Raw genomic sequence first — 72,089 nt, 5'->3', positions numbered from 1 at the left:
CTTTCCCCTTGGCTATCAGCGAAACAGGCTAGATTGCCCAGACAGAATAGGGGGTGTGTAGGAAGGTGGAATCTGACTACATGGTTGCCCCCACTTTTTCCCTGGTGTTTTGATGGTTTTTGACTTAGTTTGGCTGTGATCCTGCTATTCAGGGTCCAGCCTATCTGCTTTCCTCTCTGAATTGATTCCATGTACTTTAGGTACACTCCAGTTTGGTTCCTGGGGTACCCTTGTAAGTCCCTAGTATATGGTACACCAGGTACTAAGGGCATAGGTATCCCAGAGACCTACCAGGGATGCCAGCATGTATTATGCCACCCCTGGGAAGCCTTCCAAAATCACACCACTGGACTGCTACTGCAGCCTGTATAAGGTGGTGCATGCACCCCTTACTAAGATATAGGTTACCTATATCTATGTTAAATCACTGCACATAGAAACCTATCAGTCACCCCTATGGCAGGACTTATCAATCCTGAAGGCAGGGTGCTTGGTTTCATTTGTTATGTTATGTTAATGTTATGTTATTAGTTTGTAAGAGCGCAACAGCTGCCCCAGCAAAGAGGCGTCCCGGCGCTAGCGATCAATGAGGGTGGTGTGGATGGAGCGGGCCAAACAGGGCAAAGCCTTAGGAGGAGAACAGGAAGGTCTTCACAGCTTTACGAAAAGCAAGCAGATTCTCGATACCATGGATGGCAACCAGAAGGGAATTCCAGAGCCTGGCTCCCAGCACCCGAAAAGAGCGTCCACCCATACGGCAGAGCCTGCTCCTAGGGATGATTGCAAGGTGCTGACCAAGGGAGCGTAAGTTACGTTGCGGGACATAAGGAGTCAAAAGAGGGCGCAAAATGGCCGGGCTCTGAAGTTTAAGAATTTTGAATGCCAGACAAAGGGCCAGATGCAGATGGCCATTTACCGACCAGTAACGGCCGATTTCGGCCGTTACCGACCGGTAAATGGTCATTCCTGATGTAGGGGGCCTATTTTACCGATTTGGTAAATTTCCCGAATCGGTAAAATACTGAATCGGTATTTTTACCGATTCGGTAACTTCCATATGTAGGTGGGACTCTTCTGAGTCCCAAAGGCCAGTCAGATTCGGTATTGGGTGGTAAAATACCGAATACTGGTGTGCATGCACATGTGTGCATGCACACCAGTGCCATGTGACACATAGACATGCCCTTAGGGCATGTCTGTGTGCCACATGGCACACATGCCTGAATTCAGGGTGCTAGAGGGTGTCAAAGTGACACCCCCTGCACCCTTGCAAAAATCGGTATTTACCGAATCGGTAAATACCGATTCGGTAATGACCATTGATTCCTATGGGCTGCAATGCCCATAGGAATCAATGGGCTTTACCGATTCGGTATTTACAGAATCGGTAAATACCGAATCTTAACGATATGGGGCCTCATTTATGAAAAGTGGCGCATCGCTGCGTGAAAACAGCGGTGCGTCACTTTTCACTGCGCACTCCTTACGACATTCCTGATGCGTCATATTTAATGTATGACGCATTATGTCGCAAGGAGTTACAGATACGTCAGTATTTCTGACGTATCTGTAAGCGCAAAAGTGACGCATTGCTGGAGTGTGTCACAAAAGTGACGCAACTCCAGCAATGCGTCCTTTCACATGGGGAAAGCCCCATGTGAAAGGGCTTGCGTCAGTCTTACGCCTGCTGTGAGGCAGGTGCAAGATTTTGACGCAACAGCGTCCTAAAAGTGATGCAGTGAAATCTCATAGATTTCACTGTGTCACTATTACGAGGCTTTTTGCGGGGGAACGCCCCCTCTGCATACATTATACCTGACGCAGGTATAATGTAGCGCAGGGGTTTAAAAAGTGACGCATCTACCTAGATGCGTCACTTTTTAAATATGGCGCAACGAGGCACATTTTTTACACCGCTGGTGCGTCACAAAAAGTGACGCACCAGCGGCGCAAAACTGACGCAAGGCCTTCATAAATAAGGCCCTCGGTATTTACCGAATCTGAAATACCTACATCCCCCCCCTCCATTTTACCACTTCTTAAATACCGAATCGGTATTTACATCGGGCCCAAAGTGCCTTAAATTTAATGCGAGATTCCACTGGAAGCCAGTGCAGTTTTTTAATCGTAGCTCTGGCAGAGCCTCTCCGGGGAAGACCAACCAGGGTCCTAGCAGCCTAGTTCTGAACTCTCTGAAAACGGGCTACTTCCGTTTTGTTGGCACCTAGCAGTAAGACACTAGCATAGTCTAAGCGGGACAAGATGATAGCTTGAACCACAAGCTGACGCATAGCGGGTTTAAAGAATCCCAGGATGGGGCGAAGGCTCCTTAATAGGCCTACACAAGTCGCTGCCACTCTCTTGGTATGGGTCTGGAGGCCTAATGAGGAATCCATCCAGACACCCAAGTTTTTCACTGAGGCCTTGGGAGCAGGCATCAGACCTAAGGAGGGAGGCCACCAGTGTTCGTTCCACAAGGTCATATTCTTCCCCAACAGCAGAATCTCCGTTTTACCGGCATTCAGCTGGAGACAGTTGTTGGTCATCCAATGAGCAACTGCAGCTATTCCATCCCTAAATCTTGTAGCATTGACAGACGGACTCTCAGAGAGTGTGACGACCAGATGAGTATCATCAGCATATGATACCAGCGTCAAGCCTCACTCTCTGGCGATCGCAGCAAGCGGCTGCACATAAAGATTAAAAAGGGACGGACTAAGCGCTGAGCCCTGTGGGACACCCTGACCAATATGGTGAAACTTGGATAGGAAAGGGGGGCGGAAACCCGAAAAGATCTGTCCTGAAGGAATGACGAAACCATTCCAGGGCACACTCCCTAATACCAAATTCCTCCAGGCGGCAGAGCAGGATCCCGTGCGACACCGTGTCAAAGGCAGCGCTGAGATCAAGCAGGATCAGCGCTGCACTCTGACCGGCGTCGAGGATCTCTCGGAGGTATTCGGTAGTAGCCAACAATGCAGAATCTCTGTGCTGTGGCCCGGTCTGAACCCATTTTGGGATGGGTCCAGGATGTCATTTTGGTGCACAAATTGTTCAAGCACAGAGTTGGCATGGGATTCAGCGAGTTTAGCCACCCAGGGGAGAAGGGATATTGGCCTGAAATTCTCCGGTCTGGATGGATCCAGGGTCGGCTTTTTTATAATCGGGGAGACCCAGGCCTGTTTCCAAGCATCAGGAACTAATGCAGTGGAAAAGGACAGGTTAAGAAGAGATCTGAGGGGGTGCCCATGCATGAGCAGGGCCCCTCTGCAGCCTTCGGAACCTATTCTCTGGGGCTGTTCAGTGATGCAGCCAGACAATATACTCTTAAGTGCATTATAACCTCACGGTAAATGCTAACTTTGGGATGGCTACACGGAAACATGTTGTGTTTGGTGTCAAGAACTTTGGAATCCAACCCCCTCCAGTCCTGGCAGAAGGGCTAGAATTCCACCCTTCTAGAGGGAAAGACATGTACACACCGGTATACCCGGTACCAGTTTTAAAGAGCCCTGGCATCACAAAATAGATGCTGCAGCCACAGACACCAGTCTGGCCTCCTACTGCTGACCGAAACACTGGCAGGGGAGTCCTGGACAATAGGTCCCCTGTCACAGGGAGGTGTAGCCACCAACCCAGACAACCTTTAGCGTATTGGGGCTGGGTGGGTGCACTCTGAGAGTGCTTTGAAGTCTGCACTGGGAGCACATTTGGTGTCCCTGTGCATTGTCCAGTACAAACCAGGTGCAGGGGCTGCCAGCCCATGCTCTCGCGTGAAACTGGACAAAGGAAATGGATGTAACCACCCCTCTTTTCAGAAACTCCCATAGGTGGGTCCCCAGAGTATGTCCAATCACTTCTTTGGGTATAAGAAAGGAACCCCTGACTACAGGACTTTACATTACACCTGGACGAAGCTCTGAAACTGAATCCTAAAACTTCAACGCTCTACTCAAGACTAGAGGACGGAAGAATCTCCCTCGGGGTCAAGGAGTGACTACCCTGCTTGGCCGGCACCAACAAAGCATTTGCCAGTCTGCATCTCTGAAGCTCCTGCCGGACTCCGAAGTATTTGCAGCCCAGGAAGAGGATTTTCAGACTTCTCAGTGACCGACCCAAGTCCCCAGCAAAGTTGAGACCCGCAGCCCTCATGAGTGAGGTGGAACCGGAACTCCTGGACACCATGCACATTTGCAAGTGCATCAGCTTCTCATCATTCTTTGAGACTGTGCTTTGGGTTTCGTTTTCGTGTAGCCCAAGCCCCAAGCATTTTTTGCACTGAAGATTGTGGGCCTACACTCCACGAGTGTTCCATGAGCCTGCTTCTTGCATTTCAGCTTGAGCCTCCTTTGCAATCCCTGGGCCATCGACTGGTGGGTCCCTGTGAAGCCAACTCTGATTTTCCTTGGTCTTCCCTGGTTGCTTCAGATGTTCCCTGACTCTCCACCGCGCGGTGAGTCCCTCCGACCTTGCTGGTTCACACTGAAGCGTTTCTTTTCTTTCTGCATGGGTTGCTGTTGCCAAGGTTTGTTGGGTCCAATCTGGTCACTGATACCGCAGCACTTGATATCCTTCATAGGACGGCTCGATTTCAGCTCCTTGTTGTTGTCAACGCCGCCTGGTCCTTGTTACTGAAGAGTCAAGCTTCACCTCTTTCACCTGAAATCACCCGACATCGGTGGGCATTTGACTATCGTGCCCCTGGTCTCTGGCAAGTGACCCAGACTCTGTACCCTCTGCTTTCAGGTTCTTCTCATCTTTGATCCTATCTTGGGTCACACCGGACACTTTCCTCTTTTACAGCAGCAGCACTTTTGCAGCAGATCGCCATTGAAAATGACGACGATTCCCAATACCAATACACACCTATGCACCCAGCTTCCCTGGGTGAGGTAACTCAGGTATTCCGGTGCTTCCATGAGTGTTGGCCCTAGAACCCCTTAAGTCTAAAGGGGTTTGCTCAAAGTCCTCTTCCAAGTGTTCTTAATCTTTAAATTTCCAACCACGACTTTCCCCATATAAGCTAACGGTGATTCACGGCTGTGTTCTCACACTGCACGCGTCCCTCGTGGATCTCCTGTGTCACAACCTTGGGTGGTTCCTTATGGGCCCAGTGATTCTACAGGCTCTAGGCCTTGTGTCTAGTCAAGTCGTGGTTCTTATACCATTTTCTTAATATATGGTTTGGTACGCCCCTAGGGCTCAACTATATTGTGCTAATTTACCGTGTGATATTAAGTGTAACCTATGTGCTTTTACTTCTAGCCTCATGAAGAGACTAGTAGGGTGTGTTTAGAATAAATACATATATTTTATATATATACCTGGTGTGGTTCTCCTTTCATTTGGTCATTCAAGAGATTATAGACTTTTAAAACAACTGCTTTACATTCCTCCAAGACTTAGCCTGAAGGCTGCTCTCCATAGCTACCACTAGGGTAGCTTTCAATAAAGGTTATCTTTAACCTATCACCTCTAAGGGGTTGTTTGGACTGGTGCAAGGTGCCCACTATAACTAGTGGACAGCAAATGCCAGGCCAACTTCTCACAGAGTGGCATTGCTGTCATCTTAAAAGATGAATTCAAATGCACTATATCCAATTTTGGGCTTCCTGAGTGTGAAAGTGCCCAGTTTTGTATTGCCTTATCTCCTACCCACACATTCGCAGGAGTACGTATTTACAGGCCCCTAGGCACTAGCAGCAGATTTTAGAGGCACTACCCAACTATATATCCAGCCTCATAATGGAAAAGGCCTGATTGACAATTCTCTGTCTCTTTAACCTTCATGTTGATAATCTTACCTCCCATCACATCAGACGGTTGCAAGATGACATGGAAGCATTTCAATTAACCCAACTTGTACCGTCTTCTACGCACGAGAAAGGCCATATTCTGGATCTCATGTTTTCTAATGATCCACAGCTTATAGTTTCTCAACCTTTTCTAGTACCCTGGTCAGACCACTTTTTAAATCACCTTCAGTCTGCCTAAGCCGCTGCAGGAGGAAAAAATACCAGTACAAAACATCACTACGAGGTGCTGGTCGGAAGTGGATCCTAGAGATGCTGTAGAAAAAAATGGTGACCCTTCCCCTAATTCTGCTTACAAGTTGTTAATCAGATCATACCATAATGAAATGAAGACAGCCCTATCCAAATTTTACAAAGATAAAATAGGTAGGACTGCTAATTCTCCTAAAGAGCTATTAAAAGTAGTAAAAACCTTGACCAACCCACATGAAAATACCAATACCCCTCCTACATCTATGAAAAGATGCAATGAGATAGCAGCCTATTTCTCTAACAAGGTGACTGAACTTTACGAGATGTTCCCAAAAAATAGGGAATCTATCACAGCAATATTGGATAGGACACCCCCAATCCCAGCATTAGCTAACTTCCCCAGATTGGAGGAAGAAAAGGTCCTACACCTAATCATGACCACCAAATCTAGCTCTCTGTTGGACCCAGCGCCCTCTCGTCTCCTAGCGGAGGCTCTGGATACTCTTCAACCATCGGTGACGGAATTTCTCAATCTTTCCCTAGATTCAGCCCTAGTCCCTATAGTTTAGAACCATGCTATCATTAAGCCCTTACAAAAGAAACACAATCTTGACACTACTATTTTAAATAATCTCCATCCCATCTCCCTTTTACCATACCTGGGCAAAGTTTTGGAGAAACATGTTAACCTTTCCCTGTCTAATTTCTTGGAGTTTAATGCCACCTTTCATCACACTCAGAAGGGTTTTCGAGCCCTATACAGTGCTAAGTCTGCATTACTGACAGTCACTGAGGAGCTAAAATCAATACTTGATGATGGTCGGTCTGCTTTCATCCTCTTGCTGGACCTCAGTGCCTCCTTCGACACCGTAGATCATGCCATCTTAAAACAGAGAATAGGGTAAGTCGGCATTCAGGGAAAAGCCTTGGAGTGTCTTGCCTCCTTCCTGGAGAACAGAACCTTCCAGGTCATGTAGGGGGTCTATGTCTCAGAGTACCTCCCTATCACATGTGGTGTCCTGCAGGGCTCTTCCCTCAGTCCAACTTTATTCAACGTCTATGTCCGACAGCTGGCAGAGTTGGTGCAAGAATATGGAATAGCTGTGATATCATATGCTGACGACACCCAGCTGGTTGTGTCTTTTGCTAATGGCTCAGAACCCCACAATAACATGCTGCCCGCCAGTCTTGAGAGAGTGGTTGATTGGATGTCCAGGAGCTGTCTGCAGCTGAATGGTGGGAAAACGGAGCTCATGCTACTTGGAAACCTGGGCATCCACTCTCCCCTGATACACTGGACAAAATGTATGGGTGATCCTCCTATCCCTAAACGAGTCATAAAAAAAATCTGGGAATATGGCTGGAGGATTCCCTGACACTGGATTCGCAATCCAAAAAGCTCTCAGGGACATGTTTTTCCCTTCTTAAAATATTGAGGAAAATCATTGATTTGATCCCTGAGCACCTGAGAAAAATGGTGATACAATCCCTCCTCATCTTATGACTGGACTATGGCATCTTGGCTCACCTAAGTACATAATCAGGAGACTTCAGGTGGTACAGTATGCGGCAGCCAGACTCCTGTTGAAAATTCCCAACCGCAGCTCTGCAAAAAAAGCTCTTAAACAGCTGCACTGGTTGAATATCGAAGCTAGAGTTAAGTTTAAAACTCTTTGCATAGCTCCCAGAACTATTAATAACACTAGGCCCGTAAAACTGAGGAATCTGATTTCTAGGTATTCCCCAACATCAGAGATCCTCCCACCAACAGCTCCTTAAGACAACCAGAAAGAGCTAGATGGGGTGGTAGATCTTTCGCCCATCTGACACCTAAGCTGTGGAATGCCCTCCAACTGGAAATCCGAGCCTCACCAAACGAAACTTCTTTTAGAAAGATACTGAAAACTTGTCTATTTCCCCACAAACTCTGCCTCGACTCAGCTCTTCACTAGCAGCATTCTCCCTAGCGCTGGGAAGCCCTCAGGCAGCCATGCACTCTATAAATTCAATAAATAAAAATAAGAAATCAAATATAGGTTAGCCAGTATTTTTTTTAAAATAGCGAAGCTCCCCAAAAAAATGACATATACGCTTTTAGGTGGTTTATACAGTCCGATGGGCACCCAGGGCAAAGTATATAAATCCTCTTTCGATGGATTCTCACTTAAGCTAGAGGAGGGTAGATACCAGTGCCTCTCCCTGACAACTAATGACATTGGATTCTGGAACTCTGTGGGTTTCAATACTTTTGGTGACTCTATGGGACAAGGGAAATCTATCTCACGAGGAGATCTAATTGCTAGGGTTGGCCCCTGGTGTGACAACACATTTTCAGCCATATTATCAAGAATGGCGATAATATTATCGCCGGTTTAGTGGCAGGAAACTTTCGCTAAACCAGCGATAAGGGGCTTGATAATATGCCCTAGAGAATTCCAATAGAAGCCCAGGTGTGTGGTCCTTCACACCAGAAGCTGGGCTTCTATTGGAATTCTCTAGGGCATTCTATCAAGCCCTTATCGCCGCTTAAGCGGCAGTTTCCTGCCGCTAAAGCGGCGATAATGTTATTGCCGTTCTTGATAATATGGCCCTTTAAGTTTTACCAAGATGAAGCATTTCTTGCAGATTCACTATAAAAATAAGACACTAGAGCTTCAATCGATTAGCAGTTTTCTCGATATGAGCAAATTACAAGGAATTGGAATCTGGTATAGAACACTAAGGGCCATATGTAGGTAATTCAATTTTACCGATTCCTAAATACCGAATTTTACAGATTCGGTATTTAGGAATCGATAAATTGAATGTAGGTAAAAATTCGGTAAACTTTACTGAATCGGTAATATTCGTTATTACCGATTCGGTATTTACCGATTTGGTAATTCCCATTCATTCCTAAGGGCCTGGAGGCCCATAGGAATGAATGGGAAGCCATTCACTATTACCGATTTGGTAAATACCGAATCGGTAATAGGGGGAGCATTTTCAAGGTTGCAGGGTGTCACATTGACACCCTGTTGCACCCCTGAATCCTGCATGAGTGCACATTTGGCACACATACAAAGCACAACATTGCATTTTTAAAGGTATTCGATATTTACCACCAACTTGTAGTTGGTGGTAAATAACGAATCCCTAAATCAAAAATGCACTCATTTGAGTGCTCCCTAGATAGGATTTAAGGATTCGGTAATTTACCGATTCATTAAATTACCCATTCGGTAAATTACCGAATCCTTAAATCCAGCCACCTACATTAGAAATAGCTAAATACCGGTCGGTAACAGGAAATTTACAGATTTTCGTCCGTTACCGACCGGTATTAACCCCTTCGATGCTCATGACGGAACGGTTCCGTCATGAGGCACAGTGGAGCTGTGCTGATGACGGAACCGTTCCGTCATGACCACACCCATTATCATTATACTCTAGCACCGGAGGGGAATATGCCTAGCAGCGATGAGGTTAAGCTACCTACATATGACCTTAGAGGAGTCTCCCAGAAAGATAGAGCTAACAGCCTATTTCTCAAGGGTGCTAGAAAAAAACACAATGCCCGATATCAGTGAGTGACTGGAAACTAATGGCAGAGTTAGGTGATAAATCTTTATGGGTAGCCAACTATAAAAGAATGGCATTTATGTTAAGATGGCTGGCAAATTATACACCGGAAATTCTCCACAAAATGTATCTAGCAGTTTCCAATAACTGTTTTGGTGCCAACAATTAGGCAAAGGGGGATGGCTTCATACATTTTTTACATGTCCACACCTTACTAATTTTTGGTGGCAGTGTTTCAGGATGTAAGCAAGGCCATAGGATGTGCAGTGCTACCAGATCCCAATTCGGCTCTATTGGTGTCTCTAAAAGAAGCCAACAATTAACAAAGAGTCAATAGTATTTTGTTTTATAGCATTGATGATTGCACGTTCATTGATCCTCCAGAATTGTCGAAATAGGAAGCCTGCTACAAAATTGCAATGGAAAGATAAAATGAATCGCACTATGAAGTTTGATGAGGCTTATGCAAAGTGAGTAGGGGGGCATAAAAGATATAAGGCCATATGGCAAATTTGGGAGTATGGCAAAGAAGTAACAATGAATAGGTTATACTTTTCTAGATGAATGATGGGGTATTTTTCAAAATGTTAAAAAATAATAATGTTCAAACACTGGCTTTTTGAGTGTTACTTTTAATCTGACGATTTTCTACTACTGAAGTCTCAGTGCACCCAAAGATAATTATTCGCTAGAATCACTAACACACTTTGTACAGGAGCATTGTATTTATATTTGAGGTATTTTACTCTAAACACTAAGGCACATGTTTTCTTTTAATTAATTGTTAAATAGACAAAAGGTTAAAATGTTCATGTTAAGATATTAAGTACTTTTGTCAAAGGCGAGTTTAGGATTGATTATGTGGATCAGAACAGAGGAGGTGGAGAACAGGATAAGAAGATTTCAGTAGAAGCATCATCTTGTTGGTATACAATTCTTTACTTGTCCTAAGGAATGAATAATGTACGACAGAAATAAGCTTTTACAAATGAACATAATGAATGGTATTATTTGTGAAGGTTTTTTTGTGTATTTTAGATGATTTGCTTAGGTTAATGCATGCTGCTATTTTTTGTACGATTTATTTTAATTGAATTATTTATTATTCAAGAATTCAAATGTGCAAACAATGAGAAGTCTTAGAAATGACATAGCTACCTATTCAGTCTAGAATCATGTATAAGAGATGATATGAGTCAGTTGTAAAAAAAGAAATTGCTGAGGATGAGTGAGTAGTGAGGTACCATAAGTGCAAGTAGCAGGGCCCAGTGTTACACTTATGGTATAGCATCAGAATGCCATACAAAAGAAATTGGCTTACACTCACAAAATTGTAGTAGAAGTGGTTGTAAAATTGAGAGATTGTTAGTAGCTGTTGTCAACGTTATAGGAAAATGCCATCAAAGTAAATGCAAATCTGGTATGTATGAGATTCAAGCTAAATAGGCTCCATCTGGTCATTTTCCATCAGAAAAAAAGGGGAAAGGCTGTGGAGCTGAGATGTCACTTTGAAACTGGAGTACAAGGTTAATGGTAATGTACTGTGGAAAGAAAATAAGTGAGAGAGGACATTTCCTAGGTAGTTAATAATCATGATCCTTAAAAATTACAATCATGCGAATAATCGAGTATGTATCATTACAACCAGTAATTAGTAATATTTAAGTGCAGAATGATAAAAGGACAATAGGGTCAGTAGTGACATGAGGCAGATAAGGTGCTATTAGTAATATGTAGGTATTTGGGACATGTTAGAAATGGGATTCCTGGTTGGCTGAGATATGCACCCAGGTCAGGCAGGGACCACCATTCTAGTCAGAGTAAGCTAGATACACACCAAAAGATAACCAGTGCTCACCCTCAGGTAGCTTGGCACAGAGTAGTCAGGCTCATCTAAAGAGGCAATGTGTGAAATATTTGTGCAACAGACACACACAGTAACACAATAAATACATTACAGAAAGACTCCAATCTGGCTCATAAGAATAGATTATTATCTTAAACTAGACCAAAACAGCAAAAATACAATAAGCAGAAGTCGAGATAATGAATTTTTAAAGAGAAAATGCAGTAAAGCACTTAGAAGCAAGTATTGATAAAAAGGTTACTTTAGGTTGTGCTGGACTATGGCAAAGTCAAATTTTGGACCGATTGCGATGGAACGCCGGCTGGCTACAGGACCCATGCAGGTCCTGGTGAACAAAGTACCTAACCTGGTTGCAAGCAACGAGATTAGTCGAAGTCGAGCCCTACAGGCGAAGGATGCATTGATCTTCTCCACACAGTTATGGCGATGCGTCTGTTCCGAACATGAGTGCCGGAGTCGAGAGGTCTCGAGCGATGCACCTGATTCTGACACGCATTCGAGGGGATGCGTCAATCTCGCCAAGCTGTTGTCGGCAGCAACATGCTGTCTGATGCATCGATCTATGGAGGCAAAGACTGGTTGTGATGCAATGTGCCTATTTTACTACTGCAACTGTGTTGATGCGCCAGTTCTGCTACACGCAGGCATCAAATTTGGAGCAAGACAGCTGTAGCACCTACTTCTGAGGTCCATAACTGAGGAGGCACCCCAGGCAAGGGTCAACTCACAGAAGACAGAGTCCAGTACACCAGCAGAATTGTACAAAGTCTTTTGTGTCCCTGAGACTTCAGAAAACAGAAGGCAAGCCCTTTGAGATCACTTTGAATGGAAGCTAGAGTTCAGCTCTCCTTTAGCAGAGTCAGAGAACAGCAAGCAGCAGGGCAACAAGCAGAATCATTCCTTCCAGAAAAGCAGTGCAGTCCATTCCTTTAAGCACCTTATCAGTCCTTTTGAAAGAGGTTCAGTTTGAGATCAAGAAGTGCTTGATTTTAGGGGTTCAGAGACACAGGTCAAATGTAGAGGGTGACTCAAAAGGAACTCTCTGAAGTGCACAAGGAACCCTTTCAACCCAGTATTGTCTGCCAGGCTAGCCCTAGTGGGTAAATCAGTGCTTTGTGTGTGGACAGGACATTACCTATTGAAGTGCAAGTGTCAGTCCCTCCCATGCCGTCCCACCCAGGAAGACCCATCAGAATGCAGATGAATGCAGATAAGTGCTCAGAATGCAGCTGAGGCTCACCTTTATGTGTTTGTGGCTGTCTAGAGGGAATGCACAAAATATAGCTGTCACCTCACCCAGATGTGTATTGGAGACAGGCTGCAAAGCACAAAGAGTAATAAGCACAGAAACATTTCCTCTTTCTAAAAGTGAACAAGGGGTTGGTCCAATTTATTGTCAGCATAGCTAGGCCACTATTAAGTCTGAGACTAACACACAAACTAGTACTGACATTACTTTACCACAACATTGCATGTCATTCATGGTCACGAAATTCAATTAGCGTGATCACATTTTATTGACAATTTATTTTTCAAAACACCTGGGATTTCTTACTTAATCTTTCATAAACATTGGAGCAGCGAACAGCATACTACAGAATGAATAACTCAATTTAATAGACCATGCAATTTACAAAAATATTTTGTTTTGCATTGTTAGAAATGGGATCTCTGGTTGGCTAAGGCTTGCGTCAAAGCCAGCCAGAGACCACCACTCTAGTCAGGGCAAGGGAGTTACACGCTAAAGGTAACCCTTTCTCACCCCCTTAGTATCTTGGCACGAGCAGTCAGGCTTATCCCGGTGGCGGTGTTTAAAGTATTTGCACAACACACACAGCAACAACATACTAGGCACACTGAGGTAATATGAATTTTCATGGTCAGTTGTGTCCCCTATCGTAGACCCCAACGGCTCCATGTACATGTTTCTAGTACATGTAAGTTCCCTCCACAACCAGCTATGAAGACGCAAATACATTTGCGTCCAACGTTAACATGTCCTCTCTCAGATCCACCATGAATGGGTCGGATATTCCGTTCCTAAGTATGCCTTGCCAACGTCTTTATATGGTGCACTTTCCCTGTTTTCTAGCTCTGGCGAGTTAGGCCCTGATTTCTGCCATCGAGCTTTTTCTGTCTTCTGTCTCTGGAAGCCGCAGCCTGCTGCTTCCTGACCCTTGACTTACTCCCTGTGTGGCGAGCGGTGCCTAGCTCGGCCTGCCTTGCCTGCCAAGACTGCATTCAACCTTCAAGTTATCTGCTCCGCTCCTCGAAAATACATTCCTGTCTAGCAGTTTAGGAAAACATCCTTCCCAGCTGCAGAGCAAAGGGCCCGGCCTCACTGTCTCCATGCAAGTAATTCATAGCTCCCGTTACCATGGTAGGCCCATGCCCCTTACACGTAGACACGTAGTTGCATATGCACGCGCTAGCAGTCAGTATAGAATAGCCTCTGCCCGAGAGACCTTTCCTTCTAGATAATACAGTTCCTTAAACACAAGATATAGATATGATTTGGGTTTAGGTTGTTCTGACACTCCAGACTTCTGTCTCCTCATGAAGGGCTAAATGTCAAGTCCCCTTCACCCTCCAGTTTCACGTCAGTCACACGTCATACTGCTGCGCGCGCATCTCTGCCACATGTTTTTGCTGACTCTGCAGGATCCTTCCAGGGATCCACCCACTTATGACACCTTTATGTGACGTTTCTAGCACACATCTCCGTGTACGCCCTAGTGCACGCCTCCTGTTACGTATTTCTGCTCTTATCTCGTTTCTCTCAGCTGTTACGCCTTCTGCATTCAATGTTACTGTATGAAATGACTATATATATACTTACTTGTTAATAAATCATTGTACATGTCCTATCCGTTCCCTTGCACATGCTACCATTGGTTCGAACCAATAACCAATTCCTTTTAAGGAATAAACCCCATTTTAAACCTCAGATACCACGGACTCTGCCTTCTTATTTTGACTGAGTTATTCTTATTGAACTTTACCGCATAAATTAAGTATAGGTAATTAAAATTTACCACATAATTGGCGCCCGAACAGGGACCCCTCCCCCACCCCACGCGCCGGAGGTGCGTTGCAGGCCCGGTCCCCTGCCACAGCCGTGAAGGACAACTACGCGTACCCGCAGGATTTCCTGTATCTCCCTCAGGCCAACGGAGGTGACTGAGGCTGCGATCGACGCCCAGACGAGGCGGTGAGGAGTGCGGAGGATCCCGACCAGAGCCTAGCTGAGAGAGCAAAGTACGAGGTATTTGGAGGCCCACCAGTTCCGAAGTTACGAAGTACCTGCGTCACGAACCGAGTCGAGTCCAGTCCAGTCGAGTCCAGGGTCCAGTCCAGTATCGAGTTTCCGAGGCCTTCTGTTCCGTGCTTCCCGGTGAGTACCGTTGCTGGGGACGCATCTAGACGAGTGCATTAATTTGTACCCGGTCAAGACGGGGTTGGGTACACAGCCACGGTCTGCACTGTTTAGCAGTGTATCTGTACTGTTTAGCAGTATATCAAGTATGGAGGTAGCTAGTTTCATTTTAATTATTATTGTTCGTTTTCAAAATGTTTAAATGTGTTTTAATGTCGTGGTATGAGTGATTGTTCGATCGATATTACTGTGCTCATTGTATTAATTGTGTTCCATTTCAAGTAAGTATCAAGTATCAAGTAGTACGGCTGAGACATGCCGCTATTCTCTAAACTGAGACAGATAGGAACTAGAAAAGGGATACTAGAGGAAGCTGTTCCCATTCCACCCAGGGACACTCCAGGGTACTTTATGTACCACAAGCACGGCCTAGACGCTGTAGTATACCTCGATTTGTGGGTAGACTATACTAAAGATTTAGCAGAGAATCAAAGGTGGCCCGCCACAGGGACATGGGATGCCGAGTGCATCATGAGAGTAGAAGAAGCATTATGGAAAAAGAAAGCCAGACAGTCACAGAAAGATGCCATTGAATTATGGCATAAAGAATCGCATAGACGCACAGAAAAAGCACTCAGAAAAGCAGAGAAAAGTAGAGAGGATTCAGACAAAGCCCGTGAAAATGTATTAGTTGAAGAGGGGATACGAGTAAAAACAGAACAAGTAGACCGACAACGAAACGCTCTTATGAATGGTATGTATCCTCTTCTGGCCGAGGGTTTACCTAAGGCCACTTCGGAAATACCGAAGAATCTGCCACCTCCATTGGTCCCGACTAAAGTACGTCACAAGGCCACAAAAGACATATTCCTTTCTTCCTATTTAGACGATGTAGCCCCCGAATATGTTAATGTTCCGCCACCACGCACACCACCTGCTGATGGCACTCCACCCCGAAATCATCTACTCCCACTTCCGCAACGAACTCCTTCTCCCGTTCCACCACCTGCACCTGCTCCCCCAACCCTTCCTGCACCTATTCTTCCGATCACTAACCCATTCAATCCTTTTGGTCCTGGCACCTCGGGAGGTGCGACAGGTTTTCAAACACCGCCACAATCACACCGATTGACTTATAGGGATCTAGCACAACAACGTACACCCCAATCAGTCGATTATGACATATTTAAAGAACGTCTCTCAGACTGTCGATATGATCCAGTACCCGGTAAAAATGACGACAGAATGATGCTCGCATCAGTACGATTACGACGAGTTACCAACTTTTTACTGTTACTACCAGGAATGGTTGAACACCTAGACAGAATATATCATTTCGTTCAAACGGGGGAAGGCTCTGAAAGTATTGGCGAGGCCATGGCTTTCCAGAAAGTTGACACTCAAGCCAAGATATTACGGTTTTTCATAAACTGCCTAATAAGAGAACAAGATAGGCCTGGTGTAGACCAGGAAGAAATGAAAGCACTCAATAAATGGGGTCAGAATATAGCCGATGGGAAACATGATAAACAGAGTTGTATAAAGAACATGTACCAAAGAATCAGAAATGCAGTAATAAAAATACATGAAAGAAGATCGCAAGAAACAGAAATAGATTCAGACAAGGTTGAATCCTCAGGGGAGGAGGAAACACCAGAAACTGCAACAGGACAATCACAATTACCAACTGGAGAAACGATAGCATATGTAGGTAAGGGAAGACCTTTTAATAATGCAATGCGTCCGGTACGCCCAGAAAGTAAGAGACTTTTTCAAACAGCCATGTCAAATCCAAAAACTCCTGAACACTTATTTCAGGCTACTGATAAAATACTTCAAGAACGAATGGGGTACCATGTATTAAATTCCATGGATGAACAAGAATTAGCCAGGTCAGCAGTCCAATGGGCTGACAGTTCTGACACTTATAGTGATGATGGCTTAGCACAAACATTTTTAAATCTTTCCCCTGATGAACAGAAATTAGCTGGAATATACATGATTCAGCATCTCCTTATATTGTATAAAAGCCAACATTCTGATCCAGGTCCCCTACCTGATATTTTGATAGAGCTACTCTCGAACAGATGGAGAGGTCTAGGTACCGACTTAATTAAAATAATTCTAGAGCATCGGCACAGATACAGTACTTTTCTGACCACACAGTCTGTTCCAGCTCCACCTCCAGAAAGAAAAATGTATTACATAGACAGACAGAATCCCTTGCGAGAGGTACATCCAGTCAAGAATGATGATAATACTTTTAGACGTGTGTTTGTGTACACACCCATAACTAAAATGGAACTGTTAGAAATGAAGAAGTTAGTGCCTAGTCATGACAAAGATCCCGCAGGTTTCCACCGTGAAATAAAAGATATGTTACTCATGGGTGATTATACCTACCCCGATATCATGAAAATATTGAAAGTATTATTGCCTGCTGGTATTTACGAGAAACTCAAGGAAAAAGAATGTGAGGTGGGAGAGGCAAAGATTGATTGGGCTGTATTAGAGAACGAAGAAAATACTCGTACCCCAGGTCTAGGGCTTGGGGACAAAACTAAAGCATTACCAGGATTGTTAGTACAAGTCTTGCCACGTTTGTTAGCAACGAAAAAGGAGGACTGGGATGCAATCTCAGCCTGTAAACAGAAACCCGATGAAGACACTAGTGATTTTTATTCCCGATTTGAGAAATGTTTTGTTATTAATAGTGGCCTGAAACCGAGTAGCGAGTCATATCCACATCTTTTTGTATCTAAATTGGTCGAAAATTCCCTGCCCCAAGTTAAGAATCGTGTTCTGAAAGTCGAGAGCACATGGCAAGCTAACACGCCTTCACAGATGTTACAAATGTTACAGTACCACCAGAATAGAATTAGAGAAGAACATGATCACGAACAAAGACGTATGAAAGACACAAAAATGAAAATGTTAGTTGCTCAGTCAGTACCATCTGACGGCCAGAAAAAGGGTATGACACAGTCCAGTAATTCAGCAGCTCCTGTTAAAGGGATATGCAACTATTGTAAACAGCCAGGTCATTATGTAAACGATTGTGCAGTTTTGAAACATAATATATCAACAGGTAAAACTAAAGAAAGGCCGCGTCCTCCTAGACAGGACCAGGCCCAACAACAAGTACCACAGAATATCCAGCCTATGCAAGCTTCACAACAGACAGCACAGACTGTAGCCATGCCACAGCCACAGCCCATTGCCGCAACACAACATACAACACAACAGATGTACCAGTATGCGCAAACTGATTATCCCGATTATCAGCGATACACATGAAACAGCCTAGAGAGGGAAGTCGGCTTGCCTCTTATTGAGGTTCCTGTAGATCAAGAGGGTCCTTATGTACGCAGCCAAGTGTTAGGAAAAGATAGAAAGTTTTTGATTGATACAGGGGCAAGCAGGACAACTATAAGTCATGACGAGGTTCCAGGGGCACCCCTCTCAGGCTCACAGAATGTTTCCCTTGGATTTTCAGGCAAACCTATTGTAAACGAAGTATCACAACCAGTACCACTTTTAGTTGGTCCATTGTCTCGCACGACAGACTTGTTATTAACGAAATCATGTCCAGAAAACTTGTTAGGCATCAAGACACTGAAAGCTCTAGGAGCTGTGATATGTTGCTCTCCGGAAGGAGTGAGACTGTTCCTACGTGACTTTAAGGGTCACTATGTGTTGAGAGATATTGATCCCAGACTACAGAACGTTCCTGCACATTTATGGGCACAAGGCCCCACTGATGTAGGTTGTATGCACATTACACCATATCGAGTCAAACTTAGACCAGGAGTAGTCTTACCACGAATCCGACAATACAAGTTACCACCAGATGCTATAGCGGCTTTACTGAAAATCATTGACGAGCTCATTGCACAAGGAGTGGTTGTAGAAACCGACTCGAATTTATGTAACTCCCCCATCATCCCAATTCTTAAACGTACTGATCCAAATGCACTCCCAGTTTATCGATTAGTTATCGATCTGCGCGAATTGAATAAATGCATCGTACCACAGTATCCTGTGGTCCCAGATATCTCGTCTTTATTGACTGCCATTGATTCCGAAGCCACGTTCTTTACTGTAATAGATCTGAAGAACGCCTTCTTTAGCGTCCCCATTGATCCGGAAAGCCAATACCTTTTCGGATTCTGTCTAAATGGACGAAGCTTCAAATTTGCACGCGCACCTCAAGGATTCACAGAAAGCCCCAGCATCTATAGCCAAGCACTGAAAAGACAACTAGATAGTATACACATGCCTGACAACACTGCTCTGTTACAGTATGTCGATGATCTATTGATCACCGCCCGTAGCGAACCCGAATGTGAGCAAGCGTCACTGACGGTTTTGCATTTCCTGGCTGACAAGGGACACAAGGTGTCCCCTTCGAAGCTACAATTCTGTGTTCAGCAAGTTATTTACCTTGGGCACTTGCTGACCAAAGGGGGGAGACAGCTAACACCTGACCGCATTCAGTTAATTGTAAACATGTCACAACCCAAGACACAAAAGGAGGTACGAGCCTTTATAGGCCTCACTTCTTACTGTAGACAATGGATCCCTCAGTATGCATTCCTAGCCAAACCTCTCATACAGTTGACAACCCAGGAGGCAGCGACATCGACTGTCCTCCCTTGGACTCAGGAACACACACAAGCTTTTGAGGACTTAAAGAAAGCTTTATGTCAAGCACCAGTTTTAGCAACACCATGTTATAGCAAGCCTTTTACACTTTTTGTCACAGAACGTGAAGTGAAGGTACTGCATTGTCAGTACTCACTCAGGATCAAGCAGGTTCATACAAACCGTGTGCCTATTTTTCTAGTACATTGGATCCAGTAGCCCAGGCTCTGCCTGCATGCTTGAAATCAGTAGCAGCAACAGCCCTAGCAATCAGACAAAGTGATTCCATAGTGCTAGGACATCAGTTGACAGTACAAGTTCCACACTCCGTGGAAGTTCTTTTAAACCGAACACAGACCCAGCACTTGACGATAGCAAGACTGACAGGTTATGAATTGACATTGTTTCAGCCACACATAGAAATCAGACGCTGCAACACATTGAACCCTGCTACGCTTTTGCCATTAAGTGAGACAGACCCATTGGCACATGATTGTATTGAGGTCATTACCATTACGACGAAACCCAGACAAGACTTGACAGACACCGCATTACCAGATCCAGACCTGACACTTTATGTGGATGGTTCATGCATGAGAACAAGTACAGGGGACTTAGTGGCAGCCTACGCAGTCACGACAGAAACTGAAGTCATAGAAACAAATTGTATTGACACCTTGTCAGCTCAAGCAGCAGAGCTCATCGCTCTGACCCAAGCCTGTATTCTAGCCAAGAATAAGAAAGTTAACATATACACAGATTCCCGTTATGCATTCGGAGTTGTACACGACTTTGGTGTCCTGTGGCGAGAGAGAGGTTTTTTGACCTCTCACGGAGCCAAAATTCAGCACGGTTCCCTCATTCGTACTCTGTTAGATGCAATACATCTGCCTACAGCGATATCCATCATGAAGTGCAAGGCACATACCAAAGTCACAGATATCATTTCCCAGGGTAACGACTTAGCAGACCGCACAGCCAAGCATACAGCTCAGACTCAGACTCACACAACTGATCTGACAAAGACAATAGTTCAGACACCGACACATTGTATGACAGTGAAGGATCCCGCCCTAGATGTAATTGACATACAGACACATGCTACACCGGACGAAATCAAGAAATGGACTGAACTAGGAGGGGTCCAGACAGATCAAGGATGGATGACAAAGGGGAAATCTACATGGTTTCTCCCCGACTCTATGGTTCAAGTTATCATTAATACCGTACACAGTCCTGCACATTTAGGAGAAAAAGCTATGTTAGACAGTATTCAACATCTCTGGTTCAATAAACATCTACGAGCAGCAGCCAAACAGAAAGTGCGTACTTGCATGATTTGTTGTCAGTTCAACCCTGGTAAAAGCATTCCCGTAGAGCAAGGTGGATTTCATCCTCCCGATCACCCTTTTGAAGTCCTCCAGATGGATAATATCCAGATGGAACGTTGTCGAGGTTTCAAATATGTCCTCGTAGTTGTATGTGCACTTTCCCGTTGGACAGAAGCATATCCAGTCCCAGATTACACTGCTCCGACCACTGCCAAACAGCTGGTTCGTGAATTTTTCCCCAGATATGGTTTGCCCCGTGTCGTGTACTCAGACAACGGTCAGCCATTCTCGTCCGAGTTAATGAAACAGGTATCACTCCTGCTCGGCTACCAATGGAAGTTCCACTGTGTCCGACATCCCGAAGCAGCAGGTCTCGTAGAGAGACACAATCAGACCCTGAAAACTCGTCTTGCAAAAATCTGTAAGGAGAAGGGTGTCGACTGGATCGTAGCTTTGCCGGTTGCCCTTTTTTACATGAGGATGGTCGCCCATTCCAGAACAGGGCTATCCCCGTATGAGGTGGTCTTTGGTAGGCCGCCGAATATGTGGGGGACGCCTTTGCCCAGAAAGATTACTGATGTCGATTGTAATATGTTGACAGATTACCTTGCTTCCTTGATGTCTGCACTCCAATCATGTCGTTCACAGGTCGCTGCAGCCTTTCCCGACAACACCGATGTAAAGCCACATGGGATCATTCCGGGGGACCATATTCTCGTCAGGAACTTCGATCGGAGGAGTCCGCTGGAGCCCCGTTGGCAGGGGCCGAAACTTGTTCTGCTAACCACGAGGACTGCAATCAAGGTCGAGGGCCGCAAAGGGTGGCTCCACTCCAGCCACGTAAAGATATTTCATGGACTGCTTCCAGTTACAGACTCTCAGCCCTCCCCCTCTAAGGACTGCCCAGATTTCAGTGACTCTAAACTTCCCCTGATAGAGAAAACTCCGTCCGAGGAGTATAAATCCAAATTGAGGTCTAGCAAGTCAGACAGTTTAATTGTTTAAGTCCTCCCCTAGGTGAATCGGTTAAACCTGATTCTGACATGTATCCCCTAGACCCCAACAGAGAGAGAGATAGACAGAAACAGCTCAAGAAACGTGAATATTGCAAATCTCTTCGCAGCCACTGTATTGTGACTCTATTGATTATGTTTTTCCTAAGTCTTATGATTATTGCTGCGAGTGTACTGCTACATGTATACTACCCTATTTTCAATCATGCACATTCCTCTTCAAATGACACTGTCGAGCACTCTTTCAGTGAATTACCCCCGCATGAATTGTCATACAGACTTGCGCTGCGCAACAACACATTCATTAGCATGTTACATCATTCCCATCAGACCAGCAATGCTACCAATTGTTGGATATGTGGCCGACTCCCTCCCTATCAGAAATACAAGGGAGTTCTGCCTCTTTTTCCGTACCCGTTCACACATAATGGGTCCTGTGGTGCATGGTTTAGTTTAATTAATTCCTTAGATTCAGATTCTGTAGTTTACCAGGGCAACTGGGTATGGGGAAATCTGAACACAGTTCTACATAGAGTATGTTTCCCTGACAAGGAGGGTCTTCCCAAAAGAACAGGAACTGATCTAGAAAATGAAGTATATGGATTAGGTAATTTTACACTTAACCTCATGATTCTGAATGTTGAATCCGAATCCGAACCAGTCTTGCCTGCTATGTCCGTACTACCAGTTAAAGGTGAATTATGTGTCAGAAAGAATGGTTCAGTACACCTGGGTCATAGTAAATGTACTACTGTGATCGAATTCAGTGATAAGGGCAAGTCTACATTTAAAGCTTCACGTCATTCCTACTTCGTTTGTGGTCATACCGCATATATACGTTTACCTCTAGATTGGGATGGCACCTGTTACATTGCATTCCTTCTGCCACCCGTTTTCCTAGCCCCTCCTGATTATCATAGAGACATCCATCTAGTACACAATAGACCACAGAGAGATCTCCCGATTGTCGACTATACTGAAACGGCATGGGAGCAGTATACAGATTTCAATAAAGGTTTCTTTCCCTACTTAGGTACTGTCATTAATAGTAAACTGATACGAAAATTAACTAGAACCCTTGAAGCAGTAGTGAATGAAACTACATCCGCCCTAGGTAACTTAACAGAGGAGCAGTCTGCTATGCGGATTGTTGTTCTTCAAAATCGTCTCGTCCTTGACGTCATCCTGGCCGATAGGGGCGGAGCCTGTAGAGTCATCGGATCGAGCTGCTGTGTTTTCATTCCACAAAACGCACCTTCAGTATATAGAGCCATTACTCGTCTTCACAAGATTGCAAGTCAGATACACCAGAATCCAGGCACCTGGACTTGGTCCGGTTGGTTCTGGAGCGTGTTATCAGCCTGGGGATGGAAGGTCCTATCCTTCCTAGGTATTGCCCTTCTCATAGTATTCAGTTGTTGCCTATGTTTGCAATGTGGGCCAGCGATTTGCGGCTTGTGCGCCACATCATGTATTCCTCATTTAAGTCCTCATTCAAAACGCTATAAGAAGAAAGAAGAGCAAATGATGTTACATGAACAGATTGATAGATTAATGAAGATTGATATATCATGAAGGGTCCGTAGGGGACAAGGAGGGAATGAGGTAATATGAATTTTCATGGTCAGTTGTGTCCCCTATCGTAGACCCCAACGGCTCCATGTACATGTTTCTAGTACATGTAAGTTCCCTCCACAACCAGCTATGAAGACGCATATACATTTGCGTCCAACGTTAACATGTCCTCTCTCAGATCCACCATGAATGGGTCGGATATTCCGTTCCTAAGTATGCCTTGCCAACGTCTTTATATGGTGCACTTTCCCTGTTTTCTAGCTCTGGCGAGTTAGGCCCTGATTTCTGCCATCGAGCTTTTTCTGTCTTCTGTCTCTGGAAGCCGCAGCCTGCTGCTTCCTGACCCTTGACTTACTCCCTGTGTGGCAAGCGGTGCCTAGCTCGGCCTGCCTTGCCTGCCAAGACTGCATTCAACCTTCAAGTTATCTGCTCCGCTCCTCGAAAATACATTCCTGTCTAGCAGTTTAGGAAAACATCCTTCCCAGCTGCAGAGCAAAGGGCCCGGCCTCACTGTCTCCATGCAAGTAATTCATAGCTCCCGTTACCATGGTAGGCCCATGCCCCTTGCCTTACACGTAGACACGTAGTTGCATATGCACGCGCTAGCAGTCAGTATAGAATAGCCTCTGCCCGAGAGACCTTTCCTTCTAGATAATACAGTTCCTTAAACACAAGATATAGATATGATTTGGGTTTAGGTTGTTCTGACACTCCAGACTTCTGTCTCCTCATGAAGGGCTAAATGTCAAGTCCCCTTCACCCTCCAGTTTCACGTCAGTCACACGTCATACTGCTGCGCGCGCATCTCTGCCACATGTTTTTGCTGACTCTGCAGGATCCTTCCAGGGATCCACCCACTTATGACACCTTTATGTGACGTTTCTAGCACACATCTCCGTGTACGCCCTAGTGCACGCCTCCTGTTACGTATTTCTGCTCTTATCTCGTTTCTCTCAGCTGTTACGCCTTCTGCATTCAATGTTACTGTATGAAATGACTATATATATACTTACTTGTTAATAAATCATTGTACATGTCCTATCCGTTCCCTTGCACATGCTACCATTGGTTCGAACCAATAACCAATTCCTTTTAAGGAATAAACCCCATTTTAAACCTCAGATACCACGGACTCTGCCTTCTTATTTTGACTGAGTTATTCTTATTGAACTTTACCGCATAAATTAAGTATAGGTAATTAAAATTTACCACAACACCACAAAAGGAACTCCACAAAAGGTTATATATAAAAATAGCCTTTGTATTATCATAAAACACAATGGATGGTAATCACACAACATACACTGTGCCAACTGGCACTGGGCAATATTTACAGGGGATTATAGACCCTTCTTTTATACACACATTTCCTTTGTGCAAAGGTGCAGGGTTTGGGGAACCATATACAACTGGTTCAAGAGCACTTTGTCAACGAATTATTGTTGGTAACAACCCAGTTGAGGGAAACTTTAGATGCAGAATGTGCAAAATATGCCCTCTCACGATTGAAAAAAAATCTATCTGCTACAATGGACATACTATTAACAGCAAAGAAATAACAAACTGCAAAACGAACAACGTTATATATCTTCTACTATGTCCATGTGAGAAAGCATATGTGGGAGAAACATCGCGCAGTCTGAACATCCGCCTAACTGAACACAGATCGGCGATCAGAACGCCTATATCATTGCTGCCTTATAGTGCCAAGTTACTGGAGGCTCACGTCTGCGCAAACATGTCTAAATTCATAGAAGAAACAGAATACCTTGAATCCAACCAAGCCGGCTTCCGTTCATGTCATTCAACTGAAGCAGTCATCTTGGCGGTACAAAATACCCTGAGGCGGAATGCGGATAACGGAACTCACCAGGCCCTGGTTTTATTAGACCTTTCGGCAGCATTCAACACGGTTGATTATACCATCTTGGTCAACCGTGTCGAATAAGCTGGCCTCAGGGGGCCTGCGTTGAGCTGGATCCGTTCATTCATTACTGGCCGCACTCAATCCGTAAGATTGGGCCCTTTTACAGCACCCACTATTTCTACCACTTGTGGAGTACCTCAGGGCTCATCTTTGTCACCTTTACTTTTTAATTTGTACCTGCGCCCGCTACTGTACTCCCTAAGAAATGCGAAAGTTACCATCTTCAACTATGCAGATGATCTGCAACTCATCTTCCCTTTGAACACCAAGGACTCGGTGGAGGAATTCCAAAACACCATGTCACACATCCAGGGTTGGATGAGCTGTAACCATCTGAAACTCAACCCAGGCAAGACTGAATTGGTCTTGCCTGGGCAAAGCGTACTAAGTTGGAGCCCATGCTTTTGGCCATCTAGCATGGGGGCTCCACCTTTTAGATCGTCCTCAGTTAAAAGCTTGGGAGTATTAATTAGCGAGGATCTCTCTCTGAAAAGACAAGTAGGCGCGGTAGTTTCCTCCAGTTTCTTTCAATTAAAAAAAATAAGAAAAATAGCCTGCTTTCTCTCACAGGCCGCCCTCATCCAGGTCATAATTGCCTTGGTCCTGTCTCGACTGGATTTCTCCAACAATCTCTATTTGGGGCTCCAAATGTGAGAGTTAAAACGTCTTCAGCTGGTCCAGAATCAGGCGGCCAAACTGATTCTGGGACTTTCAAAAAGGCAATCTATTAGACCTGGGCTGAAACACTTACATTGGTTGCCTGTTGCGCAGCGAGTCGCATTTAAAACAGGGTGCATCCTATTTAAATCTCTACAAGACTCCGGCCCTAAATTTATAAAAGATCTGTTTCTCAGATATAATCCATCCCGAAATCTTCGTTCCGCTCAAAAATCCTTACTGATTGTTCCATCTTACAAAAGGAAGCGCCTAGGTGGTAGCTGCTTTGACCACCTCGCCGCCACCTTTTGGAATTCCCTTCCCCTTCAATTGAAACTGAGCGGTTACCTTCTTAGTTTCCGACACTCCCTTAAAACCTGGCTATTCTCACAGGCTTACTGCTGAGTTTTATTATTATTACCATCTTTTAACTGCTGTGTTGTGTTCTCTTCTATAGCGCCATGAAGCCCCCGGCGTACGAGCGCTTAATAAATACATACTAACATAACATAAAATAACATAAAAGGGACAGAAGTGCTCCTCCTCAGCTGCAGGGAGCACAGCGCTATGACAAGCGCTCCTAGGAAACAAAAGTAAAGCGCTCACAGGCGCTTAAGGTCAAATACAAAGTCCCTAGGGATACAGAAAATAAAGCAAAAGGTCCCAATAGTCCTTTAGGCATCCAGGGGCAATGCAGGGCCCAGGGGCCACCACACATAGGGCCCTCCAGCAGGGAGGCAGCCCCCATGGCAGTCCCTCCTGGGCCCCACCAGCAGCAAGCCCCCCTCCGTCAGGAACAGAACAGGAACTGAACATTTTCATGGGGTCATAGACCCTTCTTTTATACACACATTTCCTTTGTGCAAAGGTGCAGGGTTTGGGGAACCATATACAACTGGTTCAAGAGCACTTTGTCAATGAATTATTGTTGGTAACAACCCAGTTGAGGGAAAGTTTAGATGCAGAATGTGCAAAATATGCCCTCTCACGATTGAAAAAAGGGGGTGGTGATGAACAGAGTGTCTGAGTTAAACAGACCACTCTTACCCAGTCCAAAGATCAGGGCTTGATCCATCACCGTTATTTATCTCACTGCCCCATCCCAGCTCAGAACCTGGCTATATGCAAATCAGTCTGTCCCTGGCCCAGTGCATCATGGGAACAGGGCAGACTAAACTACCAAGCCAATTCTTCACCAGAAAGGAGACAAGCTACCGGGGACCGGTTTCTGGCATTTCAGCCTTCTTCGGCCCGGCTTGCTTGAATCCTGATGGAGCAGTGAGAAAGGGACTCATGTCTGAGTATACCCTGCCACACCTATAGTGGCCAAAAACGATTTACAAAAAGGGGGTGGTGATGAACAGAGTGTCTGAGTTAAACAGACCACTCTTACCCAGTCCAAAGATCAGGGCTTGATCCATCACCGTTATTTATCTCACTGCCCCATCCCAGCTCAGAACCTGGCTATATGCAAATCAGTCTGTCCCTGGCCCAGTGCATCATGGGAACAGGGCAGACTAAACTACCAAGCCAATTCTTCACCAGAAAGGAGACAAGCTACCGGGGACCGGTTTCTGGCATTTCAGCCTTCTTCGGCCCGGCTTGCTTGAATCCTGATGGAGCAGTGAGAAAGGGACTCATGTCTGAGTATACCCTGCCACACCTATAGTGGCCAAAAACGATTTACAAAAAGGGGGTGGTGATGAACAGAGTGTCTGAGTTAAACAGACCACTCTTACCCAGTCCAAAGATCAGGGCTTGATCCATCACCGTTATTTATCTCACTGCCCCATCCCAGCTCAGAACCTGGCTATATGCAAATCAGTCTGTCCCTGGCCCAGTGCATCATGGGAACAGGGCAGACTAAACTACCAAGCCAATTCTTCACCAGAAAGGAGACAAGCTACCGGGGACCGGTTTCTGGCATTTCAGCCTTCTTCGGCCCGGCTTGCTTGAATCCTGATGGAGCAGTGAGAAAGGGACTCATGTCTGAGTATACCCTGCCACACCTATAGTGGCCAAAAACGATTTACAAAAAGGGGGTGGTGATGAACAGAGTGTCTGAGTTAAACAGACCACTCTTACCCAGTCCAAAGATCAGGGCTTGATCCATCACCGTTATTTATCTCACTGCCCCATCCCAGCTCAGAACCTGGCTATATGCAAATCAGTCTGTCCCTAGCTTGTTTCCTTCCCAGTGTAAGAATTGGCTTTTGTAGTTTGGTTTGCCCTGTTCCCATCATGCACTGGGACAGGAACAGACTAATTTGCATACAGCCAGGTTCTGAAACTGGGATGGTGCAGTGAGCTAAAAAACGGTGTTGGATCTAGCCCTGATCTCTTGACTGGGTGAGAGTATTCTGTTTAATTCAGAGACTCTGTCCCTCACCACCCCTTGTTGTAAATATTTTTGTCCACCCTAAGCGTGGAAGGGTATACTCAGATGTGAGTCCCTTGCTCATTGCACCATCAGGATTCAAGCAAGCCGGGCCGAAGACAGCTGAAATGCCAGAAACCGGTCCCCGGTAGCTTGTTTCCTTCCCAGTGTAAGAATTGGCTTTTGTAGTTTGGTTTGCCCTGTTCCCATCATGCACTGGGACAGGAACAGACTAATTTGCATACAGCCAGGTTCTGAAACTGGGATGGTGCAGTGAGCTAAAAACGGTGTTGGATCTAGCCCTGATCTCTTGACTGGGTGAGAGTATTCTGTTTAATTCAGAGACTCTGTCCCTCACCACCCCTTGTTGTAAATATTTTTGTCCACCCTAAGCGTGGAAGGGTATACTCAGATGTGAGTCCCTTGCTCATTGCACCATCAGGATTCAAGCAAGCCGGGCCGAAGACGGCTGAAATGCCAGAAACCGGTCCCCGGTAGCTTGTTTCCTTCCCAGTGTAAGAATTGGCTTTTGTAGTTTGGTTTGCCCTGTTCCCATCATGCACTGGGACAGGAACAGACTAATTTGCATACAGCCAGGTTCTGAAACTGGGATGGTGCAGTGAGCTAAAAAACGGTGTTGGATCTAGCCCTGATCTCTTGACTGGGTGAGAGTATTCTGTTTAATTCAGAGACTCTGTCCCTCACCACCCCTTGTTGTAAATATTTTTGTCCACCCTAAGCGTGGAAGGGTATACTCAGATGTGAGTCCCTTGCTCATTGCACCATCAGGATTCAAGCAAGCCGGGCCGAAGACGGCTGAAATGCCAGAAACCGGTCCCCGGTAGCTTGTTTCCTTCCCAGTGTAAGAATTGGCTTTTGTAGTTTGGTTTGCCCTGTTCCCATCATGCACTGGGACAGGAACAGACTAATTTGCATACAGCCAGGTTCTGAAACTGGGATGGTGCAGTGAGCTAAAAAACGGTGTTGGATCTAGCCCTGATCTCTTGACTGGGTGAGAGTATTCTGTTTAATTCAGAGACTCTGTCCCTCACCACCCCTTGTTGTAAATATTTTTGTCCACCCTAAGCGTGGAAGGGTATACTCAGATGTGAGTCCCTTGCTCATTGCACCATCAGGATTCAAGCAAGCCGGGCCGAAGACGGCTGAAATGCCAGAAACCGGTCCCCGGTAGCTTGTTTCCTTCCCAGTGTAAGAATTGGCTTTTGTAGTTTGGTTTGCCCTGTTCCCATCATGCACTGGGACAGGAACAGACTAATTTGCATACAGCCAGGTTCTGAAACTGGGATGGTGCAGTGAGCTAAAAAACGGTGTTGGATCTAGCCCTGATCTCTTGACTGGGTGAGAGTATTCTGTTTAATTCAGAGACTCTGTCCCTCACCACCCCTTGTTGTAAATATTTTTGTCCACCCTAAGCGTGGAAGGGTATACTCAGATGTGAGTCCCTTGCTCATTGCACCATCAGGATTCAAGCAAGCCGGGCCGAAGACGGCTGAAATGCCAGAAACCGGTCCCCGGTAGCTTGTTTCCTTCCCAGTGTAAGAATTGGCTTTTGTAGTTTGGTTTGCCCTGTTCCCATCATGCACTGGGACAGGAACAGACTAATTTGCATACAGCCAGGTTCTGAAACTGGGATGGTGCAGTGAGCTAAAAAACGGTGTTGGATCTAGCCCTGATCTCTTGACTGGGTGAGAGTATTCTGTTTAATTCAGAGACTCTGTCCCTCACCACCCCTTGTTGTAAATATTTTTGTCCACCCTAAGCGTGGAAGGGTATACTCAGATGTGAGTCCCTTGCTCATTGCACCATCAGGATTCAAGCAAGCCGGGCCGAAGACGGCTGAAATGCCAGAAACCGGTCCCCGGTAGCTTGTTTCCTTCCCAGTGTAAGAATTGGCTTTTGTAGTTTGGTTTGCCCTGTTCCCATCATGCACTGGGACAGGAACAGACTAATTTGCATACAGCCAGGTTCTGAAACTGGGATGGTGCAGTGAGCTAAAAAACGGTGTTGGATCTAGCCCTGATCTCTTGACTGGGTGAGAGTATTCTGTTTAATTCAGAGACTCTGTCCCTCACCACCCCTTGTTGTAAATATTTTTGTCCACCCTAAGCGTGGAAGGGTATACTCAGATGTGAGTCCCTTGCTCATTGCACCATCAGGATTCAAGCAAGCCGGGCCGAAGACGGCTGAAATGCCAGAAACCGGTCCCCGGTAGCTTGTTTCCTTCCCAGTGTAAGAATTGGCTTTTGTAGTTTCGTTTGCCCTGTTCCCATCATGCACTGGGACAGGAACAGACTAATTTGCATACAGCCAGGTTCTGAAACTGGGATGGTGCAGTGAGCTAAAAAACGGTGTTGGATCTAGCCCTGATCTCTTGACTGGGTGAGAGTATTCTGTTTAATTCAGAGACTCTGTCCCTCACCACCCCTTGTTGTAAATACTCTCACGATTGAAAGCAAATCTATCTGCTACAATGGACATACTATTAACAGCAAAGAAATAACAAACTGCAAAACGAACAACGTTATATATCTTCTACTATGTCCATGTGAGAAAGCATATGTGGGAGAAACATCGCGCAGTCTGAACATCCGCCTAACTGAGCACAGATCGGCGATCAGAACGCGTAAATTGAAATCTCCTATGATCTCTCATTTTCTGGAATACAACCACTCAGAAAATGACATCAAATGGTTCATCCTAGAAAAAATCATCCCGCATCCTGGAGTGTGTCCAGATAAAATAAGAAAAAAACGCGAGGTGTATTACATCTTCCTCCTAGATACTGTGAAATCAGGTTTAAATGCGGAAATACCCTGGGAACAGGCCATTATCTGATTGCTATAGACGAACCTAAAGTCACTAACTGCGGCTGCAGTTAGACTTTATATCCACTTGGTTCATTTCTTCTATATATACAACAAATGTGCCACTATATGAATTACTCTTTCACAACATTTTTGTACTTCAATAGTTTGCACATATTAGATCTATATATGCATAATATAAAATGTATTATGAAAACTCACTTAAATCCTCAATTTTGTTTTTACTAACTATATGTTGCAGTCCTTCATATATGCAATACTATCTTGTTCTGTATATAGTCTCTATGCTAAAGGAGTACTGGTACTCTTTATCTTTTTGTTAGTCGCTATAAAATACCATGTTTGTATATGTTAAACACTTCTTCTATTATAATGTATTTTTCATGTGATATATTTATAAAATGGAAATAGTGTAAAGTCCAATTGCCTATAAAGGTAACCAAAGATTGTATGACCCACTGTGTATGATCCCGCAACAAACAATATTATACTCAATAGACTAGATATACCATTGTGGATCCTTTTTGTACCCGACAGTATCTTTTGATTTTAGTTATTAATTCATCTCTGGCTAACTATTTACTCTCTCTATTATGCTATAATTTTTCTTGTATAAAGCACAATGTATACAATCGTTTTCCCACGTTTAAAGTCGTGTATGAACTATTCAGTCAATACCACTTTTTGGATACTCTTATATCCTCTATCACTTTAAATCATGCATTATATTGCATCTCTTGTTGTCAAATACGATATCGCCTGTCCTTGACGTGAGGTATAGTTTCATTTTTGGCCATATATTCAGTCTCTCTTTTGTATTACAATTCTTCTTATAAATAGCATGGTGTTCATATTTTGTTTTTTTATGTTCACAGTCCTGTGTGAACCATCCAGGTCGTATCATCTTTTGGACACTTTCACATTCTTTGTTATTTTAAATGTAATGTATCATATTTTCCGGTGTCAAACATGATACCGTCTGTCTCTGCTGGTAACCCCCATAGGAGAGTTCCCTTATCGCTATCCAATTTGCACCTAATACTAGTTCAACTTCTTTTTCTACTATTCCCATATAGTTATGGTAGTCCTCTATCAGTTTCCTTTGTTCACTCACCTGTTCCAGGTTTGAGTGCAAGTTTACATTTTGGCGCTTAAGTGAAAACTATTAAATGGCGCTGTTTTTGCAGCTCGCTTAGCCATTATCCTCTCTCTGGGAGTTTTTGCTGGAGCGATAGATCTTCTACCATGCCGATTCTAAAGGTAAGCGCGGCCCCTCCGTTCTTTCACTATGAGATAGGGTTCATATCGTATTAGTCAATCCGCTTGTCTTTCCCTTCATTATGGATTTTGTCCTTTTGGTTTTTTGTTGCTGTAAACTGCCCAGCCACATTGAAAAAATCTGGCCTCTACGACAGCCTATCCAGTCCTTGTATCAGAAGCTATAGTGCACAACTGTGGATTTTATCTTCATGTCCACATAACTGCCATACCAGGTGGGCAAACTATATGAAATTTCCCCCTTGCTCACATCTTGTACCCATTCCATCGTTATAAGCAACTCCTTTACCAAAATACCTTTATTTTTATTTTTGTTATATCCCTTACATTTAGGATTTAAATGTTGGGGGCATTTCAAAGATAGAATCCCAACGATATCAAGAGCTGCAATTTCGCATCACATCACGGTGGACATTTTCTCTATACAGGTAAATCCCACAGTTGGCAACTATGCTAGGTTACTATGTACTCACTTTAATGATGTGAGCATCTTCCTCAATAGTAGAGACTTACTATTCTTTTATATACTCTTTACATCTAGGATTATATATGTGTGACGACCTATAGTAGATTCAGCTATATACCCATGGCTTCCTCTTGTGCTAGATTACAGCGAAATCCCCCGTTAATTCAGGTAATTTGCATATTCGGTTAGGTTGTGTTGCCAGAAAGTATTTAGAACCCACCTTCGTAATTTATTCATTCATTCATTCAAAAAGCTTTATTGCGGTTTGGTATACCATAAAAGCACATAAAATATACAATATAAATCCAATAGATTTTTTATAAAAATCACATCTGATTCGTGTAATCACCTTCATAAAGTCATCAAGAAGGAAACATTAAAAATTAATTTATATTGCTTTTTCTTAAAATATAGAATTTATATTAAGTCTGATAACCTTAAAATGATAAAACACGTTGAGGTCACTATATCCACTCTCAACTTATCGATTAAAACTTGGTACAATTGTGTGGAAGTATTGGCTATCAAATTCCTTCGAATTGACCACATTAGAAGCAGAAACTTTGCTACTGCAAACACTATCACAGAGTTGGGGTCAGTTTTTAGGATCCTGTAAAAAGCCAGATATTGCCTGATGCCCAGATTTTTGCACAACTGAATTATCCACTTCTTCCTAATGTTATCGTATGCCGGACAGAAGAGGATAACGTGTGTAGGAGTTTCGGCCTCTATTCGACACCTAGGGCAGGGACGTGCTGGACCCCCTGTCCACCTATCGGTCGTAGAATATAGGGGCAGGGTACCATATCTGAATTGTAGGTAAAGCTTCTTCACCAGAGTGGGTTGAATGGCATCCAACTCCTGCTCGAAGCTAAAGTTAGACTTAGAGTCCAGGAAGGTGTCAGTCAAACTTGGAGTTTTAACTGTATGAAAAACATTCCTCAGATTGAAGTCTTTCGCCATACAGGACATGTTTTTTTTAGAGATGACTGGGCAAGAGACCTCGGGGTTTAACCAGAGATCCTCGAGCCTGATCAGGGTAAGGGTCTGCCTTACGAAGGATAGCCAAGGGATCCTGCCAGCACCTAGTGAGGCCATAACCACTTTCAATTCCTCCTTGTAGCACACCAACTCAGGAGTACTCCACAGCCGCCTCCAATAAAGTAGTGGCCGTGCAGCATTGCATCTGCAGTTGGACGGATATTGAAGTCCACCCCATTTTGTCATTGAGGGATAGACCTAGGCATTCAAAGAGTGGGACCCTTTACAGGGGTCTGCCTTCCATCGTCAGATGTCGGCAGCTGATGGTACTTGCATTAAAAACCATGTACTTAGTCTTATTGATGTTAACCACCAAATTTCTTTTGTTGCAGAATTTAATAAACTGGTTCAACACCCGCTGCATGCCCATTGGCGATTTTGAAAGCAGCAGGGTGTCGTCTGTAAACATTAGTGCAGGGAATCTTTGAGAGGCCAATTTGGGGGAGTCAATATCATCAATGGCAAGGAGATCCTCTATGAGCTCATTGAGGAAGAGGGAGAACAGGGCTAGTGCTAACACACAGCCCTGTCTAACACCCTTCTCAATCGGGAATGGCCCAGTTAGTTGGCCTTGCTTGCCAAAGCGAACTCTGGCATATGTGCCTTCATGGAGGATTTTAAATTGGTAGCATAGGTATGGCGGGACCCCCATTGTTAGTAAAATGGCCCATAACTGGTTCCGGTCCACCATATCGAATGCGGATTTTAAGTCCACAAAGGTAAGATATAAACTACCCCCTTCCAGAACTACATACTTCCAATTGAGTACCTGTAGTCGGAATAGTTGATCGATTGTTGATGTTTTGGCCCTAAAGCCCGCTTGAAGTGGAGTGAGGGTGTTACTATCATTAATCCAATCTTGTAGACGTTGTGGAAGGAGCCTGACATAAGTTTTCTGGCTCACGCCAATAAGGCTTATAGGCCTGTAATTGGAGGGTTCAAGCAGAGAGCCCTTCTCGTAGATTGGAATTATCTCCGCCCCCAACCAAGTACAAGCCAATGGTAACTCCTGCAGTATTGCATTAAATAGCACTAGAAAGTAGGGGACCCAGACTGTCGGCTCCTCTATGAAAAGGTCACCCGGAATTCTGTCCAATCCCGGGGCTTTATTCCGTTGGATACTTAGTAAAGCCTTTTGGACTTCTACCAGAGTAAACAGTGGTAAAGACCACATAGGATCCGGAGTCAAAAGGCTTGGCGGGGTCTCACTTAATGATGTTTGGGGGACAGAATAAAGCTCAATGAAATAAGAAGACCAGGCTTCTTCCGAGATGTTAGGGTCACTTGTCGTCTTGCCCTCTGGTTTCCCAGTGTGGACAAGGTTCCAAAAGGGCCTAGCGTCCTTTGCCACGAGTGCAGATCTAATGGCAGACCAGTCGTTTAAAGTGGCGGTGTGACGTCAGGAGGAGGAGCGCTGTACTGTCTGGAGCGGAGACTCCTGGTCTACGGAGTCCCGCTTGGTCCCCCGTCTCCCTCCGATGCTTGAATCGCCCGGCTGAGGTCAGGAATGCAGGTGATGCACAAGAGTCACAAAATTCTTCCGCTGCGAGCGGCTCCCGGGGAGCGGGGGCCCGAGCAGTATTAATGCTGCCTGTGAGTGCCTGTGGCTGGGGGAGGAGCACTGTACTGTCGGGAGCGGAGACTCCTGGTCTACGGAGTCCTGCATGGTCCCCCGTCTCCCTCCGATGCTTGAATCGCCCGGATGAGGTCAGGAATGCAGGTGAGGCACAAGAGTCACGAAAGTCTTCCGGTGCGAGCGGCACCCCGTAATTTATAGTATCATATTTTATCCACCCTTAGGCCTGTTAGTGATTTTATTTCACTCTGTTAAAAGTTTCCTTGTTAATAGTCAAGGCAATGTATAATTGTGCTCTGGTCCACTAGACTAAAACTTCATACTCCCTCTCTCGTTTTAGCTAAAATGTACATTGATGTCTTGTTGCATGATATTAATAGTACGATTTTCAATTTCTCTTCTTTATTATTTACAGTTTATATGTACTTGAATTCTTGGATATCAACACAACATAGTTCACAACTTCAATCTATATCCTTTTTCTTTGGTGCTACAGGTAACATTGAGGTTCTTTTATATGTTGTGGTAATTGAAATGGACTGTTTGATTTACTATCTTGTCGACAATATATTGCCATTTTTACTGCAATGATCCATTTTTTCATTACTTGGAAATCCCTGAAATACTATAAGAATCTATGTGATAGATTCAGGGCTTCTATCATATTATATCAGTTTATACTGTATTGCTGGGCGACCGCTTACAGTGGGTCACACTATATTAGTTTTCTTCAAAGTCCACATCATTCCAGCTCTTTAATTTCGAGCGTGTTTAGAGCTGATATACTGGTTTATCCTTAAAATCCTATTCACATAACAATACAAGGCACAATATCTGTGGCTAAGGCAGTATTCTTGGGTATTTTTGGTTGTTTTTATGTTGTATATTTAAACACTGTAAATATGTATAGATCAACATAATGATATATGTTAATTATGTTTTCTTGTTTTTTGTTTCTAATGCACTTGATGGATGTATATATCTCTGTGGTCATTACCTTTAATGTTAGGAGAATTATGAGCTGTGTTTATGAATTGTAAGATATGTAACCCACTCTTAATTATAATATGTAAAATAATAGCTATGTCCTATATCATTTTGCTTACAGTACGTTAAGACGGTGACCTGATGAAGACGACCTCGCCGAAATGCGCGTAGTCTCTACTACCGCCTTGCCATCATCATTTGTGTCTTATGTTTTATTCTGTACTGTGTTCTTGTACTATAGAATGAGAAAATTGGCTTATCACGTTCAAGTATTAATACATTTCTGATTTTATATTGCAAAAATCATTAATTCTTTTTTATATGTACAACTAACAATAATACATTTAAAAAAATGATTGAAATCATGACCTGTTGTAATAAGGTAATTTTTAGGCCATAGCTTTTCTTGTGAAATATATATGTTTGGGTTTTATTAGATTGTCACAGCCTTCGACTAAGCTATAGACCTTTCCCTACCAGTTTCTTTCCCTATGTATAGCTAGTCCAGTTACAATACAGGGGTCCCCTGCTTTCCAATTAAATCAAGAGCACTTTGTGTACATGACTCCTTCCTTCTTTTCACAGGACAGGCCAGGGACATCAGACGCACCACAGGAGGTAAAGCCAGCATTGTGGTGGGGAGGCACAGCCCTATTTAGGTCCAGGTGTAACTCCTCCCTCCCATCTGCATGCAGATCTCTCTATTCACCACTGGGCAGACTCACCCTGGCTCCTGGAATTCCCCAGCCCTCTCAGCTCCTGTCAATCACAAGCCAGACATGCAATTCACATCAGGCAGGCAGACACACAGCACACAGAAATGCCAACTTCTAAAAGTGGCACTTCTCCACCAGTCACCATAAATCTGCGCACACCATTGCGCAGCATTTATTCTCACGAGTTCGCACATACTAAACTCAACTCTGCACTCCCCTCATACCAGGAATTACCATGGACACACATATCACCCATGAATTCCTATGGGAGGGCAGGCCAATCTCACCACATGCACTCAGAACACTCACACACTTTACACTGGACCTCCAATACCAGGTCACAGGAAAGGCAAAAGTTTTGGGGTGAACCTGTCAAAAAGGGCCAAGTCCAACATGCATCACATACAAAAACATACAAATGACAATTAAATATTTCATTAACGGAAAATAAACTCAAAACCAAATGTGTCCGAGTCCTAAATTTTGAAGACAAGAAGGGCCATAATCGATTGTGACATTAATGCAGGCTTCCTCAATGACCCATGGCCAGGGATTTGAAACTCAATTTGTAATTAGACCATACAATGGGACCCATAATGTGTGTTTCTCAAAAAAAGGCCCCCTAGATGCCAAAGTTATTTTCAGAAAGACTGCCTGCTTTTCAAACCTAAGAATGTAAGGGTTCTCCTCAGGACACTGAACTAGAGGGCAATATTCTTCTTTCTTTAGGGCTGAATGTCTCACTTAAAACAACATAGTTCTCCATTTCTATTGTGACGATTATCAATCTGTTGATCAACTAAAGAAAGAAGAATACTGTCCTTCCGTTCGTGGTCCTGAGGAGAACCCAAAACTTCTTGGGTTGGAAAAGCGTGGACAATTAAAATAAACACTTGAAAATATCCTGTGAAATGCCATGGGATGATACTAAACTGGGCGAACAACACTGTCAGCCAATATCTGAACACAACCAGAGGAATAAGCCAATGATTGAAGAGGGCTGGCCAACAGCCCTTGTTATGTTGTATAGGGTGTGTGTAGTGACACAAGGTCTTCTCACACACACCTAGAGACCCACCCCGTTTTTAACATATCAACTAGGAGCCAGAATAAAGTTATTTTGCCCACTAGTTAGATATTTTTAAACTCACTCCACTCTATACACACCACTGCACCACACATAGTTCCTCACAAATAGTGCTCCTACGTAATTCTACAAGTCGTAGCCCGCCTCAACCCGCAGCGAGTTGAGATGGCCCTTATGATGAAGCATGTCACTGTGGGGAAACCCTGGTGAGTGAGGGGACTCAAGAAAGGACATTTTTCCTTCTTTGCCAGATTTTTCGCCTCAAACTGAGCGATAATTATTTTCTCCTGCTAGGTTCTTTATTCGAGATTTCGGATGTTGTAGGTCTATCTCTTTCAGACATCAAGTCGTAATGCTTTTTCTTTAGTTCATATGGGATGAGATTAGAGCAGAGGTGATAAGCAGAATCTTCCTTTCATTTCTGGCAGTTTTACATGGTATGATCCTGGACCGAGGTCAGACAAGCACTTCTCTACACTTGAGACTACATTATACTTGTATTCATGCGGAGGGAGATTTCTCAGATTCACATGGTTGAGCCTAAGAATTCAAACCGGGATTCCTGTGTTTTATAGTGGGTAGCTGTAGTCACTAGGCCACATGACCACCTCTCGTGAAATCTCACCTTGTTTTGTGTGGGCTTGTGCCTCGAGCTTTGAATAAATGAAAAGTGGGCATATGACTCGAGCTTTTAATAAATTAGAAAAAAAACACACATGCACAATTAAAGCAGAAAAAGTACTCAGATCCCTTTGCCACAACAAAAGTTTAGTGAAAGCTGAATTTATTCAGAAATCCACCAGTTGTGGTACACAAAGATTTTGGAATCTGCAGATTGTGGAATTCATATGCAGAAATCCTTTCCTGCCATTAGCTAACCTCCTTCAGTCTATTTAAATCAAAAAGTGAATCCATTTAATTCTGGATGGTGGGTGCTGTTTTTGAAAGCTTTCCTTCTGGTTCTCATCACCACATCTACCCATCTTTACACTTCAATAAAGTAAAAAAGCAATTGGAACATTGGACACGGCCTTCTCATATAAATATCTGCTATTCCTTTTGGCTATTTCTTCTAATAAATGTAGTCTATTACCCTTTCAATCCTGTTTCCCCCCATCTGAGGCCAGCAGACAGTGTGAATTAGTAATGGGTGTGAAGAAAAGAAAACACAAAAAATGCACACAGTCCTCTTTTTCAAGATGAAGGCAAAAACACATGTATGCACATGACAAACACCCACATCCACACCCACCCCACCCCTCTCCTTCCAGCGCCAGCAATGATTTGCTCCACTTACCTGATCCTTGAGGGGTGATTGCTGGTCACAGTGGGTCACCGTTGTGCTGATCGGATGGGTGCTACAATTAACTTGTGAAGGCCAGCGGGTTTCTACAGTTCAGAATGACCTGCAGTGCCTGTTGTCCAGCTGCTCCCAGTATTGCCGCCAAGCTTGTGCAGCACAGCAATTAGAGTGCTGGGAGTTTTTAAAGTGCCTCAAGAAAAAGAGAGGGGCCCTTTTACACTGAAAGGAGTAGGGCGCCAAATAGACCAAAGTCTATAAAACAATCCCTTTGGGTAGCTATGTTCAAATCACATTCATACTCAGATAATAATTTTTATCACCAAAACATAAACAACATAAATCCCCAAAAATCCCCAAAACCTAGTATTGGTCAATGGAATATTGCATATTTATTTTCATTAAAACATATAGAAACACATTATTAAAACAGAATTAATTTCCCAGTAAAAAATAAACAATTAAAAAATCATACAAATATCAATATATTGTCCAAATTTGCAAAACACAAAGTTATATAAAAACGAGTAGTGAACAAAAACAATACTGTAAGGGAGAACATACTAGAAAGATATTTCTGGTCATACAAGCACTACACCAATCTAACACAGATCACTTGTTATACAAAGAGAAAACATATTGGGCCTGATTCACAGAATGAACTTAAGACTCAATCCTAAATGTACTACTATTTTGGTATTCACAGAATGCACTTACTACTTTTGGCATTCACAGAATGCACTTACTACTTTTGGCATTCACAGAATGAACTTACTACTTTTGGTATTCACAGAAGTTAGGATTTTGTCTTAAGTTTGTCTTAAGACAGACTTAAGACAGACTTAAGACAAACTTAAGACAGACTTAAGACAGACTTAAGACAAAATCCTAACTTCTGTGAATACCAAAAGTAGTTTTAAGAAAGTGACCTTGAAACACTGGCCAATGATTCAAACCAAACCTGATTTCAAAGGAATATTTTCTGAATTGCCTTATTTGCATACGAAAGAGGTAAAAACACAAAAGAACCATTAACTAAAATACATGTTCTCAATCTCTCTTTAAAGTCAGGGCAGGTTCCAGATAGGTGAAAAAGAGCCAACATTTTGCCCCTATTGAAAAAACCTACTCTGGATCCAGAGCTAGCCTCTAATTACAGGCCGATATCTCTGCTCCCCTTTTTCTCTAAAGCTCTCGAAGAAGCGGTGAATAGCGCCATTACCACTTTTGTCAAGTCCAACTCACTATTACACCCAAGCCACTCTGGATTTAGGGCTAATTTCAGCCCCAAAACAGCACTGTGGAAGTCTCAGAGGCCATAAATGAGGTTATGGAGAGAGGTGGCAGAGCCATACTCATATTGCTGGATCTATCTGTGTCCTTTGACACCATCCCCAATGACTGACTCCTATTGAGACTCCGTGAGTGTGGGTTTGGGGGCACAGTGTTTAATTGTTTTGCCTCCTTTTTAAAAGACCACCAGCAAATATTGTGGTCCCCCCCTTTTGCCGCCCCTATTCCTCTTTTAGGGGTGGGTGTAGCACAGGGCTCTATTTTGAGCCCAAACCATTTTAATATATATATGACACCCTTAGCAACTCTGGCCATTTAAAAAATGGGGTTACCCAAAACTGGTCTTGGACCTGGGTACAATTTGATACAAAAAATACTGGTCCTAGACATGGATCTCACAAGATATAAATCAAAAGTTCCTATTTGGCATATCATTACATTCATGAGCCTCTGACAAATGATTTATATGCTCACAGTACTCAATACATTATTCAAAAAATATAAGAAAAGACTGCAACAAAACATAACCTCATCCAACATGCATTTTATTTTCATGTCGATTGGTGAAAAAACTTCAAAAACATTCTGACAGTTTGAACCTAAGTTAAAACGAGGTTGCTCCAGAGGGAACGTGCATCAAAGAAGGGTGCTCAAGTGTGAAGGTGGTCAAAGGAATTCAGTTAGGTGACATAGGAAAACTTTGTACATTTAGAATTAGAGAATTGGTTGTAAATCACCATCCTAGTTGGCCTGGCCACAATCACAGTAAGTATTTTCCATTTTATAAACAATTACAGTTACTTTGAGTGTTATTCTCATGCGGCACTGTATTGAAGGATTCAAGGTGAATCCTTCTAAACAGTGTTGTACACGTTATACTTGTTCTGGGGGTAATAGGTTTGTGTCCTCAGTATGTTTTCCCTTTCCTTTAGGTAGCGTCACTCCGCGTCACATGGAATGTTCTAATTGTATTTAAGTGACGTCACTGTGATCTGTGTGACAGATGACAGCTGACTCCCGTAGTGACTGCCATTAATTTCCCGCTCCCTGCGGGCCCTTGTATCTACAATAAATCTTTATGTTAACAACACTTCTTCTTCTGTCGTGCTGTTACGCTACAATTGGCGACGAGGACTGGTTAAACAAGGGCCTGCAGACATAATTGGAGGACGCAAGGTTGATTGACGAAGCTTGTGATCGGACCATGGAGCACTTAAGTCGTACAAAGTGAGTACACTGCGGGATACGGCGAGCGCTGATTGAGTAAAGAATGAGAGGAAATATGATATAGTGCAAAGGATATCGGCAGCGCGTAAAACTTATGAGAGACTTTAAAATATGAAATGATTTAAATGAAAGAATGAGCAGTTCGTCTGAGGATTTGACTGGCGAAATTCAACTTTAAAACGCCGCTGTACCTGTGGAAACTATCGTGTGAAACTTCTGTGACCGGCGCACTTCGTTGACAGGGCAACAGCTGAGGCGTCAGTCGTTTACCTCAGCTGAGCCGCGTGAAGCATGCCGGGAGCGTAAGCGGATTGGTCAAGGGCAACGCGCGTCACCGTGCGTGCGCAGCGTGCGGCCATCTTAGAAATCGGTCTGACTGAACTAAAACGAGTGCAAGAGAGTAAAAGCTCGTAATGAAAACATTGCGTTTTTGGAGGATTGAAAGAACTTCTAGTTGACGCAATAAAACGCAAGTAAGCTCACCAGTAATATAGCGATTATATTAAACAATAAACAGCAAGGCCATCAAAGCAACAAGTCTGCTGTGTGGTATAAAGTAGAGTTGAAATATTAAGCAGAACATGGCTGAATGTAACAACATATGTGCACCTCCTCGGTTTCTAGACGAACCTGGTAAGCCCACAATGAAATGGAAAAAGTGGGTGAGGGCTTTCGAAAATTACATCGTGTCAATAGATGGAAAGGCCTTTGATGCTGAAAGAAAATGTTCTTTGTTGTTTGGGCTATTAGGAAAAGTGGGACAGGATATTTTTGACAGCCTGCCCGAATATGAGAGTCCACCTGGAACATTTGTGCCATTAAATGAGTATCAGGAGGCGTTGAAAAGGTTAGAAAGGCAATTCGATGAGGAGAACAATATTATGGTTGCAAGACATAAATTTGCCCAAAGGAAACAACAAGAAGGGGAAAGTGTTGAAGACTATGTTGCATGTCTAAGAGTTCTGGCAGTAGAATGTGAATATGAGGAAATGACAGATGTGTACATAAGGGACCAAATAGTTTTCTACTGCTATACGAAGAAAGTGCAGGAAAGACTGTTAGCGTGCAAGAGACCAACCTTACAGGAAGTCATAGACATTGCTAGGGGTATCGAAAGGTCTCTAATTTCCACTAAGGAATTGTCTTCAACAACGAATAACACTAATGTATTTTATTTACAGGACAAGAGGAAAGTTGATGGTAAAGTGAGTGAAAAAGGTGTAGGTGAAAGGAAGGTGGGAGGTAAGCAGTTGTGCTGTTTCAGGTGTGGTTCAAATGAACACTTAGCTGATTTTAAAAACTGTCCTGCAATAGGCAAAAAGTGCATCAAATGTAAAAGATATGGTCACTATACCACCTTGTGTAAAACCAAAAGAATGAGTAATAGCATGAGTATAAGTGCCGTAGGAAATTTTGATGAAGAAATGTGTGCGAATATAGTTTTATATGTAGAAATGGAGGAAGGAAAGATAAAGGGTCCTGTTAGTGACGTGAAAATTGGTGAGGTCGAACTAAAATTTACAGCAGATTCTGGTGCGCCCATAACAACCATATCTGATACTCTTTTTGAAGAAAAATGGAAAGGTGTACAACTAATAGAATCCGATATAAACCCGAAAGCATTTGGGGAGAAGGAAATAAATATGCTGGGGTATTTCTTTGACACTGTGAGTTTCAAGGGAAGAGTAATTGAAACAAAGATTTATGTAGCAGAGAAAGGGAGGATACTAGTAGGATGGAGGGATCTGGCCCAACTAGGGGTGGTACTGGTGCCGGGGGCAAAAGACCCGGTGATATTAAGAGAAGAATGGATGAACAGCATATGCATAGAGAAATGTGAAGGTGATTTAGAATCTGTTTTTGAAAAACATAAAGAAGTGTTTAAAAATGAAATTGGTTGTGTGATGGGGTTCAACCAGGACATCAAACTAAAGGAGGGCGCTATACCATGTAAGCACAAAGTAAGATCAATACCATTGTCCATAAGAACTGAATTGAGGGAAGTGCTTGAGAAGTTGAAGGGTGAAGGTGTAATTGAAGAAGCAGAAGAATCTGAATGGGTTTCTGCTATTGTAGTATCGAAGAAGAAAAAGACAGAGGACATTAGGTTATGTGTAGACCTGAGGTCACTTAATAAAAACATTATTGTGAACTGCCATCCCCTACCCAAAATCCAGGACATTCTTCAGTCAACGTCCGGTTCAAAATACTTTTCACTGATCGACTTAAGAGCCGCGTATCATCAGGTATGTCTGTCAGAAAGGTCTAAGAAATTGACAACTTTCATCACGCCCTTTGGTGCATTCAGGTATGTTAGACTTCCCTTTGGCCTAGCATCATCTTCAGGGGTTTTCCAGAAACTCATGGATATTTTGTTTGGGAAGATGAAAGGGGTGGAAGCCTTTCAAGATGACATTCTTTTGCATTCCAAAACTGAACAAGAGCACATAAAATTGATTGAAATGGTTCTGGATGTTCTGGAAAAGAAAGGCACGACAGTCTCAAAGGATAAATGCAAATTCATGACAAAGGAGATTGAGTACTTAGGGCATGTCCTGACAGCTGAAGGTATCTTGCCTAAAGATGATTTAGTACGCGCAATAAGGGAGGCCCCGGAACCTAGAAACAAGGAAACACTCAAGTCATTCCTTGGCCTCAGTGAATATTATGCGAAGTTCATTAAAAAATATGCTGAAAAGGTGGAACCACTCAGGAGACTGTTGAAAAAGAATGTGGCATATGACTGGAAGGATGAACAAGTTGAAGCGTTCAGGTTAGTCAAGGAGGAAATAGCGAATGCACCTGCACTGAAACCCTATGACCCACAACTGGACAACGTAGTGACTGTGGATGCAAGCAATGAGGGAATTGGCGCTGTTTTTTGCCAGAAAAAGGGAAGTGAAGAGAACACGATAGCGTTCATTTCCAGGAAGCTAAATGACACAGAGGTCCACTACAGCACAATCGAGCGTGAGACTTTAGCTTGTGTGTGGGCAGTGCACAAACTCAAGGACTATCTGTGGGGGAAGAGTTTCACACTAGTAACCGACCATAAACCATTAGTTTATATGATGGATGGCAAAGGTCGAGGCAACGGAAACGCAAGCTCTAGATTGATAAGACTAATGTCAAAACTCCAGGAATTTAATTTCAAGATTGAACACATTAAAGGAGGAAAAAACAGTAGAGCGGACTGCTTGTCCAGGTTGCCAGTAAAGGAGCAAAAGGGCGAGGAACAAGACGACAATGAGTGTGTAGTTGCGCATATTGATGCCACAGTTATGTGCGAAGGATCCATAACTGAAAAGGAATGGGAGGAGAGTATGGAAAAAGATAACGTCATGACCAAAGTAAAAAGGTATGTACAAACTGTATGGCCACATATAAGGAACCTTCCAAATGAACTGAGGTCTTACCAGCAGGTGAGTGATGAACTAACACTAGAGAATGGCTACTTAAAGAGAGGTGAAGTTTTTGTTCTGCCATTTGAACTCAGACAAAAGATCATTAAGATGGCTCACAGAGGGCATCCAGGCACCACGGCCACAAAAAAAGTACTAAGAATGCACTATTGATGGCCAGGTGTGGACAGCGAAATCATGAGTTATGTGGACAATTGCGAGAAATGCTTAAAGTCAGATAAGCATTGGAGAATTGAAAGGAACGAACTCCAAATAGTGGAAATTCCTGACGGGCCTTGGGCCAAAATAGCAATAGACTTTGCAGGACCTTTCAACATCTTGCCAGACCGGTGCAGGTACCTAATAGTTTTGACAGACTACTATACCAAGTGGGTGTGTTACAAGTTTGTAAATGTGGTGACAACGGAAGTGGTCATAAAATTTCTTGAAAAAGTATTTGAGAGTGAGGGACAGCCTAAGATCATGGTGTCGGATAACGGATCACAACTGATATCACGAGCAATGGTTGAGTTCTTGGAAAAGCGAGGAATTATACAGGAAAAGACACCTCTATACAGTCCAAAGAGCAATGGTCAAGTGGAGAGAATAAACAGATTCTTCAAAGAAGGAATCCAAATGGCCATAGCAAATGATATGGATGTAAAAGAATTCATTAAGGTAGAAATCAATGCATATAACAACACGCCAAAAGAAGCCACTGGGTATACACCATTTTACCTGATAAGAGGAAGAGCATGTAACAATATCATAACACCAAAAATAAGTGGGTGGAAAGGAACAGCTGTTGAAGCGAGAGAAGTGTGTGAAAAGGAACTCAAGGTGAAGGAGAACATAGAGAGTAAACAAGTGAAAAACAAGGTGTACTCTGATATGGTAAATAGAGCTAAAGACAAAAGCATAGCACCTGGAGACTGGGTGTTAGTAAAGAAGCCTGGGTTGGTGAGTAAGGGGGAATCTAGGCTCAGCAAACCTATGAAAATTGGCAGAGCGTCAGGTGGTGCGGTTTTCATAGAAGGAGAAGGATGGCGTAGTAAAGACGATGTGGTGAGACTCAAACATGGGCAAGAAAAAATTATAATGAGGAATATGGAAGAAGGAGATACGAGTCTTAATGAAAGTGTCCTGGAATGGGATGACATGTCTAGCAGCACAGAACGGTTGCAATCCAATGTCAGCCAAGAGGGTTCTTTTACATTGAGAGACAGTTCAATAAGTTATTCTGTTGGCAGTGGGGATACCGTTCTGGCTCAGGAAGACTCTATGCTAGAAAACAATGTAGAGGTGATTGGATCCACTGTTACAGGAGCGAGGGACACGGAAATCAATCACACTGGGGGGTTGTCTTCCAGGGTGGGCAGAGTTATCAACTTGCCGACAAAGTTTAAGGATTATGTTATGGAATAAAACTTTTTCTGTTTTCTGATGGAGAAAGGGAGATGTTGTACACTTTATACTTGTTCTGGGGGTAATAGGTTTGTGTCCTCAGTATGTTTTCCCTTTCCTTTAGGTAGCGTCACTCCGCGTCACATGGAATGTTCTAATTGTATTTAAGTGACGTCACTGTGATCTGTGTGACAGATGACAGCTGACTCCCGTAGTGACTGCCATTAATTTCCCGCTCCCTGCGGGCCCTTGTATCTACAATAAATCTTTATGTTAACAACACTTCTTCTTCTGTCGTGCTGTTACGCTACAAACAGCCACTCACAACAAATGCTCGAACACCTGTGTAATTATCTGTTTTTGAATGTTTGTAATTTGTAATATTGTATCAATATGTAGTGACAATTGTATTCGTGATGGTAATTATGGCTCAATACATCCACCATGTATGAGGCTTTGTCACGCATTAAGGCTCTTGATTTTTAACTTTAACTTAAATGTAACAGGCTTTTAACACACCGGCCGCTCAGCCTATCATAACAAATGCCTTAACATCTGTAAACATGGCTGTAAATATACATTGTTGATTTTATTGTTGGTATTATTGTACATAATATTTTGTAATATTGCGTATCTGGGCAACCTCATGCTTACTAGTACCATGCCAGCACATCGCCACTTAGAGAAGTTACATCCCCCGGTTGTAGTCTGTTAACCATGGCCACCTCAACGCTAGACACACGTCAGCGCACGTGGACGCGAGAACGAGTAATTTAAACGTCCTCGTGGGTACCGCGCTCCCAGTCTTCAATCACAGAGATGGAACATGGATGTTTGCTGTTGCAGCGCGGCTCAAGGTAACATTCCTCAACCATGAGGGAATGCCTGTACTGATCACGGGTTGATTCAGTAAACTGACGGGCCCCTTTCCCTCTCTCATTTCAGCCTGGAATTGAATGTAAATACGGCAGCGCCGTTTCTTCTACCGAATCATTGGAATTAAATCGAGTGAGCCCAATTAATGGAGAGTGTGCACTAATTAGCCAAGTAACATTGTGCTTGTCACCATGGGACGTGTGTCCATACTTAGAACACTTTCCTCACTTTTATTCCAGCTCGTGTTCAGGCGCATTGACAGGCTGACCCACATTGAAGGCTGCACATTATCGCCATATACAGGCTTCTACATCCCGCACAGCTTGGCGGGTAAGCATATTTAGATGCACAGGCTGTTAAGAATCACCACAGCGTTGGAGTAGGTAATTCTTTTAATTACAATAAGCCAACACGGATGCTCCTACTGACATGGAACGCAACTGCAGTCAGCTCGGCGATCAGCTGGTATCTGTCACTTCTGACAGTTATCAGCTGGTGACCTCACTGCTGGTACGGTGTCCTCGCAGGGACACTGGCAGGCACATCAGATAAGGTGTCCCGTAGTGGACGCAAGTATTATAAACACAACGCATCCCCCTCCTTTTGGGAGGAATGAAACCAACAAGAACAGGAAGGGAGCATAAGGCTCCACTATCCACATATATAGTCTTTAAGTTTAGCAGGCGGCCCCAACAGTCTACCAGCCCTGCTTCTGTCCATAGGTTGTGCCAGGTCACACACCGGGATGGTAGGTAACCTGCGCCTTGCGCCTACAGGTCTGGATGAAAAGGTTGAATGGTCCTCTGGTTTGTTGTCTCTGTGCATGCCATTATCACTCCTCCGCCCTGGGGTTGTAGGAAGTTCAATGTCAGATTCAGTGTCAGAAAAGTATTCTTTTCCAGTACTGCCCTTCTGCGTACTTGACTGCTCTTCAGTAGTATCAAAATGTGTGTTGTCCTCGGTCTCGTTTCCAGGATGTTTGTGGGCAGACAGTGCTGAGAAATGCCAGACTTTTCCGTCACTCAGGCGTGCAGAATTGCAGTACACTTCATGAATGGTAAGTGGTTTGGTGTATCTTTCTTGACCCTTGCCGACGTGTCCGCTTCTTTTCACCTTCATCGCATCTCCTGCCTTGATTGCTACCTCCTTGCATCCGTGTTTTTTGTCGTAGAAACTCTTGCTCCTAGATTGTGCTTGAGTCAGTCTTTCTTTCACCATCTTTGATGACCAGTGTACTCTGCGGGCAGCATTAACCCAGCCCACATTGTCCTTCGTGAGTGGAGTCCGTCAGCGCATTAGTTCGAATGGGCTGTGACCCTGTAGACTCACACGGCGTTATCCTGTAGGCCCACACCGTTTTCATTATTTCTTTTATCCAGTTAAGTTGGTTAGAGTTGGCTATCTGAATGATACCTTTGAGGACCCTATTAAATCTTGCTACGGCCCCATTGCCAGCCAGGTGGTAAAGTGAAGTTGTTTTGTGCTCGATGTTGTGCTTCACATGTACTCTTTAAACAACTTGGAGGTGAATTGCACACCGTTGTCACTCACACCCGTTTAGGTAGTCCTTCACGTGTAAAAGTGTCCTCTAATAATTGTACCACGTGCTGTGAATCAGCCATTTGGTGATTCTTACTTCAGGCCATTTGGTGTAGTGGTCAATGATGACAAATATATATAGTTGTTCATTGTCATTGAGTATCGGTCCCATTATGTCAATGCCAGTCCTTTCCCATGGCATGGATGGGCATTGTACTGGATGCAGAGGTGGTTTGAAAGTTACTTGTGCCTGGTCTGAATCCAAGCACAACTTACAACATCAAACCTTTCTTTCCACATCCAGGCTGACACCTGGCCACCAATACATGTTCTTCACTCTGCTTTTGCTTTTGGCGATGCCCAGGTGTCCCTCATGGCATATTTCTAGAATGTTCTCTCTGATGGCCGTCGGTGGTACATATCTTCCGCTTCTCATAAGTAGTCCTTCCTCCATTGATAATTCGTCTTTTACTTCCCAGAAGGGTTTTGCTTGATCACTTAACTTGTTTTTGCTAGACCAACCTTCCTTGATCATTTGTATTATCATTCCAATGTCTTTGTCCTTATCCGGTTCTTCCAACCATTATTTCTTTGTAATCCTACTAGAGCATTCCCACAAATTTGCTAAGCACAAATCATCTATTTCATTGATTTCAGTGTTACTTTTTGTTCCCAGTGGCATCCTGCTTAAACAGTCTGCTACCACATTCTTTGCACCTGGAACATATTGTATATCATACATGTAATCCAACATGCGCATCGAAATTCTTGCTAGACGTGGAGAAGCCATGTATAGTCCTCTCGTGGTGAGGACCTTCGTTAAAGGTTTGTGGTCCATGCAAAGGTTTACCTTCCTACCCCAGATGTACTGTCGAAAATGCTCGAGTGCCCAGACACAGGCCAACGCCTCCTGTTCAATTACTGAAAGTTTTTCCTCATCTGGTGTTAGCGAACGTGATGCAAATGGGATCGTGTACTCCGTTCCTTTGGCATCTTTTTGTGTCAGTACGGCCCCAATGCCTTTGTTACTTTCCCGTTTTAGGTCTTGGAAGGTATGTTCACATTCTTCAGTCCACTCAAATAGTTTTTTTAGTTTCAATTGCTGTCTTAATGCATAAGTTTTTGTGGAAAAGTTCCTGATGAACTTTGCATAGTACTCCACCAATCCAAGAAATGACCTTACTTCGTCTTTGTTGGTGGGTACTGGTGAGTACTTTATTGCTTGGATTAGGTCGTTCTTAGGACTGATGCCTTCACCAGTTATCTGATGGCCCAGATAGCTGACAGATCTGCATGCAAATTTACACTTCGAATGCTCAGCTGTTAATCCTTTTTTTTTCAATATGTCTAGAACTTGCTTCACCCGACTGTCATGTTCCTCTCTTGTTTTCCCCATCACTAGGATATCATCCTGGAACAACAATATTCCAGTGACACATTCAAAAATGTTATTCATTAATCTTTGGAACATTGCCGCTGCAGAGGCTAAACCGAATGGAACGCGGGTAAATCTAAAACATCCAAACGGTGTTACAAAGGTGGTTAATGACTTGCTCTCACAGTGTAGTTGTACCAGATGGTATGCTGATTTTAAGTCGATGGTGGTAAACCATTTCACGCCCTTGGTAGTGGACAGCATCTCATTTATCTTTGGGAGTGGGTACTGCTCCACTAAGATATTTTGGTTCAGGTCTCGAAGGTCAATGCAGAGCCTGAGTTTACCGTTGGGGCGTTTTGCTACGACGAGAGGTGCAACCCACTCTGACGCCTCTACCCTCTCTATTATTCCATCCATTAGTAATTTGTCAAGTTGATTCCTGACCTCATCCCTTATAGCAAATGGTATGTTTCTTGCTTTGTGTACCGTGGGTGTGGTGATGGGCTTCAATTTTATCTTATGTTGGTATCCTTTAAGTACACCCACATTGCCACTGAATACCTTGGTGTATTTTGTCAGTATTTGACTAGCATAGTTGTCTGTGTCAGACAGACTCAGCACAGGTTCATTGCTGTTTGGATCAAGCTGGATTCCCAGACTTCCCTGGTCCATCCAACCGAGTACAGATGGTCCTACTTTAGAAACATAGAGCTTACATTCAGCTTCCCTACCTTTGTATATGAATTTCAAACTTCTGTAACCACGTACTTCTATAGGTTTACAATTGAATGATTTTATTGCAATGTCTGGTTTATTGAGTCTTTCTCCAATCTTCCCTTTGAATACCTTCTCGTTCACGATGGTATAGGGTGAGCCTGAATCTGCCACTATGTTTATTTCCACTCCACCAATTGTCATGGTACATACTGGTTTCTTTGTCTTAGCTTTTAATTTGGTTCCATTGTCTTTTTCCTGTTCATCATCTATGTTGAGAATGTACATGTTGATGTCTTCCTCGTCCTCATCATTTATTTCTTCTTCTTCATCTTCCACTGCTTTTACACGTTAGGGTCTTCTCCTATTGCATGCTCTGTTAAAATGTCCAATCAGACCACAAAATGTGCATTTTGCTTCACGGGCTGGGCACTTAAAGTCATACGCCATGTGAGCAGTTCTGAGGCATCGGTAACAATATCCCTTACTCTGTGTCTCATACCTCCTGTAAGTTTGTTTGGGGTCTTTTGGTTTAACATTTTGCTTACTAACTTTCCAACTTTTTTGTTCAGACACCTTGTTGACGTTCTCGCCTTCCTTCTTTACTTTTTCTTCTTTTAGTACAGCTTTTGCGCATCGTCCTGTGAGTTCAGCCTTCCTAGCTATATCTATTATGTTCTGCAGAGGGTACTCACCCTTAGCCCATAGATTATCTTGAATGTTCTCGTTTGAGCCTTGCATTACAATTTGATCCCTTATTAATTCGTCGTGAAGGTGTCCAAATCGACAGTTTATTGCTAGGTCTTTAAGAGCAGATACATAGTCGTCTATTGACTCTTCCTTTCCTTGTTTCCTATGGAAAAACTTATACCTGCCTACCCCCACACAAACCGTCGGTTTGTAATATGCATTTAGATCATCAATAGCATTGGAGAACGCATCACCTTCATATTCTCCTCTTATTTTCTTGTTTATAGAATTATAAACTTGAATTCCTCCTCCCCCTAAGTTGTGCATCAGCAGTTTATACTTCTTTTCAGGTTTTAATTCAGCATCTTCTTTAAGAGATGACATTTAGGTGAGGAAATATTCCCTCCACTCTTCCCACTTTAACACTGGTTCTTTACCTGCTCGCAAAAATGGTTCAGGGGGTGAGAGGTTCCTGATACAACCTGTGGCCATGTCGCTCATTATGGTTGTTTAAGCTGCAACAGGTTATGAGATTATATCAACAGTTTCATTTGTTACACTAAACCAAAACTTGTATTGCTCTTATGACTTTTATTTTTCCGTTTATACTTCTGTGGGTACAATATTCATTAATGTCACTTGTATGTTGATAACATATTAAAAATATTTCGATATTTTTTTAATACAGAATTACCGTTATACTCTTCGGTTGTTCTTCCTTGTTTTGAGTGTCCTCCACAGGTCAGAGAGGTGCGCGTGTGCGCGTCGTCTTTCTCTTTATTTATTTTTCCAATCGCTTCCTGTTACTTTTTTTTGGTGACTAGACTGCTGTTTATAATCCGAAGTATTTTTTCCACTTAAGATGGCCGCCAGCGTCAATCACGTATGGACGCGATGACGTTATAGCCCGTCGTCGTTCTCCACAGCGCTTTTCAATTTCCGGTGGTTAGTCAGTTAAGTGTGACGGTTTGTTAGCCGTTGGTTTTACAGTTGGCAGTATTCACTTTAGGTTCGTTATTTTCCACACAAGTTACGCAGTTAACGTCATTAGGTAGACTTTTGCTACAACGAACCAGTGCATGCAGATCAGCCTTACTGGTGTGTGACGTTAGTTCAATGTTGCAGATCCTGTCAGTTGCTCGATTTCTCTTCACACAGTAGCCGATACCATGTAGTATGTAACTCAAGGATAGGTTAAATCAGTCTTTATTTTACTCGCTTGACACTACGCGTAATACACAGTTCCAGTATGATGAGACAGCTTACTCACGATTTATTTCTTTTAGTATTTTTATTGTCTCTTAAATTTCCTTTGCCAATCACCAGAGTATTCTTTTCAAGCGCTTTCTCCTTCGTGCTCGGTTTATTTTTCCTCCTTTGTGAAACACCATTTACTGCACAGTTGCGAGGTGGGTTGAATGACTGCTTTTCTTTCTTCTTCTTTTTATTTCTGATATTTCTTCTGTGGGTTCCGTGCTGGCTTGTCGTCACCAGTATTGTTAAGAATCACCACGGCGTTGGAGTAGGTAATTTTTTTAATTACAATAAGCCAACACGCATGCTTCTACAGACATGGAGCGCAACTGCAGTCAGCTCGGCGATCAGCTGGTAACTGTCACTTCTGACCGTTATCAGCTGGTGACCTCACTGCTGGTACGGTGTCCTCGCAGGGACACTGGCAGGCACATCAGATAAGGTGTCCCGTAGTGGACACAAGTATTATAAACACAACAGGCATTAATTATTATTGACTAGTGTTCCTTCAGTAGAGCAACTATCTGACCTCCATATTTGCCCTCTAGGTTGTGAATAGGTCACATACCTACCCAGGTTGCCACCCTTCACCCACCACAGTCCTGAAGAAGACCCGCAAGGCCGAGGATTTAAATTACCCACAGGGCCATAAGTTGGGTCGAAACGTTGAAGGCCCATAATAGACCTGGACCCCAGATACACCTCCAATGTGCCACATGAGAATACCACTCCATGTAACTGTAATTGTTTATAAAAAGGAAAATACTTACTGTGATTGTGGCCAGGCCGAGAAGGACAGTGATTTACAACCAGTACCTAATTCTAAATGTACAAAGTTTTCCCATGTCACCTAATTGAATTCCCTTCACCACCTTCACACTTGAGCACCCTTCTTTGATGCACGTTCCCTCTGGAGCAACCTCGTTTTAACTTAGGCTCATACTGTCAGAATGTTTTTGACGTTTTTTCAACAATTGGCATGAAAATAATATGCATGTTGGATGAGGTTATGTTTTTTTGCACTCTTTTCTTATATTTTATTAATAATGTATTGAGTACTGTGAACCTATAAATCATTTCTCAGAGGCTCATGAATGTATTGATATGCCAAATAGGAACTTTTGATTTATACCTTGTCAGATCCAGGTCTAGGACCAGTATTTTTTGTATCACCCTCAGCAACTCTGGCAGAGAAACATGGAGCCAAAATTGTATCATACGCAGACGATACGCATCTGTTATTCATCTGCAATAAAGACTCAGATTTCAATGGATACAGGATTAACAGTTGCTTGGCAAAAGTGTTCTCCTGGTTCCAGTGTAATCAACTCAAATGTAATCCTGGGAAGTCGGAGATCATCTTTTTTGGACACCACCCGGCAACATCTGGCGTAGCTGGTGGCCCGCTGACATGTCACCTCCCACCACACCCGTAAAATCAGTGAAAAATCTGGGGGTGAAGATGGATGAGGATCTTTCTATGCAGCCACAGACCCAGTCAGTGGCCGGCACCTGCTTCGGCATGCTTAGGATGCTGAAGCAGTTTCTACCTCTATTGCCTATCTCCCATAGGAAAATGGTGGTCCAAGCCTTTATAATTTCTAGGCTGGACTATGTTAATGCACTCTACCTGGGGCTACAAGAGTATTTACTGGGTAGACTGCAAGTGGTACAAAACGCAGCAGCCAGGGCAATACTGATGCTTGGCCCCAGAGTCCGCATGACAACACAACTGAGATCCTTACATTGGCTTCCTGTTCACAAGAGGATCCAATTTAAGTCCTTGGTTCTTTCTTTTAAGGCTCTCCACTGTACCAGCGCTGGATATATTGCGAAGAGAGTGCAATTCTATCAGCCCCACTGCACTCTGAGGTCTTCCGCACTTCAATTGGCACTCACTCCAAGATATTTGTGAGCTCGTATTTGGGGATAGTCCTTCCAGGTGCAAGCTGCAAAACTGTGGAATAAATTGCCGTTGGAACTAAGGATGATGCCAGACCTCCTGGCATTTATGAAATCTCTGAAAACGTGGTTGTTTCAGCTTTAACATCCTGACAGTGGTCACTGAGGCTTAGCGATATCTGCCAGCACGCCTAGCGCTGGGACATTCAATTGAGTGGCTGTGTGCTTAACAAAACCCACTTAACATAACATAACATAACATAACATAGCCAGGCCAAGGCCAAGTGTAACTGTGCCTTTTCCGGGAAGAACCTTCCTAAATCACTATTATGATGATCAATAGCCATACTGTTGCCTTTGATTGTTTCTCCTTTATCCTGTGGTAGATCAGATTCATACCCAGAAGAGCTGTTGACTTAGAAGCCTCAAGGGTCATTAGGTAGATCCCCTTGTACTGCTGGTGTTGGGAGCTTCATCTTCACAGGGATTTGCATCCTCACTGTTATTGTGAGGAAACAATAAATTCATACTACATATGATCATAATACATCTGGTGACAGTGCAACAAACCCTGTATTGAATAATTGAACATTAACAAAAATATTCGTTTTGGAAGCTATATCTTTCTGTGCGTTTGCACTCAAATTCCACTTTGATGTACAACAAAGAATAGTAATACAACTGGGGGTTAGGGAAACTTTGGATCCTGGTCGGTTTGCACCCTGCTGCTCTTGGGTGGACCGCATAGAATCTTTAAAAATGGTGCTTTTGTAAGCTACTGCTTCCTGTTGGTTTGCAACTTTGCTTCACTAGTGAACCTTAAAACAAATGGTGGATTTTGAAAGCTACTTCTTTGTGTAAGGTTGCTTTTCCTAGTTCCCAGTTGGACCCCATAGAATCATAAAGCCACTTGTGTTTTTTGGAAAGTAGGGGCCCGATGTAGGTAGCCCTTTACCGATCCGAAACGGCCGAAAATACCGATTTTCGGCCGTTTCCGATCGGTAAAGGGCTACCGAGATGTAGGGGCACATTTTCGGTAATTTTACCGAATCGGTATCATTACCGAATCGGTAAATTTACCGATTCGGTAATATGTACCGAATCGGTAAAATAATTACCGATTCGGTAATATTTACCGATTCGGTAAAATTACCGAAAATGCTATGTAGGTAGGCAATGTACCTTCTGCACATGGCTTACAGAATCGGTATTTTACCATGGAATACAAATCCATGGTAAAATACCGATTCCGGTGTGCATGCACATGTGTGCATGCACACCTATGTCATGTGACAGGCAGACCTGCCCTTAGGGCAGGTATGCCTGCCACATGGCACCTGTGCCTGTTTTGGGGGTGCCAGAGGGTGTCAAAGTGACACCCCCTGCACCCTTGTGAATTCTTTAATTACCGATTCGGTAAATACCGAATCGGTAATGCCTAATCATTCCTATGGGCTTCAAAGCCCATAGGAATGAATGGGCATTACCGATTCGGTATTTACCGAATCGGTAATTAAAGAATTGCTAAGGATTCGGTAACGAATCCAGATGTTGGGACCTACATACCATTTACCGATTTTGAAATACCGAATCGGTAGGATTCGGTATTTCAAAATCGGTAAATGGGATTTACCTACATCGGGCCTCAAGCCTTTCCATTGGTTTAGACTTTGGTGCTCCCTGGTGGATACCATCTCATCTTAACATAACTGCTGCTATTCCGCACTGCTTTCTGTGAACCCAGATATTATTTTTGATTTTTAAAGGCAATGTCTTTACATAAGTGTGTATCCTTACCTCAATAGGTTGGACTCCACAAAACCCTAATGAAAGTAATTTTTTCCTGACATTCATACAGCTTTGTATTTTGAACGCTCACAGACAACCCCAAAGAATCTAAATTCAGCGGGCTATTTCAAATTGCTTTTAAGTGGCCCTATGAAATGTTCATACACCTTGAGTTTCTTTTGTATACTGCAACTTCATAAAGGTGCTACATCTCACTTGGTGGACTCAATATATTCTTATCACAATTTGTGTTTTCCTTTCGTAAACTGTTCCTTTTGAGGATCTATACTTTGGTGTACACCAGTGAAACATAATATAACCAGTGATTTTAGCCCCAGCTCCAACCATGGCTCAAGACCTCTGCCACACTTTGATGGACCCCAAGATGCTACTTTAACCAATAGTTAAATACCCATGTCTGCTGTGGGGTTTGCACTGACACCATTTGACTAAATCCTATAGTTCCATCATATAAGTCCCTCACTGAAAAACCCAGATATCACCCATTTTCTGTTACAGTGGCTTCATCACTGCATATAACTGAAATCTGACTAAGAACCAACAATGCATTCATCCTTCGTTAGGTATACCTCCAAGCTATAAGATCCTCACTTGTACCCCTCCAACAAAAATGTAAGAGGTGTAGCACTGGTATTTAGAAACTCCTTACTAACCACAAGCTAGCATTGTAGAATGCATTCAAGTAACTACCCATCTGCTGCTAGCCTGCTCCTTGCTTTAATGCTAATTTTAAATTAAGTACAAGGGTCCACCATGCAGTTCAGAATTAACTGATACCTTCTTACCTTATTTGACATCATCCCTGACATCACCATAACTGTCAACAATTACTTCATCTGAGAAGATTTGTACATCTAGTGAGACCAACTAAACATGTCTCAAACAAGATCCCTTCTGATAAAACTAGAAGCCATCAACTTTACAAAAGTGCCTCCAATCCCAGAGTCTGGACACAATCTACTCTGAAGAAGAGTTCAGCACAGGAACTACAAAAAAGCCCATCATTATAACAACTATGATATCAAACATTGCCCAGACCCATTAAATACTATGGAAAAAACCTAAACCTTGCTGTTCAATCTCAGCTGCTCGACTCATCAACATCAGCTCCAACAATGGCTTTCCGATTTCCTCAACAAATTGCTACCCACAGGGCATCCAATTTACAACACTAAATGAAAAACCCCTGGTTTCACTCAGGTGTAAAGGAAATGTAGACAGGAAAAACAGCTCTTTAATGCCACTATCCAAAAACAAAGGACAGAAATTGTGTCATCACAATATTACTGGATCCCTCATCTGCCTTTATGAAGTTCCCAGCTACATACTACTACAGATGCAGAATACATCGACATTCTATGCACCATCCTGAAATGCATATCTGTACTATGCAGCTCAGGTTGCATCATAAAATGTAGAACAGTGACATTGATTCTCGAGAGGCATAAAAGGATGATGGCCAGTAGAGCTGTGGTGATTGTGTGGAGAGAAGCTACTGCCAGAAATGGAAATTTGATTTTCATACAGCTTTCATATTCATTTATTGACAAAGGGTCTACATTAGTTTTAGTTTTAGTTTGGGTTTAGGAAGCGCCTAGTTACACCAACTGATGTGTCCCCGCGTTATTTCAATTTCAACTTCTAAAATTCAAGAACCATTTGTATGCATTTTATGTTGGCCTCAGTCTAAGTTTGTAAACAGCCATGTTTTTAATTTCTTGCAGAAGGCTATATGTGATTGTTCCTCTCGGAGAGACCTGGGGAGCTCGTTCCTGCTTTTTGCAGTCACATATCTGGTGCACCCATGCGTGCTCTTTTTATCCTCTGGACTTTTGCTTGATGTGTCCAGTAGATCTTAATTGACGTACCGTAATAGTGATGCGGAATGACTAAAGTTTCTAGTACCTACAGGTTTGTGTGCCCCGTGTATTGGCAAAGTCCTTTGGAATTTAAGGGTCAGATGCATCAAAGGGTTTTGCCCATTCTGTGTCAATGGGAAAACGTGTTCATGCATATGGCCCTAAGAGTCTAGTAGCAACTTGACAACTTGTGGGAAACAGCTGGGCAGGAGGCCAGTCCACCCTGAATACACATTTCTAGATATTGATCGGTTTAGGGGCCTGCTACCCAGAATCACACTAGCCCCATTCAAGATGTTTTGGTGATCGGGAAAAACACTGCAGCCACCAGTAACAGCAAGACAATGCAGGAAGCAAACTGATATGGGATTCCTGACTGGAGGGTTCAAATATTGATATTTTCATCATACAATCAAAAATGCAATGGTTCCAGAATCACAGCTACCCCATCTTGCTACACATCATCCCTGACATTACCATATCTGTTAACAACTGCTGCAGACAAGCCAGGGAGTAAGGTCAGTAAATTATAAAGCCTACTGGGTGCAGTAGAATCATTGAAACATACTCCCTATGGCACAGTGAGGGTGGGATGATGATGCTGGCTCATCCTCAATGTTACCTTGAAAGCAATGAACTCCCCAGCATCTGCCTGCACTATAGTTCTATCTTTCTGGTCTTCTGGCTCAAGGCACGGTCACTGGGCTTTCAAAACAGTCACTCACTTTAGAGTCTTATCTGGATTTGGTTTCATTATCTGTATGTTCAGGATGGAGGTAACCTACAGCCATTCTCCATTGTTATCATCACACCTAAATAGCGTACAGTTACTCTTGGGTTGCACTCATGCTGGTTTGCGGCAGAGAATAATTCAAGCTAGAGGTGAAATCACATCAAGGCATAGTATGTGGATTGCTTTAAAGGAATGATCTTTAAGGCAAACTAAAAACATAGGTCAACAGCCTCACAAGTGAATATACCCCATCACCATTCACCTCCCAACAACGTTGCGAACAAGAAATGTTCTTTATCACGGTGTTGTGAGTCCGTTTTCAGTGTCACCCTTATATAGTGTTAAATGTGCAACCAGAGAGATGCATTCTGTTAATTATAGTTTCAAAGTTGCCAGCTTTTTTTACATTATCAATTCAAACGTTATCAAATGGCAATTGCGATTTACATATTTGACGCATTTCATTCATGGCTTTAGTTGGTTACTACATATTGAGTATTTGTGTGTGTCTGAGTGAATTATATTGAAATCATTGTGATGATATTACACCAGACTATACAGCTATATCTGCGCTACATATTGTCAAGGTATAGTACCTTCAATTGTACTCGCAGATTATTAAAAGCTTCTGAAAAAACAAATCGTAGATTATATACGATGTTATTGAGGTATAGTACCTCCAATGATACTCGTGTTGGTTCAATAGTTCAAAGCCTATGAAACTTCAAGTTGTTGATCTTACAGGTATAGTACCCAAATTAAGATTTCTGCCATTTGAATTATAGATGGACATACATTTCTTCGTCCCCGTTTAAACCATACGGGGTCTTGGTTTTGAATCGAATGATGAGACGCGATTCCAATTTTCTCAATTTCAATGTGCGGTCTCCGCCTCTTTCATTGGCAGGTACAGTAGCAATGCCAAAATAACAGATGTTTTCCCAATTAGTTTTATGTTGCAAATGAAGATGTTTAGAGATTGCGTATGTCATGTCTTTGTTGTGAATCCAATATTCGTTTTTTGAGCGGACAAATTGTGCTTCCGATATAGCGCATCCCACATATGCACTCTATTATATAGACCACATATGATGTTTCACATGTTATTCTTTCTGTGATTTCAAACAGTTTTCCTCTAGAGTCCTTGATGTTGGATACTGATTTGTCAATTTTACAGGCCTTGCACTTCCCACAGTGTATGAATCCTGTTTGTTTATACGTTAGCCATGTTGTTGCTTTTGAAACTGAAAAAATTGCTTTTTTTTACCAGTTTGTCCTTTAGAGAGGGAACTTTCCGATATGTTATCTGTGGTTGATTTCCAAGCACTTTGCCTATAGCGGGATCTTTTTCTAAGACATTCCAATACTTTTTGAGAATGTTTCTGATCTTCAAACTCTCTTTACTATAGGTTAAAACCAATATCGTAGTGTCTTCATTTGTTGGCTTTGCTTTATTGATAAGAGTCTCTTCTCTGGAATTTTTTTTGCTCGTGTTAATCCTGCTTCTACATCACTATGTTTGTATCCTCTTTTCAGAAAACGTCTTTTACTGTCTTCAAAGCTTTTTTCTGCCATTTCATCAGTAGAACCGTTTCTTCTCATTCTGATGAACTCTCCATATGGAATACTTTTAATCAGTTTTGACGGATGGAAACTTGTTCCATGGAGGATGCTGTTGGTTGATGTTGGTTTCCGATAGACCTTTGTTTGTATTTGCCCCTCTTCAATGAACACCTGGACGTCTAGATATCGTATTTGTTTGGAACTAATGTTGCAGGTAAATTTTAATCCTACATCATTGGCATTCAAGGTTTCAAAATATTCTTTAAAATCACTTTGACTTCCGTTCCAAATCAAAAAAAGATCGTCGATGTACCTAAGCCAGAGTTCAATTTTAGTTGTATATCTTACATTATCTTCATGCCATGCCACAAATTTCTCCCACCAGCCCGTGGTGATGTTCGCATAGCTGGGGGAAAATGATATTCCCATGGCAGTAACACGTTTTTGGTTATAGATTTTGCGATTGAAGAGAAAGATATTGTTATTCAGGCATAGCTTGACCATATCCAGCAGCATTTTGGTGTGTTTTAATTCTTGGATACTTCTTTGTCGTAGGAAGTATTCTATGGCTTTGAGACCAAATTCGTGATCTATAGATGTGTATAACGATACAACATCAATAGTTACAAGTTGGAAACCTTTCTACCAACCTGTATTTGCCTATATCCTCAAAAAGTCCCCTGTGTCTTTAATATAGGAGCTGAGGTTAGTTACTATTGGTGCCAGGTATTTGTCTACATATATGGAGATGTTCTCATATAATAATTGGCAGCTTGACACTATAGGCCTGCCAGGCGGGTTGATCAATGTTTTGTGTACTTTTGGGAGAAAGTAGATGGCAGGCATTACTGGACTTTCATTGAGCAAAAAAAGAGCTTCATCATCATTTAAGAGGCCGTCTTGTTTCCAAGTTCGAATTCTTTTTCCTAAATCCAGAGTTAGATCATTGATTGGATTTGATGGTAGTTGGATATAATTTTGTTCATTGCCCAGTTGTTTCATGGCCTCTTGAATATAGCCAGTTGTATTCATTACTACTGCATTTCCTCCCTTGTCCGCCGGCTTTATTGTTATTTTTTCGTTTTTCATCAGGTTTGTTAGTGCCAAGCGTTCATTTTTAGTTAGGTTTTCCTTTTTGTTGTTTGATATATTATTTTCCATATATTCCAATTCGGTTATAACGAGCTCGGGAAATTGGTCAATTCTGTTTCCAGGGCTGAGAGTTGGACAGAATTTGGACTTGGGTTCTAGGCCTGAGCATTGATGTTTGTCAGTTCTTATATCAAGATCTTCCAATATCTGAGTTTCAGTAAGTTCATTTTCCTCAATATTGAGTACAAGGTCATACACAGTTCTTAAGTTTGTTATATCTTACATATTCAGTGATTCCTGTTCACTGACGGTATTCAATTGGTTTGATTCCCTTGATGGTATTCGTTTTGCATAATTTTTTTAGCTTCAATTTCCTAATGTATTTATATAGGTCTATCCTTGTTGCCACGTAATCATGATGTTTTTCTGGACAAAAGGATAGGCCTTTATTGAGGACGTTGGTTTCATCTTTAGTGAGAGTGTAGTCCGAGAGATTTATGATGAGATTTTCTTTCATTTTGATGTTCTTTATTTTCTTGCCATTCTGTTGCGTAGTGTATGATCTTTTGTTTTTTCCTTTTCCTCTACGTGTTTTTCTCCTCCTTTTGACACCATGGTGGGATGATTTTCTCTCCCTCGACCTCGTCCTCTCCCGCATGTTTTCGGGGTTTGTTGATCCAAATAGATTAGCTTCATTTTGTCTAAAAAATGTGTCAGTGTGCTGACTCTTGATGATTGTTCTTCTTCACTCCAATCTGACTCAGATTCGCTGACATATGTTTTATCTGTATCGGTTAGGGGTACTTTTCCTTCATGTAGTTGCTATTTAAGACCTTCAAAACGCTTTGCAAACGTTAGAATTGAACCTGTTTTTGTAATCCAATTCGTCTTGTCTGAATTTTCTTTGTTTGCGTAACTCCACCTCGTCTTCATATTTGTCCACGTGTGTCTCCATTTCTTTACGAAGTTTACGGCCTTCATCATCTTGGTTTAGGGTTGTTATTGTTTCTTCCAGGGCTTGTATTTCTTTATGTAGTTCCTCCACATCTAATTTAGCATATTTGATAACAATAAGAACCATATTTCTGGAGCAGCTCATGCTGTTACTTGCCCATTCTTCTAGCATTGCTGGCCGTGTATCTGGATGATTAGGCAGTGTAGAAATTCTTAGACCTTTAGGAATACGATTACATTCAATAATTTTTCCAATAGAAAAAATAATTGTTTAATGTTTTTTGATGGTTGATCCTTTTCAGCAGTTTCTCTTTCTAGGGTTTGTTGCTGTGTTCCTCTTTTGAATAAGGTTTCCGCTTTTAAAGATCTTTTGGCTGCTTGCGCCTCCATTACTGGTTTCACTTTGAAATTATAATCTCACTTTAAGGTGGTGTCAATCTTGTGGGGTGTGCTTGCTTCTCCTGTGTTCTGTGGCTATTCTGAGAATTATTTTGATCTCAAAAACAGTCCTGCGCTGCGTCGTCTTCTACAAAGTGGAAGGGCTCAGAGGAGCAGGTCAAGACATTCATTAATAACATCCAAAAGAATACATTATACTTGTCTTTTACAAGCGATGTAAGTAAAACCAGTGTCCATTTTCTAGACCTAACGGTGTATATCAAAGAAGGGAAAATTGCACGAAAACTATACAGGAAACCAACTGCAGCGAATATGTTGCTTCATGCAATCAGTTTCCATCCAACCAATCTATAAAGAAGTATCTCATTTGGGGAGTGTTTAAGAACTAAACATAATTGTAGTGAGGAGGAGGAAACAAAGTTAGAACTTGAGAACTTGACAGAAAGGTTTCAGAGGAGGGGTCACCCTGATGAGTAGATTAATGCAGCAGTTTTTAAAACATCTAGAACCAAAAGGGAAGACATTCTTTTTACCAAAGAAAAGAAAAAAGTTAAGAACACAAACAATCAGTGTCAAATGATAACATAATATAGTGTTCAACAGGACAAATTGAGGAGTATTCTCAATCGACATTGGCAGATAATAAATAATAAAAAATGATCCAGTCTTGGGTAAGGCGGTACCACGTAGACCAGAAGTGACTTTCAGAAGTGCAAGATCCTTTAAGCAATCTCTTGTAAAGAACACTCTAAAGAAAAAAACAGTGAAGGAAACATGGTTAAGTAAAAAACAGGAGTTCCTCAAGTGCACAAAGTGCAAAGCATACCGTTATGGAACCAATACAGATCAGTTTAGATTAGGTTTGTCCAATGAGATGCTGAAAATCAAAGGCAGGTTTAACTGCAAGAAGGATTATGCTGTCTACGTGCTGCAATGCCCATATGGCCTGCAGTATGTGGGCAGCACTATTATGGAAGTGCATGAACGAGTTTTACTGCATTTGAGGGCAATTAAAAATGGAGACTGCACTTACCCAGTGGTCGCCATTTTGAAAGGTTCCACAGCAAGGATGTGAAAGGATTTTCATATTATGTGGTTGATTCAGTGGTAAAAGATATTTGTGGCGGGAATCGATAAAAAAAGCTTTGGAAATTAGAATCCCGCTACATTACTGAATTAAACACTAAGCAGCCGGAAGGCCTTAATGTGGAAGAAGATCTGTACACGCACTTGTAGATAGTTTATGTAAATATCTAAAGAAGTCTGACTGTAAAATCGAGATACAAATATGATAATGGTTTAAATTTTTTAATCACTTATAAATTCAATTAACAGACATAGTCATTGGAGGATATACCTTTACTATAGATACAGTATGTGTGCCTAAAGTGGCAGATGCAATGCAGGGGCATTATTGAGATATGGTAAAGGTAAATATCTAAAGAAGTCTGACTGTAAAATCGAGATACAAATATGATAATGGTTTAAATTTTTTAATCACTTATAAATTCAATTAACAGACATAGTCATTGGAGGATATACCTTTACTATAGATACAGTATGTGTGCCTAAAGTGGCAGATGCAATGCAGGGGCATTATTGAGATATGGTAAAGGTCAAATAGTTCACATTGGCTTGAATGAGAAGTTTTGTTTGTTAATTATGCCCACTAGGGCGATACATGTAAAACCAAAATGTGAATGTTATTAGTGAATTTTATCATTGAATTTGCGCATAGGAACCTGTAAACAAACTTATTTTTCTCTTAATTGTTTGAAAATCAAAAAACTTTTTGCCTAATGAATTTGTTGAAAGACAAGACAATTATAAATAATCATGTATTTGTAATGAAGATAACCTTTTTCATGCAAATAACGCATATGAGTAATGGGTAAATATGTACGAAAAAAACAAAAAAACGACAAGTCTGTTTACACTGTTTATTGTGTTGTAGTTTTCACGTGACACGCAACAATCACACATTATTTGTTTAAAATGGCTGCTCCCATTACTTCGATTATCGGTGAGCAAGGCTGCTGGACAGGTGAAACGCGTTCGATGGGGCCAAAAATAAAGTAATTTTGGACCAGCTACACAAGGTGTTGTCATCCTTTTTGTTTGAGAGGATTATTGGTGGATATATATATATATATATATAATATATATATATATATATATATATATATATATATATATATATATATATATATATATATATATATATTTATATGCACATATACAGACATACATATACACGCACACATATACACGCACACACACATATATATATATATCTACACACACAACCAGGATCTTCACATTGAAAATTTGCTAATGTCAGGAATTGGAACATTAATTTGGAAGGGGGATGTCCCTGCCAGCTCAATAAACCACTATTGTGATGTCACAAGCTGAAGGCAAAAAAAAGATGCTTGTTAGGTTCAAGCAGTACCAACAATTTTAAAGGAAAGACCACAGCACAATAACATTCCCAAAATAAGTTAGAAAAATAGAGAAAATGTTGATAGGTAAAAAGGCACTTATATATCATTAAAATATGTTATGGGGAAACAGGGTTATGAATTTTTAAAGATTCAGGGCAAAAAACGCCAAGAAAAAGAATCACTTATCAAAATAAACTGCTCATGGTTGAATAGAACGTAGGCGTGATTCAGACTGAAGGCGATGCAGGTGAGCTTTGCAATGCCATGTGGGTCATTCTGATAAAAGTTTTTAACATCACAATTGGTCTCTGAAATGGAAGTCAAAATCTTGTGGAAGGGCAAGGTCCGTGGCTGTAGACTCAGAGGTTTCCTTGAAGTTACGTATGCCATTGTTGAGTTCCCACTGAAGCCATTAATATTGGCACCAAAAGCTCAAAGCAGGACATACCAGTATTTTGCGGCCACCAAGGTTGGTTTGCAGGTCAGATTGGACGGCTGCCTTGCACCATTTAAAGGTTTCACCTTTGTGTGTAGTCACTTTTTTGTAAGCCAAAGTCTTACAGTGGGGCAAGACTGGAAGCTGCAGTCGGGCAGTGCTCCGAGAGCAAATATATTCAGCACAAGGCCTCAATAAATCAGTTTTCAATACAGCAAAAACCTGTGAGCAGGTTTATTGCTTGCCTTGGGTATGACCTCTACGGGCAAGCTTCAGCACTTTTTCCAGTCTGCCAGAGGTGTAAAAGCTGACTAAGTCTAAACCTTTTTCAAGTCCAGGACAAGTTCCTTCTGGTCAGCCCTAATAGCCCCTAGCACCACAGGTAAGGCTTTTAGGTGGCAGTTATTTCTCCAGCCAGGTCTCCTACAAGGTCCAGTTCTCTGTGGTTAGCTGGGCTCTCTTAAAATTAAGAATCTTTTTGGCTTTTGTGACCCTAGGCAGGAAAACAATAGGCAAATACTTGACCCTTGGAGATCAGTTCCAGTCCTTGAGTGCCAGTAGGTGCTAGGAGTCATTGAGAAGGTATGAAAGTCTTCTTCCAGCACTAGTAAGGAGTCTTCTTCCAGTTGGGACATCGTCTTTAGGTTGACTCTTCCCAGGTCTAGAAATATTCTGAGGAAGTGATGGTTGAAGTGCCAGGGTTATTCTATGTACCAGAAAGTTATTGGAAAAATTTTGTCACCCATTTCAAATTATTTTCTTGCAGTCACACCTCCTTTTACAGCACTTCCTCTTTGCATTACTGTACAAATTCCCAGGAGTCTGTTTAAGATGGCCTAAACCGGTTGATAATGACAGGCCTGTCTTCAGCTCTTTAATCCTTATCCACTTCCATTTTTATACGAGCTGTCACCCGCCAGGGTCAAAACTGGTTCTCTCCTGTAACCTGGCTGTCTGGGAGAGTACAGGGAATGAATGGGAGAAACCGTCCCAGGTAGCGCCAAGTCAAAAGAGGTAGTGCTGAAGCAGCCTATTGTTTTACCAACTGTCCCTGTCGAATCCCAGATAGCTGGTCCATGCAAATTGGTCAGAAGTTAAGACTCATTTGCTCTTCCTGAGTTCAGAGGCAGGTTACTATCCTCTGAGAGAGAGGCATGAACTCTCCCATCCAAGGATATGTATTTAATCTCTAAAGGTATGATGAGGGGTACCACTGAGTTTAAGCTAGTTCTAGTTTATGCAGTACATTTTCACAAAGTTACTTTTACACTTAAAGTATCAGAATCTGATTTTACCATAGGACCAAACGTTGAAAATTAGGTAAGTGCCATCTTAAGTATTTCTCTAACATTTCCACAAGCAGAGATAGAAAATAAAAATGTTAATCCCATCTAGGCCTGTTTAAGTAAAAGTCTAGCATAGCCTACACAGTGAAATAGCTTTTGTGTTTTATTTTTCTGTGAGAGCCTAGTAACCCCAATAGGCAGTGTGTACTATTTTTATATTTCAGGAACCCACCCAGTCCAACATTTTACTTATTCATTTACTTGTCGGAGGGTTCACTATGATTGGCGATCTTGTCATCTTTTCCCGGATAAGCCACGCCCAGCTCAAGAACCGAGCAACGGCTATGACAGTCGGAACATTTGTGTTGGTCGTCAATATTCTCAGTGCGACAGCACTACTTCTAACTCCCAAGTTCTTACATAGTGGTTTCAACCATTTGCATTGTGGCACCTGATAGGCCTGACAGACCAATAAAATGTGAGAATAGGTCTCCTCCTGCCTCATACACAACTTACATTTGTTATCATTTGAGTTGTGCCATTTACATGTGAATGAGCTAATAGGTAGCGTACCCACCCGAAATTGTAGGTAAAGGCATCTGTCCCTGGGTTTGGTGATAACGTCCCAGTATGACTCATAATGGGGACAGGGCTTGTGCTCCAAAATCTTTCCTGTCAGCGATGAAGAATCAGAGGCCGTTATGTTCCTCTTTGCCACCATGGACCAGTAGAGTTCCTTCAAATCTTTTTTGGAGGAAAACTGCTGGCCCTCTGAGTCTTACCATAAATGTCACAAACCCATATTTATCAGAGTGACTTGAATATTTTGCAGCCATTTTATTTGACAAGATGTATCAAATGCCCATACATCTTTTAAAGCAGAGGCATAGTGCTTCAGCTCTGGGGTAGTCCACAGTCTACGCCAATACGCTATGGGGCGAAACTTAGCGATGTCACCCAGTCCACTACACCCTAGATCAGTGTTTCCCAAACTGTGGTCCGCGGACCCCCAGGGGTCCTTGACACATTCACAGGGGGTCCGCAGGCAGCAGTTTTTAAAAGCACTTCAAAGTTCCTTTAGAATTAGCAGTTTTCGAGCAACAATAAAAGTGTCAAGATAACACCAGTGATTAATGTACCTGCTGGAGATAGAGAGAGAGAGAGAGAGAGAGAGAGAAGAGTTTTGTCCAGTGGCAGCTTTAACGTTTCTAATGTAGCACAGAGGGTTAATATGCCTACTGCAAAGAACATGTACCATGCATTTAATTTTTTTTAAATTTTATATGCATAGGTCAGTCGGTTACTTTCTGCTTTTGTCAGTAACTTATTTTTCTTCCCAGATTGTCGTACCCTGGTGCATAATAAGGTCTTCATTTACTATTCTTTAAAAGCTAATAAAATTCTATATGTAATGATAACAGTGTTGTAGACTGCACCATTGTTTCCCAAAAACTTTTGGGGGAGAGCATTCCAAAGCCCCCTCTGTAGGGGCCAGGCTAACCATTGCACTTGGTATGCACCGTATGGGGACTGGTCTGAAAACATTTTCTAGAGCTGCTTTTGGTTACCAGTCTGGCCCTGGCAGGAGCAGGAGCCTTGTGCTGCAAAATAAAACCAGCCATGTAAAAGATTGTCACTGGGATGCAGCACCAATCTTCCCATTAAATTATTTAGTTTTTTCAAATTCTTTCAACGTAAAATTTTAAGAGGGATATTTACAACAGAAGTGGAGGAGCGTGTCGTTAGCATCCTTGGCTTAATGACACGCTCCAACACTTCGGAAACGTAGGGCTGCACCATATTTACAGGAATATGTTGCAGCCTTGCGTTTCCCCCTGTGCTGGCGCTACACTTAAAAGTGTAGAGCCAATGCAGGCACCCTTGCACCATAGTGCAAGTGTGACTGCGTGCAGGGGAATATGTACAGGAAGATCCTCCTTCCTGAACATAAAAAACCCAAGGCATTTTGCTTTTTCTATGTGTACTGCATAAGGCAGCACACATGGAAAAAGCAAAATCGAGGAGAAATAAAGCATTTCTCCTCGTTTCGTCAATTTAAGTTCAGGTGCTTCCTGGTTTTAATTTTGGCACAGCCTCCTATTTACACTGCCCTTGTAAACAGGAGGCAGCATTAAAAAATCAATGGGTGTTGCAGTGGAACGCCCACCGCAACACCCACTGCCCACCTCTTTCGCGCTAAATATTGCATGAAAGGGGGTCTTATTTGCAAAGCAGCATTAAGCCACAGTAAGTGGCTCAACGATGCCTTGTACATAAGGCGAAGCCCCTATCGCCACGGGAACATCACAAAAAGTGACGTTCCCATGGACATAGGGGCTTGTAAATATATATTTTCTTTTGTGTACACCTTGTTTATTTTGTTCGGATTACTGTTTTAATGTTTGAAATTTAAATCCTACAAATTGCTTGGGGGTCCCCGGCTTCCTGAGGTGACTCAATGGGGGTCCACAGGAGTCAAAAGTTTGGGAACCACTGCCCTAGTTCATAGTAGACTGGCTTTATGAGGATACTCTGTGGTACACCAATGACGTTTCTTGGAAACTTATTTTGAGCTAGGATTAGTCGAGTTAAGTTATCAAAGTCCCAAAGCTCTGCCCCATAGGTAACGGAAGCAATAACTTTAGAGTTGTACATTTTTAGCAATGGAAGTATGGGCTGGGTCTTCGAAGACTTGAACTCTTTCAGCAAGGCACTGGCCAAGTGGCAATGCTTGAGTGCCAAGGTTTCTATCTGTGGCTTCCAGTTGAGTTTGCTCCCTACTGTTATCCCCAAATAGTTAAAGACATCAGTTTGATCAAGTAAGATGTTGTTAATAAATACCCTTCTCTTAATGGCCCGACGTCTATGGAGAACCATAAACTTTGTTTTATCTGCATTAATTACCAGACCACGATCATTGCAGAATCCTTCAAATTTCATTCGTGCCCTCTGCAGACCACTCTGCGTTTTTGAAATTATGAGGGTGTTGTCTGCAAACATGAGTATAGGGATTTTTACTCCCTCAAGTGTTGGTGTGTCCATTGGGAGCGTAGAAAAATGATCAACTACCCCATTGATGAACAATGAGAACAAAGTTGAGGCTAAAATGCACCCTTTGTTCAACTCCTTTTTCTACAGAGAATTTACTGGTTATATTGCCCTGCAAGCTCCAGCGTACTTGGGCATAATTCTCTGTATGGAGATGCACTACTAAAGATAAAAGACATGCGGGCATACCAAGATCAGCGAGGACCCTCCAGGGTTTCGTGCGAGACACTAGATCGAAGGCAGACTTCAAGTCTACAAAAGCGGCATAAATAGTGCCTCCCACCAACACAACAACCCTTCAAAATATCAAAATAAACTGGAAAACCCGGTCTATCGTGCTCACATTAATATGAAACCCTGCCTGTAATGGAGTCAATATATCCTTTTTAACAATCCAGTCTTGTATCCTATTTAGTGCCATTCTGGTTAAAATTTGTTGGATGGCATCTGTAAAACTGATTGGTGTATAGTTACCTGGAAGTGAGCGATCTCCTTTTTTGTAAATGGGCAAAATCTCAGCCCTCTTCCAGGTATCGGAGATGGGTGCTCCGCGTGCATCGGCATTTGCTAACATGGGTATATAATCCTGCCAGGTAACCCTGTCATAAACAAACAGGTCAGCTGGAATGCCATCAGGGCTGGGCGCACTCCCACTGTTGACTGCACCCAATGCTATTGCGACTTCCCCTATGTCAAAGCTTAGCACAGTATCACATTGCAGGATTGTGTAGGGTTCCTCCTCAGCGCTCTCTATCTCCACCGCAAATTGATTAGAGAAGTAGGAAACCCATATTTGCTGAGATACATGGTTATGAGGCGCTGGGGCATGTCCCCCCTCCCCCATTTAACCTGGTTCCAGAAGGACTGGAGGTTCCTCTCCTGACTCGCGTGATAGAGATCCAAAAACAACAGTTGATGTCAGAATGCTGAACAATGTCACACATTCCCCCAGTACAGAGATCTGGGCCTAAATCCATCATTTGTTTGCTCACCATGCCATTCCAGTTTGAACCCAGCCATATGCAAATCAGTCTTGACCCTGTGCCCCATGGGAGCAGTCCTGCCCGAACTGCCAAGCCAGGTCCTCCCTGGACTGGAAATAAGCATCCTAGGACCGGTTTCGGACTTTCAGCCCTCATCAGCCAGGATGGCTTGATT

Source organism: Lissotriton vulgaris, chromosome 4_1, assembly GCF_964263255.1.
Source record: "Lissotriton vulgaris chromosome 4_1, aLisVul1.2, whole genome shotgun sequence".
NCBI classification, from domain to species: Eukaryota; Metazoa; Chordata; class Amphibia; order Caudata; family Salamandridae; genus Lissotriton; species Lissotriton vulgaris.
Note: the sequence above shows the minus strand (reverse complement) of the source record.